The sequence below is a fragment of the Pteropus medius genome, unplaced genomic scaffold (assembly GCF_902729225.1).
Source record: "Pteropus medius unplaced genomic scaffold, Ma_sr-lr_union100, whole genome shotgun sequence".
Taxonomy (NCBI): domain Eukaryota; kingdom Metazoa; phylum Chordata; class Mammalia; order Chiroptera; family Pteropodidae; genus Pteropus; species Pteropus medius.
In genome coordinates, this window is record NW_024349796.1 from 3,290,110 (window position 1) to 3,362,198 (window position 72,089).

Sequence of the window (72,089 nt, forward strand, 5' to 3'; positions counted from 1 at the left end):
AGGCACACTGTGCCCAACTTCAAGCACATGGCCTTGCTGTGGACAGCTGAGAAACAGCAGCAGCAGCGGCGGCGGCAGCAGTGGCAACAGACAGACCTCCTGGCCAGCCTTGGTGGGGAGAAGCAGGACGACTCCCCATTGTGCAATGCAGGGCAGCGGGCAGCCGCGCGAAGCTGTCAGCAGCAGCTGCAACCACCAGCCAAAAGTTATCCGTACGTGTGAATCGTTTGGAGGGGGACTCAGGGTCACACGGGCGTTCTTTCTGAGCTCGGTCAGAGTAAGGGACCTCTCTCGAATCCCATTGGAGCGAGTCTATGACGGGCAGTCAGCACTTCTGCTATGTTCCTCGTCTACCCGACTCCTGCCCAGGGTTTTGCAGTCTGCACGGCTCTGTTTCACAGCCACCGGTGGGACTCGAGCTACGGTCACTGTCAACTTAAGTCCAGAGAGGCTGGTCACATACCCTCCTCAAGCTCTCCCACGGTGTAGCCCCACCCAGCTGTGTCCCTGGTTCTTTCCCCAACGCTTGCCTCTAGAAGGAACGGACTTCATAGATAAATTCATGTTTTTCGCCTCTCTTCCCATCTTACGGATGATGGTGAGGGTTTGAAGGAACTAGGCGCATGCGCACCCCACTCCCAAAAATCTTACTTTGATTGACTCTTATTGGTTCTCTCTAAACGGGTTCCCACCTGGCATCTTAGTTGCTGCCACATTATTTACATTGACACTCAAAACTTCATCACTGTATACTGAACTGGCTGATGTCACTGGAACGCTCACTGTCCCTTTCAAAGCCCATCGGACGGTCTTCTCTGTATTCTTCCCTGATGTCATTGCCAAGGGTACCAACAACTGCGGTTTAGGACACATTTTTTAAACTGAAGAACTTTAAATCTAAATAATCCCAGTTTTGTTGGACCAGGCTGGTGACCTTGAGCAGTTCTACAGCAAAATCTCGCAAGCTAAGAGGGCTCATCCATGACAAACTTTCGGGGGACATTGGGTTAATCACTATGAGTGAGTATTTAGGACAGGCTAACATACTTAGTGGTGTTTAAAAAAAAATAGCACTAGACGTTTGAAAAGAAAAAAAGGAAGTTACCTTCTCCCCCAGCAATTAAGAAAAAATGCACGAGCAGGAAGCTTCTAGTATTGCATATAGAGCTTCTAATTATTCCACAACTAGTTCTCTTATTCATTTTTTGTCTCTATAGTTCTCACTGCTGATCCTTTTTTTTCTTTTAAGACTCTGATATTTTTTTACGTCTTCATTTAAACCCTCCCGTCCCTCGCCCTTTTCCCCTCAGCCGTAATAGCAACCATCTAAATGTTTCGAGAACACCTTTCTTCATCTCTGTCTGCACCTCGTTCACTCTCTCTGAACCCCGACCTCGTTTTTTTGCGAAGAACGGTTTAAAGATCTGTCGTCAGAACACCGAGATACAAAACAAACCTCTGCTCTTCACACAGGTTTTACGTTACAAAGAACAGGTCCCAGTAGTCAGAGCTTAGTGGTGTTTCTCTGGCTCGTTTGTTTCTTTTTAATTGAGGTAAACTGTACATGACATAACACTTACCATTTTAATCATTTTTAAGGGTAGAATTTAATAGCATTTCTAATGTTGTGTAACCATCACTATCGATTTCTAGAACTTTTACATCAGAAACGTTGTAAACCACCACACAATAACTCCACTCTCCCTAGTCCTTAGTAATCTCTATTTTTTCCATTTCTCTGAATTAGCCTATTCTAGGTATCTCATGTAAGCGGAATTATGCAACGGTTGTCTTTTGTGACTTCTCTACTTCGTTTAGCATAATGTTTTTAAGGTTGCTTTGTCGTTGCATATATCAGAATTTCCTCCTTTTTATGGTTGACTATTATTCCATTGTATGTGGACACCACATTTCATTCATTCATTCATCTGTCCACGGACTTTTGGATTGTGTTCACCTTTTGGCTGTTATGAATAATACGGCTATGTCCAGTTGCTTTTTGAGAATAAACAGACTAGATGCCACTGGAAACAAAGGTATCTGTGTCAGATACTGAGGCTTTTCTAGAAATTTTTAACCTAACTCAAAAGCATTCAGAGTCCTTGGGTATATATAAATGCCTATTAACTCAGTTCTATACAAACTTAAATTTCAAACACTAGTAATGAAAATTAGAGAACACCATAGAATTTACATCAAGAATTATTAGTTACAACCTCACAATCCCATGATTTTTAGATAACACCCAATGTTGTCACAAGTGGTATCCAGACATTACACATAAGCACAGAGTGTTTTACAGGACAGTGGTAAGAGGGAATCATTTGGGTATCAATATCTGATTTTTTGCATGAATTACAATTTGCCAAACAGTATCCTCAATTTCACATTCTGTGATAGCTGTAATACTGCATCGGAGATGAAATATACATTCATCTTCAGAAATTAAAGGAGTCAAAAATAACCAAATTTGCCATTAAAAATTATTTCTCTTTTAGTTGGAGTCATTAGGTCCAAAAAATTATTATTTCTAAATTCTGGGATTTTGTTCTCTAAAGCCATGTCCGATTCCACCTGTAATAAGCACATAGGTAATTTTTTCGCATTTCTGTCTACATTTTTAATCTGCCGCCCATTTCGCTGCTTCCTTCCCTCCACCGTCTCCCCTTGCTTCCTCCTCCACCCCGCAAGTAGGAAGCTGTGTGTATCTGCCCTTGGTTCCCATAACCTACCAGTAACTCTCCTTGTCCATGAGACGTAGATACATCTGAAGCTCACTCAAAATCAGAACTACAATCTGGGGCACTTTTTGCTGGGCTCCAGTCAAACAAAAGTTCCTTTGAGGGTAGAAATGGAGAGTCTTCTGAGCATCTGTAACTTCAGGCCCATTGGGTAAAGGGCTCTTGCTGGAAATTCAGCAAAATTTGTGCTGCAGACAACATAAAAATTGACTGAAAGTGATGAAATAAGGCGTGTGGGTCCTCAGGCATGTACTTTTCCTGTTAGTTTAGGGAGATGAAGACAAAACATGTTACAGACGGTGTCTCTGGTGGTGAAGGTGGCCTGACACGGTCCTGTGAACCCTGAGGAACTGGGATCAGCAGTGAAGCGGGTGGGCGGCGCGTGCGTCTATGGGGGCGGGTCGGAGATGATCAAGGCCAGCAAAATCCAGAATCAGTGTTTTATTCCAAAGCCATGCCTAATTTGGAAGGTCACAATTCTGATCAAAATTCAGGGTCACGAGGCACGCGTTCCCTACTCTGTGCCCAAACCCAGGACCGTCCCCTATCCATACTCTTGGCTCTGGCGGCAGAGATGTCACGTAATCATAAACTAACACCTCATTCACTATTTTACTGAGATGCTCCAGTCACTGTTTCACGTCACTTCACAGTAATTCCATGAGAAAGTTATATTATTTTCATACCCAGTTTTACTGATGAGGAAACCAAGTCTTGACAAGACTGGCATATCAGTGGCTATACAGCTCATGAAAGGCAAAAGTAAAATCCAAGCCAGGTGTGTCTCACTCCGGAGCCGACTCTTCCGACAGACGTGCTTCACTGCGGTCGGGGCGCCGTCTCTGTGGCTTGTTATATATTCACGATGGCTCCACGGCATCCCCCAAACTGCAGAACACTCATCGACTGCTAGCTGTAGGTCTCACTGGGCCATTCCCTGATGACTTCACCCCTCGTGTTGCTGTCCCTGAGTCCCCGTGAAACGACTAACCTACTTGGCAGAGATTGTTCATTTTTGTTTTACATCAGTACATTTCTGGCCTCGATGCCTGTCGGATGGGTGTCTCTATTTGCAAATTTTCTGTGAGCCTCGACAGAATTCCTGCTACATGGAGCAACCCCAGTGAGCGCCAGAAAGGGGCTGTTTCAGCTCCAGTGCCAGGCACGTAACCTCTCTTGAAATGAATGAATTCCTCATTCTAGAAGTCACTTTAAAAAAAAAGAAAAAAAAGCCAAATGTGCAGCTGGTGAACGAAACCGCAATTCTTAGAGGAGAAGAAAATGCATAAACTTACTTGACCCCAAAGTCCTTTTCTTTGGCCTGGTCCCAAGACCAGGCTGAAACCAAAAGTGACCACTTACTTCTCAGCACTCAGTCTTCCTTCTGGTCCATCTACTCGGACTGCTGAGTCAAAAAACCAATAGGAAAGACTTGAAAACTATTGAAGCTTCAGCACACTCTTCATGCACCGAATGCTCTTAACTACAGAAAAATAAAAAGACTGGCACAAAAACTCTTTCTGTGTGCTCACTTCTAGAGCACGGGCTGTGGGAACATTTTGTGCATACGTGCACACACGCATGTGTGTGTTCTCGCGCACGTGTGTTTCTAAAACAAGGACCATAAAGTTATTATCATCTAATATTTGCATTCCACATACTAAAGCAAGTAATTTTATCTCTTCTTAGAGTTGGAGAAGGAAAATCGAATCAAGGTGAAGGGCATTCCTTTGACCTGTAGCTTTCTGGGGGGCCCGAGACTGGACTGTGACCCAAGAGTTCTCAGAAAACCAGGGAATAAATGGGAAGCTAGGGGCCTACGCCGAAGTTAAGCTCGAGGCCCTCCAGAAAGAGGCCTCTGAAGCATATTTCTTCCTCGGTTAATTAAGCATGGACAGGGGGTTGATGGGAAAATGTATGGCAACCAAGCAGCCATTTTCCATTTTTCCTTACCTATGGCCATGGCACAGGAATGCGGTGGGAGCAGGGACGTCCATAAATAGTCTGGCTCCGGTTTAACAGAGACAATTCCTTTCACAATCACAGCTTTAGCATGTGCTAAAAATGACAATGCCATCCAGTGTCAATAGTTCCAGGGAGACCCTTCATTCCTAGTTACAGCTATAAAACCGCGGGTGGGTGGTCCCCGCTACTGGTTGTCTTCATTATCATTCCATTGTGCTTATGTGAGGCCCAGTGCACTTTGGAACTCTCAGGCATGTTAAAAGCCTTTCATGCATTGGAGTGGCTTGACATTCATATTTATATATCTCGTTTGCATGGCTGCAGAATCTCTATTCTTGGGATCGTCATCCTTTGTGCGTTCAAGGTCACACTCCATCTAAGTGGGAATTGTAATATACCCTGAGAACATCAAGCCATCATAACTCAAGTGTGCAATCCAGATTCCTCTTGGGTACTTAGAGCTCCCTGCCTCTTGATTCAAAGTCAAACCGGAATAAGCTTGTAAAATTAAGATATTTGAGTTTGCCTTGGACACTTTAATATGTTTACTATGGAAACTTTTTAAAGTGTTGTCTCCTTTGAAAAAGTCTCCTTTAATTTATAAGGCTTTAATTTATAAACAAAAGTGGGCTCGCCTAAGTCAGAGCCCGGGCATTACACCCACTCCTCTTCCCACTTTATACAGTGGCTCGTTGACTCTGGTCAGTTCTACTTCTGACGTGTCTGTCAATCTCACACTTTCACCCTCATTCTAAACTTCTAGTCTTGTTCCTCTTTATTCTGTCCTCTATAACGTTACCAGAATGATTTTCTAAAATATAAGCCTGAACATACCAAGTTTCCCACAGACTTCAGAGTAAATGCCAGCACCCTCAGTATAGCCTAGAAGGATCTTTATTGCTTTGACTCCACCTACCTCAGCTTCTCCCGGGCGCCCGCACACCCACCCCTCCTTCCAGCCGATCTCTGAAAGGACCTCCTTGCTCCCTCACACATCCAAACCCAGCATCAGTTCTTCCAGGCCCGGGAATGCATTTTCTTCTCCTCTTCTCTTGGCTAACTTCTGCAACTTAACCTTGATCTGCCCCCATGACATGCTCTGCACACCTCCCAGACAGCACGGCTCTCGGAGCCATCACTGTTGATTTGCTGGTCTGCGTTTCTCACTGTGCCAACAGGAACTCTATCTTTCCTTTCTCTGGATCTCCAGGCATTCCACGAGGCTGACTCATAGAGAATGGACAAGTGATTGTTGACTAAATATCAAATAAATGCCGCTAAATCACACTTGAAATACTCTATCAAGGTGATGGCATATATCGAGAGTCTGAACCTGTTAGAGTAACAAATAGCTTCTTTTCATCCCTTAACATGATATGAGGAGCAAATGAAACTCTAAGCAGGGGCCATGAGAGATGCTCATGGGAGGAGCCCCCGTGTGGTGCCATGTCCCACTTCTCCTCTGTGGCTCATCAGGTGCTATTTGCCCAGGCACGTGGCGGTTGGTTGGTTTGCTTGCTGTCACCATCAGTTTGCCCTTTCCTCATAAGGAGACGAGTGGTGGTGGCATCAGGCTCCTTCTCTCCTCCAGGGCCACCCATGGTTCACATGAGAATTTCATACCAAATGGCAGAATGAGTCACAAGACCCTCCACGGCCGGTGAAAATGGTACATTCGGGGTATATCCTTTAAATAGAACTCCCCGACACACACGGGGATATTTTCATCAGTCACTTTGTGAACAGTGAAAAGGTATTCAACTTCCTCAGTCTCTGAGAATGAGTCTGAGATCAAGTGGGATGAAAAGAGACTCGAGTGAGTGGAGTTTGTTTCCAAGTCCAGGGTGGCGATTCCCCTCGGGATGTTCCTCCTGCCGCTCCCTGGGGCTTCCCAGGCAGACAGAACACTGCTTGCTGGCAGCCTTTTTCTCATCTTTACCTGGACTTTGTTTAAGCATTAGATGGCTGTTTGCAAGACAATTTAAGTGATTTCCTACAGCCTATTTTAAGCATTTACTATAGATAGCTTCAGGAACTTTAAGCACAATGTAAACTGCAGATCACCTTCCTAAATGCACCATATCCAGTTTTAGTTTCATATTCTAACAAGATGGGGTAAGGCACAGTTCCTGAATAGCTGCCAACTCCCCAGAAAGGCCCTGGGTACACCGGAAATGCCTTAAAGGGGCCCCTCCTGGTGCTGTCCTGAGCGACGGTCCTTCAGAGTGTGGCCCCAGACCTGTTCCTCCCCCCACAGACAGGTTTTCTTAAAGACCCTTGCCGAGACACCTTTTCTAGGATTCAGAACGTGAAGAAATCTGAGAGTTTTTTAAAGCCCAGGAGTATAAACCACCAAGTTGCTCCTACAATGGGACTGTCCTCCTTCTCTGGTGTTGCGAGCAAGCTCTGACTCACTTCCCCCGCTGGACAGGATTTCCTCCTGCATGTATTCCCAGGGCAGAGGGATTCTTTGGATGCCTTTGCCATTACCCCTGCTCCTTCGGTTTGTATCTCGTAATATTCTTAAGCTTCGCTGAAGGTGTTTCTAGCCACACGGCACCACCTCCAAAGCTTCTGGCATTACCCATATTGGCCTCGCCCCAAGGTGATCCCTGGGAATTAGGCACCCAGCACCTTCATAGACTTTACCGTCTCATGACTAAGGAAGCTCCATCTTCAGAACTCATGCTCCCCCTAGTCCTCCACATCCTAGACATGCAGGCCTGGAGCAGGGAGAGCTCAGTGTCTTCAGGAGGCATCAGTTAAATCTAGTGTCAGCCTGAATATAAACTATACTTTAGAAAGTGAGCAAAGCAAACTTGTAAGAGTTCACAACAACATACTCATCCTAATCACGTACTTCAAGTATTTGACATGACCAAAGTTGAGCTCAACTGCAGACCTCACTAAAGTCTCTCAAAGAGTAGTCACGACTCTCCAAATACCTGTTCATACCAATTAATCATCATGAAATACAAAAGAGATCAATTATTCATATATAGATATATCTACGATCTACTCATATTTCACCCTGAGCCTCGTAGGTTACTCACTGGGTATTTTTGATGTTTTCATTAACATGAGAATTGCTGAGGAGAATGTTCGCATTAAAGGGATAGGTTCATTTTATTAAACCGTACAGAATTTTTCTATGGTAGATGGGAAGAAGCATAATCTTAGCTGTCAGTCTGTCAGACATCCTATATTCTAATTAAGGAAGACAAGGTGCAAGCCTAAAAAACAAACAAATGTGATCGTTGCAGGTACTTCTGGGTGCCCTGAGGTAAAATAGGGCCCTATAAGAGAGAGCACCTGGGTACTGGGGTTGAAGCCTGGGCACTCCTCGAGCAAGCACCTGAGGAAGCCCTTCTGAGGAGGGGCCGTTAGAGCTGAGGCCTAAGTGAAAGGGAGGCCGGCACACAAAGATCCGAGGGACAAGGACTCCAAACCATCGAGACAGCAGGTGCAGTGTCCCAACTGAGGATAAGAGTATGGCTGAAAAGACTGTGAGGGGTATGGTGTCCAGGGAAGGTTAGAGGGGATGACAGCATCCAGACTACAGTGGCCACTTCGAATTTCATTTTCAGCATAATTAAAAGACATCAGAGGGCTTTAGGCAGCGGAGTGACATAATCTGATATATGCTTTAGAAAAATTACTTCATTTGCCCTGTTCAAGATGGCCAGTAGGGGGCGAGAAGAGAGGCAGAGAAACAGTTCAGATGACAGGTGATGGGACCTTGGTCCTTGGTTGTAGTAGTTGAGATAGTTAGATGTGGTCAGTTTGGGGATGTATTTTAGAAGTAGAGCCAATAAGACTTACTCATGGGTTGGATGTAGAGTTTGCAGAAAACATAAAAATCAACAATGACTCCAAAGATTTTAGTCTGAGCAATTGGGTGGACAGTGATGTCATTTATGGAAAGGGGGGAAGCTTGGTTGTGATGGAGAAGCAATCTGAGGGGAGGGAAAAGTCAAGAGTTCAGTGTTGACACTGTTGATTGTGAGATGCTCGTTAGTTATCTGATGCTGAACAGGCAGATAAGCATCTGAATCTTGAGCTCAAAGGAATATCAGAGCTGGATAAATAAAAATAATGGTCAGCAGCTAAGATAAGTTTAGACTCCATGAGATTGCCTTGGGAGGATGTAGGTAAATTAGAAAGTCAAGAATAGAGTTTGGGGACACCCCAAAACATAGAGAGAAGTGGAGCGTAGGAGCCATGAGAGGTGTTTAACATGGAGCCAATGAGGTAGGAGGACAACCAGGCTGACGTCGTGTCCTGGAAGCCCAGAGAAGAAAGTATTTTGAAAGGATGGGTAGTGAGCCATGGCAAATGCTGCAGAGAGGTCTAGGAGGAGGACAAAGAGCTGATTCATGGCTTCGGCGTCGGTAACCTCGAAAAAAGCCACTCCAGTGCAATGGAGGGGATGAGATTTTTATTAGACTGATTTAGGAGAGACTAAGAGGTAAAGAAATGGAAACAATGATTCATAACAATTATTTCAAAGAATTTCTTTTGAAAGGAAGCACATAAAAGTCGGACATAGAATGAGAAAAGTTGTCAGGAGCTTTGTGTTTAGTATGGACATTATTGATTCTTGTTTGTTTGCTAATGAAAATGAATATAAGACAGAGAGAAATTAAGGAAGAAAAAGAGAAAATAATTGCAGGAGTAAAGTCCTTCAGAAGAGCACAAGGGATGAGATTCAGATGATAAATAGAGGAACTGGCCTTAGAAAGCAGAGGTATATCTGGTCAAGATGGTGGAGTAGGTAAACGCTGTACTTGCCTCTTCAAAATTACAACTAAACTACAGAAAAACCATCATAGAGATTCACCTGAAGTCTAGCTGAACAGATGTCCTACAGCTGGGGACACACAAAAGAAGCCACCTCTGGGGTGGTAGGAGGAATGGAGACACAGAACAGACTGGTTCCATATCCACATATGGGGGTTAAATATCGGGGGGATATCTTGGCTGAGGAAGTTCCCTTGGAGGAGTGAGGGGTTCCAGCCCTATGCCAGGCTCCTCAGCCAGGGTTCCAGTGCCAGAAAGAGGAGTCCCCACAACTCCTCTTTCTGTACAAACCAGTGGAGATTGTGGCTGAGTGAGATGATAGAGGGTGGCTGGAGTCCCAGGTGTTCCTCTTAAAGGGCCAACAAGCAGACTCTGAGCTCCAGTGCTGGGACAGCTGCTCAGAAGTTGCCAGGGACATATGGAGAGAAACTGAACTGTCTGGCTTCAGGGTGAGGGCAGGAGGAGCAGCCTGTTCCCAAGCAGAGGGCACTGTTCCTTTGTTAAGCACACTGCCCATCCCAGTGTGCAGATTTAGGCAGCTGCCATATCTGAGTCTCCACCAACCTGGCTAACACTGTTCAACCTACTCAGGTGATTCCCTGAGACTGTCCCACTCAACTTATGGGCCCACCCAAGCCACCTCCAGTGGCTTTTCCATACAAATGGCCTATCTTGGCTCATGTCACAAACTTTCCTAGAATCTCTCAAAGGTTCACAAACCCCAAACAAGAAGCATCTGGCCTCTGTGTGCCTTGTACCTTTTGCTGAGCAGCACCAAGCCTGGAACTAGCAGCAGCCAGCCTCAGTTTACAGCTTGGCCTCTACCAGGCACCTCTAAGCCCAGCACAAGTGAGAACCATCTGCAGATCACTTTGTAGCTTATACCATGTGGCCTCTGGCACAGGCAGTGGCTGACCTTGGCCAAAAACAGGGCCCCTCTCCAAAGGCCCCAGAACCAACACAAGGTGGCTGGCTTCAGACCACACCAGAGCACCACTCAACTTACCCAAAGGGCAGACTGGGCAAGCACCAGAGCTCTGCTAAAGCAAATCCTGCTCCGTAGGGTCATTCCCCGAATAGTAGCTCCTCCACTGTAGTTATGGCCAGTCCTCACAACCAATCAACCTGAGGGTCAAGCCCTCCCACTGACATGCCAATAGCAATTAAGGCTCAACTACACAACCTTCACAAAAGACACACTTAGAGCACCCGGCTCAGGCAAGACTGTGCCATTGGGTCCCACATGATCCAACCTTCCCTAACCTGATGAAGGAAATAGATGTACAAGCCCAAAAAGCACAGAGGGTCCTAAACAAGATGAACCCAAAGAGGCCCACACAAACACATCATAATTAAAATGCCAAAAGTTAAAGACAAAGAGAGAATCTTAAAAGCAGCGAGAGAAAAGCAGTTAGTTACTTATAATGGAGCTACCATAAGACTGTCAGCTGATTTCTCAATAGAAACTTTGCAGTCCAGAAGAGACTGACATGAAATATTCAGAGTGATGAAAAACAGGGATCTACAATCAAGATTATTCTACCCAGCAAAGATATCATTTAGAATCAAGAGACAGATAAAGAATTTCTCAGACAAGAAAAAGCTAAAGGAGTTAATTACCACCAAGCCAGTATTAAAAAAAAAAAAAATGTTAAAGGGACTTCCTTAAGAAGAAAAAGAAAAAAATGGTAATGATAAAATGGTAGTAACTACATATCTGTCAATAATCAGTTTAAATGCAAATCAATGAATGCTCCAATCAAAAGACATAGGGTGGCTGAATGATTAAGAATACAAGACCCTTACATTCGCTGCCTACAGAGATCCACTTCAGATAGAAAGACATACACATACTGAAAATAAAAAAATGAAAAAGGTATTTCATAAAAATGGAAACAACAAAAAAATCTTGGGTAGCAATACTTATACCAGACAAAATAGACTTTAAAACAAAGGCTATAACAAGATACAAAGAAGGACCCAGTAAGTCCACCTCTGGATATTCATCCAAAGAAACCCAATACATTATTTTGAAAAGTCAAGTGCAACCATATATTCACTGAAGCACTATTTACAATAGCCAAGATATGGAGGCAACTTAAGTGTCCATCAATGGATGAATGGATAAAGTGGATACATATATACAGTGAAATATTACTCAGCTATGAAAAATGAAATCTTGCCATCTACAACAACATGGATGAACCAAGAAGGTATTATGTTGAGTGAAATCAGTGAGACAGAGAAAGACAAATACCATATGATTTCACTTACATGTGGAAACTTAAAAAAATAAAATAAATAAATAAACAAAACCAGAAACAAACTTACAGCTACAGAGAACATTTTAATGGCTGCCAGATGTGAGAAAGGATTGGGGGAATTGAGTGTAGAGAAGAAAGTGATTAAGTGGTACAAATTGGTAGTTACAGAATAGTCACAGGGATGTAGAGTATAGCATGGGGAATATAGTCAATAATGTCATAATTCCATATGGTGCCAGATGGATACTAGATTTATTGGGGTGATCATTTCATAAGATGCATAGATGTCCATCACTATTTTGTACACCTGAAATTGATATGTTATATATCAACTATAACTGAAAAATAAAAATTATTAAAAGAAAAAAAAAAACAGGTATACTTCCATTTAAGTGGAGCTAAGTTGATTTCAGCTCAGCAACTTTCAGCTCTTGAGTCCCAGCAAAGAATAAGTGGATAGGTATGTTGAGCAAGTATTGGAATTTTAATAAGCATGCCCGATTGAGGAAGAAAGAGGCACCGTTGTTAAGAGCATTCGCAGACGAGCGTTTATACGGCTGGGCCAGGAATCGAAGCTAAGAAAGTAAGTGAGAATATGTGTGTGTGGATGGTGGTAGTGGTGGCAGTGATGGAACAGTGAAAAAACAGAGGTGGCCGGTGGATTCTCAGCCGTGCCAGTGTCACGGTACTATCAGAGGGGACAATAGAACATTAACAAGAAAGATAGGAGGTGGTGGTCAAAGAATGAGATTCCTAAACTTGAGATTTCAGAAGCTGTCCAGCTGTTAGTGACAAGGTCTAGGGAGCGTGTGGCTGACCTCTAGAAGAAAAGATCTGCGGAAAAGTAGAGACTGAGGAACTAAAGAGGCCAGGATGTTAGCTGGATCATCGATGTGGAGGATGCAGTCACCATGCATCATGACTTTGGGAGAGGGGGGTTAGGAGCAAGGTGCCAAAGTCATATCTGAATGACCGAAAGAAACTGGGAAATCAATAGGCTCAAAAACGAGGAGGAACAATGAGTACTAAAGCTTAATGGCATGTATTTCAAAAGAGGGTTTTGAAGAAGGAAAGAGGAAGCAGCAAAGCGAGCAAGGACACCCGCGGCACCTCTAGAGCTTGTGCTATGTAGGTTGTAGGATAAAAATAGCATCCATTGGTGAGAGCTGTGAGGAAAGCAGGGTCCTCAGAACGCCACCAGGTGTCAGTGAAAGCAGGAAGTCGACGGGAACTTCCAGGTGGGGAGAGAGGAGAAGAAACTTAAATAAGTTTCTTAATGTGTACTAAGACATGCTCTGACCCTTCATCCAGTCTCATTAGGGCTGTTTTCCTGGGAGCCGAAAACCTTCCCAGCATTCCACAGATCGATCCTACCTTGCTGGTGTTAGGGGGGTCCTAGAACTGGGACCAGCAATGCCAATCACCTCACCACACCGTAGGGATGATACATCCAAGAGAGCATTTGCTCTGAAGGGTTTATAATTGTCCACTGCTCCAGAAGCCTGCCCACGATGCGGAACTCACGTAACGCAGCATGCTGTCACCCAACCAAACGCTGCCCGCACTGAAGAGAAAAGCCCTAGGGACCCTGACAGTCACCTCGCTGACTAGACCTCTCTCCCACAGCCGACCTTCCCACCTTAACTAAAATATCATGCTTTCAAAGAAAGAAGAAACCTCAAAGCTATTAGGTTTGAATCCAGAAAAGAGACATTTACGAAGGTTTGGAACCAATTTAGTAAAGAAGACACTTCAGTCTTCAAGATCATCCCCACTTTTGTTTTGTAATATTTTTATGAAGTAATAATTCACTGCTCAGGCCTAAATGAGAATCTCAAAGTCAGTATGTCCAGATTCTAATGTCTGTGATAATAAGGCCATGAAACCAGCTACATTTCAATAAGTTGTAGTGAAGATTGCTAATATTTTAAGCGGACATAATATTTTCAACCGATATAAACTAAGTAGCAGAATTCTGAGGAAGTATTTGCTCCTAGGTGGAGTATACAAAGTTTTAGTATCAAGGAAAACATTCCGTCAAAGTTACTAGAAAAAAAACGGACTCTGAATGAAAGTGATTTCAGTGCTATGATTGCACATATATACACAATTGGTTCTAGTTCTTTAATTAGATTAATTGATACATTCAGGCAAATGACCAGTCAATTCAGTCAAATATTTGATTTTTAAAAATCTCTGCTTATTTGATTCAAAGTATTTGATCATTTGAGTCTAAATAAACATGTCATCTTGATGGAGGATTCTGCTTGCTCAATGGGGATAAAAACTTTAGTTTACATTAATTAGGTTAGACTTATTTCAACTAATTGAGGGAGTTGGATGATGTTTAATGTAAGTTTACAAGAACAAGCTTCTGCTATTTATAGAAAGTGATACGATACCAGAAGTGGAAACCAATGTAAAAGTGATGGGCAAATGACATTTGTAATAATTTAAAAAAAGAAAAAAAAAGAATCATTCAAGTTAACTAAGTAGTGATGATTTGAGAACAGAGTTCTTTTGTCTGAGGTGACTCTCGATGGGAAAATCTGGTGAAGAACTCACTGTCACACAGATTTCCTCCATTAGTCAGCCATGTCTCTGTGGGAGTGATACTATCCTACAGTTCTTATCTTTGTTGTTGTTACATGTGCAACAACAGGCAACAGTAAACATCCCTAGTTGCTGACGGAGCCCTCTCCTGCTTCTGGGTATATTAGATCTTCCTTTTCTCAATATCTCCAGAAGCTTTCAGCTCAAGTAAATAGATAACTTTAGTGACTAAAAGGCATGTGAAATATGTCACCTGAAAAATTCAGGGGAAGAAATCCTTCTTTTCCATGCTCATGCGTATATCAAGAGGCATTCAAAAAGCCATTGGAATTTAGGGGTGAAGGAAAGCTTTGCAAGATCTAGGAAAACCCAGCTTTTTGTATTAGAAACAGAATTGCATTTCTGATTATTAAATCGCACAAAAAGGCATCCTAAGCCTCGATAAACCGAGGTCTTTGAGTTATTTGTGTTTTCTGAGAGAAATCTGCCATTATTTTTTAATAATCGCAAATAGTGTTTGTGAAAGAACTTTGTTCATTTTATTGATATGCAAGGCTTTGAAACCTGAATGTATCTTTTCTTCTCTGGTTTGGTTTCAAAGCATGAGGAGGCAACATGCCTAATTAAATACACATAGGTTGAAATCCTGTTTTTTCACTTATTAAGTAGGGAAGACAATCCCTAAGTCAGGCTTTCTTTGTTTACGAGGATCACCTTAGATAAAGCAGGCCCAGTCCCTAATATACAGTAAGCACTCAATAAATGCAGGTATTACTAGTGTCGTCATCTGAAACAGTCTGTTGCGCTACTGTAACAACCTCTAACTAGTTCATCTTTCCTACTCTTATTCCGCTACAGAGTAGCCAGAGTAACTTTCTAAAAACATATAAATTAGATCATTTCATTCTCCTTCTTAAAGCTTCCCATTGCTCTCAAATAAACTGCAGGCATTTCACCGTGACGCACAGTGATGCAGCACCTCCTGTGAATCCGCCCCCACCTCCTTATCTCTCTAACAGCACCTCCATTCTCCTCACTCTCTAATATAACATCTAATACCTTTCTGTTCCTCAAATGGTACCAACATCATTCCCACCATATTGTCTTTGCCCGTTGTAACTTCCTCTTCCAGGAGCGAAGTTCTCCCAGATTAGCTAGTTCCTTTCATTGTCATTCAATGTCATTCCTTAAATAATCCTTCCCAACCAATCTGACGTCGCTACCCATGAACGCTCTTCATCACATGACCCTGTCTTTTTTCCTCAGAGCACTATTACTATCGAAAATTATTCTGTTAATTGATTTGATAATTGTTTCTATTTCTCATCTTCCCCCAGTAGAATGGAAAGTCCATAACAGCAGAATTTTCTGTTTTAGCAAATAATGATGTTTGGTAAATGGCTGCTGACAGATGAATCAATGAGGGAGTGAATGTACTCAAGAAATATCATGAAATCCTGATAATAACCCTTAAAAATAAATTACGTGTTAATTAAGGTATGGATGTGTATGTGTGTGCAGAGCATAGAGTTTTTTAGTGGATCAGGGTTATTAAAATATCAGTAGTGAAAGGGTTTCACACCGCTAAGAAAATCTGATAGCCGTTCTCCAGAGACCAGAGCCTCAGGGAACACTAACGGAAGTGATCTGGCTTTGATACGTGTGCTTAATTCAGACTAAATTAAGACTTAACGTTCACCCTTCTTCGTAGCCATGGTATAATCTCACACTCACAGGGGCCATAATATGGCACAGGAGAGAAGACGAGAGGGCCTTCGTCATGTGTGTCCATTTCCTCAGGATCTGATTTATTGAAAAGACAAAAGAAATGGGAGGTTGCACCGATCTGAGGAAGTCTGAGCTCTCCCGGGTTTCTGTCTCTCCAGGGAACCACACAGCCTCATCCTGGGGAAGGGAGAGATCGTAACATGTCACTGGCTTGTTTCCAAGCTCCTTAGAATAGAAGTTCATGGAAAGACACACGGACATGTGTAGACCCATCTTCAGAATGCCACGTCTCCTGTCCAAGTACACACTGACCTCTGCCTTTTCAAAGGCAAAATTTGATCCATTAATGTTCTCCAGCGTTTGTTTCATAAAGCATTTGGATGGGCCCGTCTTCACAAATGAATAAAAATGAGTAAAGTCCTCAGCATCAAAGGAAAGCCAGGACCGGCTTCCAGAAGCACGAGGCAACCCAGAGAGTCCATCTGCAGCCAAACCATGCAACAGACCCAGACACAGCTTAGAGGCTGGCAACAAGTCTGCCTGCAGGATCTGCCAAGAAGCCAGATGCTGTTGCTTCCGAAGCTTGGCATCGGGGCGCCCGATTGCCATCCAACACAGAGGAAAAATAGGAATGATATAATGTGGTGGGATAAAACACATCCCACCTCAACCTTTTTTATTACTCACTGAAAAAAAAAATATGGAAGATATTTATGGGAAAGTACCAATGTTTTTGGAAATATTGTACATACATTAGCGACAACACCATTTTTGCCAAATGGGAAATATATTTAAAATATGCTGTCTGCGTCTGTCTAAAAATAAATTGTCATCTTTTCTGATCAATGTATATGTCCAGGATATGGAAATGACTCTGCTAATTGAGGATGCTGTCAACCAGTGCACTTGTAAGTTACCAAGAAGTAAAGTTGTGAAGAAGTCTGTCTGTGTATGTGCATAAAATAGCAATTAATGTTGTTGTCATACGAAGCGAGTTTGAGAAAGATTGGGCGTTGAAAAAGAAGATCTATCCCATGAAGGTGGAGTGTTGAATTTCATGGTTATATAAAGTATTAGGAGTTATGTTAGGTTGGATGAGATAAGATGTTTATGAAGAAGTAGGATGTGGCAGAGAATGGAGTGTGCCAAGGCTCTGGGTAGTATGAATAACCCAGCGTCTCTGACAAAGTACTGTGCAGAGCACTGGCGTGTAGTGAAAACTCACTGTCATTCCTCTTCGTTTGTGTTTTAACTTAGCAAATGAATGTCGCTTCCCATAGGACTTGTGAAATTTCTATTGTTTTGCGATTGAATCAGAATTCCACATGTCAAAATTAGAGAAAGAAGGCAGGAAAGAGGTCACATCTTATGTGTCACTCGGTGAGGAAGTGGGTGACGGGTGTAACGGATCCCAACGCACTTCCGTTTTTCCCTGGATTGGCACTCACCTGAAAGTCTGCCCTCAAAGTCACTGCAGGCAGACTTCGGCAGCCCGAGCAGAGTTGATTCCAGGAGACTTCAGCTGAAATGCATATTGCCTCAGCATTAACACAGGCAAATTTGTCATCTTAGCTCGTTGACAAGCGTTTGAAAACTGGGGACAATCTGTGGGTGAGCAAGGACACTGAGAGGGCATCAGGTAAGGCAAGCCGCAGCCCAGCACTGACTGTGGGGAGGGGGCGGTCTGTGCTCTGATCCAGGCGAAGCCTTGGGGACAGTCACCCTCTTCACTGCTTTGCCAGGTTGGAGCGTTATCTCATTTTCTGTCTCCAAACTGAGAATCTAGAACAAATACCTTAAAAAAAAGTTTTTGGTCTAAAACACTGCAGTTTCCTTTCTAAGTTATGTGTTTAAATGAAGAATCGCAACTCAAATATTATTTCCTAACTCCAAATCCTTGGGCTCCTCATAGGAATGAAAAAAAAAGGCAATCGATTTGAATTGAATAGAAAGATCTTTTCAGATAGGAAAAACCAGATTTTCCTCTCTTTTTTTCTTTGTTTTCTTGATATTTCATACTGCTCCCACACTTCACAGAAAGGAATGGGATCCAAAGAAACACAGCCTTTTCACATAGGCCTTTTTTTCATAGACCTTCTTGAGTCCCCATACCCTGTTTCAGAGAAAATTATTGCATTTAAAGGCAGCCTGAGAAGTCTGGGGTTCCCTGGCTTAACCCCACTCGTGGGATGAGTGTATATGCACACAGACACAAACGCTTGCCCACAAAAGCCCACACATACTTCAAATAAAGACCCAGAGAGAGATTAGCAGCCTCTACTTGATTTTCAGATTTGGGAAGATCAAACTCCCAAGGCTCCCTTTCGTCTCATCAGGGTGTTGGCTGTTGCAAAGAGACAAGTCTGTGCTAATCTCTCACTCACTGTGTTATTTCTGCTGAAAAGATAACAGGTTAGAAAAAAACGGAGAAAATGCTTTTCATCTCAAATTTGACCTTCGCACTATTCGTACCACTTTTCCTAAGTAGTGGAAAAGAGAGTCTTCATGTAATACCAGCAAAACCAAGGATTTTCAAAAATGTATGTTTGATACCTTTCCAAATGGGAGCAGGAGGTCAGGTTTAGCTCAGGTTAAAAATGTTATGATATAAGCACAAATTCATCACCGTTACGGTCAGCAGATCATACGTACATTCCAGAATGTCAGGCAAGGGCCATGATTTGTGTCACTGCAGAGAATGATAAATCACCATTGAAGACATAACAACCAGAATCACCGCCACCATGTAATACATCATGACGCACCCCGATCTTTTCCAAACGTTATTTACAGTTATCAGGGGCTGAGGACGGCAAAGCACAAATGGATATTAATCTTTACTCTCCAGGCTTCTGCGACTCAGGGTTGCTGTCTCTTAGAGTCTGCCCGTGACTTCCAGCAATGTGATAAGCTCTAGTTATGTGCAGTCTGTCCAAAAGGGATCAAATATAAATATTTCCAAAAAGAAAGTGTTTCAAATCCCATCAATCACAGCCTTTGAGAACTCTGTCACTGTAGCATTCTGGAAAGGATTGCTGTATGAGAATTTGTTCCAGAAAGGAGTCACTGAAGTAAATGAATGAGGCCATGTTATGGAAGGAAGCAGGGGAGGGTAGAGGTGAGGGTCGGGGGCTGGGCAGAGTTAGAGCTCAGGAAGCTGCAGCAAAGAGGCCTTCACTGAAAACCCTGATACGTGGACTGGAGACCTTTTCTCTAAAGCCTATAACGTAACTGTTATTTTGTCTTTATACACCTTGGCTTCCTGACTGTACAGATCAAATGCACGCTGTCCCCCTGACATCCACCATATGGCCTCAGGTCAGAGCTATGTTCACAGCTCTTAGTCCCTAGGCTTACTTTTGGGGGTCCCGACTCCACTCCCTACCACACCTATTAAAATGTACCCACACCACACATTACGGGGTAGGGTTTTTTGGAGTTTTTTTGCTATAAAAACAAAATTTTAAATTATAGTTTTGCTTTTGAAATTATTTAGCTATGAGTAATTTAACTCATGATTGACAGAAGTTTGTTGGAAGCTCTCGTGCCTACATAAGAATCCTTGTAAAGAGAAAATCCATACATTGTTTTCAAGTTCAGTGTAATTTTTATGACTACTAAATTTAGCAATTAAAGAAGCGGTCATCATGTCATGTTATGCAAATTAATATTTATTCATTTCAATTTTACGGTTTCCTTTTGAGCCAATAAATTTTTTCAGTTCTCAAATATTTCCTTGAGCCCTTAAATACCTTTCACGGTGCCTTGTGGATGGAATGGGCCACCCCAAGTCCTCAAGAGAAGAAGTATCACGTGGTGAATTCCATTCGTCGAGCCTGCATCCCTAAGACCTCAGTTCCCCCAGCTCTCTGGTTCCCGCCCCCAACAAAACTCCTTTAGGCCCAAGAACGCCATCCTGAGGTGGTAGACATTGTACTGTAGAGATCTGTCACAGGCATGGCTCCAAAGGCACAAAGAACAGCCCCTTTTTTGTAATTTCTCAATTTTTTGATCAACTTTCCAATAGACGTTCAGCTCTTGAGATAATGGTTTCTTCTGACAAAAAGCTCCATCCTTTGTCTTTTTAGACCCGAGGCTTCAGAATTTACATCCTGTCTTTTGGCTCAGCGGAGAGTCTCCTTAGGATTTTGGCCCTGGGCACATTTCTAACATGTCAAACTTTGGTCAGAACTGAGAGAGTGTGCAAAGCCCTCACTCTCAGCTTGAATTGGAGGAGTGTCTCTCTGATATATCTCCCTGATTTATTCCGCTTTCAGAACAGCGTGGAGAGATATCACCCAAGATATATATTTCCACTACACCCTCAGCCACAGTGGGCAGAGCTAGGAGCTCCTCCTCGTTTTTATCTTGTCTCCGGTCACTCTGGTGGGCGCCATCCTCCTCTTCTGTACTGTGGAGGCATCATCTCGGATCAGGTCGACTCTTCTTGCCTTAGGCTGTTCGTTTGAGTGTGACGCTGGCTATGCAGATTTACCTCTCTTATCTTCCGGTTTCACAAAACAGCTTTTGGTTCAGGGCACCATTATACTCCACCCAGTAGAAATTTTACGTTTCCCTCCTCAGCCTACAGACCTCCAACACTCAACACACAAGATCTTTCACAAAGCCGTGGCTCCAGATGACCAGATCATATTAAGTATTTTGAAGGCAACCCCCTGATGATTCCTACCATGACTTTTAAAGTACTTGAGACAACATTTTTATATTTCTCTTCCTCTCGGTTCCCCTCCTACTTCCCTGGTCATCCCTCGTCCAGCTGTCACAAGGACGTCCACCCCGACACCCCATTTGCAATCTCATCCTCTCAGGATTCCTGGCCATAATCGTGTTCTGTTTTTATTCTTTAAAGCACTTGCCATCTGTAACCCACAATATAATTTACTTACATTTTGATGTTTTATCGCACAGTTTTTAGAGCCCCTCATAAGAATGTAAGCTTTATCGGGATAAGAATTTTTGTCTGTTTGTTCTCTGATGTAACATGGAATGGCACATAATAGGTATTCAACAAATATTTTTTGAATAAATAATTAAACTATACTTCCTCTAGCCCTAAGGTAGGGGCTCCAATAAAAGTTTCTCCAAAACAGTGCTGTGATGTCTTGATGGTAAGTACTAACACTTATTGGACATATCTGCAAGTCTTCTGGGACTCTCGGGGCCTTTACTTCCTGGTCGGACTTAAAATGCAGCCATCTCCTTAATTGCGTAAACATCGCAGATGAGAGAGAAGCCATCGTTCAGGCAGAATTTAGGGGCGTGTGGTAGAGAAATGAGGTTCCCGTGTCTCAGAAGCCGAAGGTGTTGAACAAACACACCCGACAGGTCTCTCACTCCTGTGGGAGATGTCCCGTTTGCTTACCTGAGAGTTCATTAATAACAGGAACGACCACGACAAGTGTAACGATACATTTATTTTTCTCAAAATGCTCTTTTAAACAGTGCCCCTCAAACAACTTAAACATACGCCTATAGAAGAGAAGTCAAACTGAAGAGCCGACATCCCATCGGTTTTGCTTTGCTTCGAGAGGCAGAGCTACAACCAACAGACATCGTAGGAGCGTTTTTGTGGACCCTTGAATGACGCGGGTCTGAACTGGGCAGGTCCACTTATCGATGGATTGTTTTTCAATAAATATCCACTACACCCTCTTTGTCCTCTAGTTTCTCATCCACGGATTTTCAACCAATTGTGTTGTGTGTTCAAAACAGTTTTTTGATCTGCCGCTGGGAATCCGCGGATACAGAGGACCGACTGTACGAATTGTTCCGCACCACTGTATGTAAGGGACTTGAGCATCCATGGGTTTGGGCATCCACGAGGGCCTGGGAACCTGCCCCCTGCAGGTGCTGAGGGATGACTATAGTTAAGTTTTGGGGGAATCAAAAGATATATGCGAATTTTCTACGGCGTGGGTTACCCCAACCCCTGTGTTGTTCACGGGTCACCTGTATAAGGAAGAAGGTTCTAACAATCAGACTCATTCAGACCTATTCGATTAGGCCTTGAATATGGAGGACTCTAGGCCCTGGAAGTGTTACCCAGGGCTGAACACCCCATGTCTCGGGACCCTGCGGAGGGCGTTCCTGCAATGAGCAAAAGGTAAGACCATGACCTTGGATGTCGTTCCTGGGCCGAGATTCTGTGATACCATGGGTTGTAGTGGTTAATCTCATAACTCACTCTTCTTAGAGGACAAGGAATAGTCCCTTAGCTGGTCGATGAGTAAACTGAGACATGAGAAAACTGAACAGATGACCCACATTTCAGAGTGAGAATTCATGAAAAGAACACCCATATTTCTGAATTCCATTTTCCCTTCACATCAGATATAATTAGCTTTCAAAGTGAAAAGTATCAATCAAATGTGAAGGGCGAGGCAGAAATGTTTCCATATTCTTTCTACTTAGATAAAAAGGAATCAGCTCCTTGCAATCAAAAGTAAGTTCGGATCACCTAACGGGGATAATCAATGATTTTAATTGCCTTTCAAAAGTGTTTCGATAGGGGGAAGATAGGGAATTGATAGAGAGAGAGAGAATGCCAGAGGTACTCACAGAACCAATGCCGACTCGGTCTTAAAGCGAGAACTCACTATCTCTGGGCATGAAAAGTGTTCATTTAAAAACTTAAAAAGTTATAGCCATTACCACCAAAATGGTGATTCTCAGGTGGGTGCTTGTAATAGCAGTTATCATTAGTCCCTTCGCCTCTAAGCGCTTGAAGGAGTCACGCAAAATTATTTGTTTTGTGCCTATCTATAAGCTACATTTATGCCCCAGGAAGTGGAGCATCTAAGGAATCTTCTAATCATAATTCCAAAATACTCAATACCACGGCTGCTGCTGCCACTCACCTCCCTGCTCCTGGAAGTAGTGACAAGGGCTGGAAGATTTGAAGGGAGCTGTGTGTCTTCCAGTCTCCAAAAACTCTTAGTAACTGCCACGATAGGAAACGGGATGTTGGGAGTGGCTAGAATTCCATAGACTTCAGTGTCAGAACTGGAAGGCGTTGATAAAACTTATCGCAATTACTTTTCACATTCTAGATATTTCCAAGTGAGCCAAACACCACAAGGCCATGATCTTCTTTGAAGTCTTTTCTTTGGGAAACCCCGAGTCTTGAAAGTTTTGAAGGTCATTTTTCTTATGAAGGTGAAGCAATACGATCTACTAGAAAGATATAAATTCTAAAGGTGCCATTAAAAAAATTACTGCTTTGGAGATTTATCCCATCAAGGGTTTTAAGATTCCAAATTTGAAAACTCAAACAAAGCCATCATTTCAAAGTCTGGAGGAAAGGAGTTCTTCTATTTAACATACAACCGTGCTGAGCAAAGGGCTTCTCGGGTCCACATTACTTCTCCCTCCATCTCTGACCCCCGAATGCTCTTCCTCCCCCACAGTCTCAGGCTGAGGTGTAACAGGACCAGACACCTTCAAGCTTTTGAATAAGCTTTTTGGAATCCATTGGCTTTTGAGAGGCTGATGGAGGTAGTTCTGGGGAACAATTAACCTACCTGTTTTAGTTCTTCGATCAACTATCATCTGAACCCCTTCTGAATTTAAGAAGAGGCTTTCCGGAGGTAAGTTAGAAAATGGACATGCGTTACCTCTGCCTTATACTCCTCTTTAAAGTGGTTCTCTTTAAAGTGGTTCTCTTTCCTTAGATGAACTCTTTTCGTTCAAGTTCACAAAATTGGCATCCTACCTCTTTTAAAAATATTTTTTCGATTTTTCAATTACAGTTGGCATACAATATTAGTTTCAGGTGTACGGCATAGTGATTAGGAATTTATATGCTTTACGAAGTGATCACCCCGCTAAGTATGGTGCCCATCTGACGCCATACATAGTTATGATAATATTATTGGCTAAATGCCCTATGCTGTACTTTGCATCCCCATGACTATTTCTGTAACTGGCACTTTGTCATTTCTTTCACCTTTTTCACTCATCCCCCCATCTAGCGACCATCACTACTTCTTTTTACTTTTTTTTTTTTTTCCAGACACAATCGAAGTTTATTTCACAACCACATAGCAGCCCGAGGCAGCGCCCTGGCCCGTGAGGAGATTTCTCCTTTTCATTCTTTTAAGGATGCAGCACAGGGTCCTGATTGCTCTCAATGATCTGAATTTTGTAAGATGAAGTTCTGTCCTTTAAACTACTCTGGCTCTTAACTGTGGCCATTTCTTTACCACGAAGGGTAGGCATGAAGAAGGAAAATAACTAGAGGTCAGCAAATGATGGCTCATGGACCAGATACCGATGGCCACTTGATTTTTTTTTAAATAGAGTTTAAAAAACACGTCCTACACATTTGTCCATACATTGCTGGTGGCTGCTACAGGGCTAAAACAGCAGAGTTGAGTAGTGGCCAGAGGCCTGATGGTCAACAAAGTTTAAAATATTTGCTGTTTGGCCGTTTAGAGAAGGTTCGCTGACCTGTGGTCTAGAGTATGATATGATGGAAATACTACACGACAGAGTTGAGAAATCAGCAGCCGAAACTCAGCTCGATCTCTAATTTTCTCTGTGACGTTGGAAAAGTCACTTTCTCTTCCTATATCTTTAACTGGAACACAAGAGGGGTGGCCTTTAGGATCTCGAGGTTTTTCTCAAGAACTAAAACTCTGCGATCTGTGAGTGGCCAGTGCCCTGCCATCTCCTTTCCTCCAGGACCAGCTCCAAGCAGGTGTGAGATGCCAGGTGCCATCCTCTGCACCTTATGCCAAGATGTCCCTCCCCCTGCTCCATTCAATACTCCTGGCCTTCCCACCTCACCTGGCCGCCGAGCCCCCGAAGCCCCTTCTCTCAGGGCGAGCACCCTCAGGCGGGCCCTTTCTATCCCCGTCATCAGTGACGATGCCCTTTCTCAGGTGCCTGCTCTGTGACTGATCAGGCAAAGCTCATAAACCAGCTCCCAGCTGCTGTCACTCAGCTTCGAGTCACCCCTCTCATCCAGGAAGAGAGGGCGGAGCCCTGGTTATCCCAGCCCTCTCTTAAATCCGTGAGCAGACGCCAGAGTCCAGCAAAACACAACTCGAAATCATGCCTTCGTCAACAGTCTCAGCTCAGCTAACTGATTCCTCCACAGAAATTCTTGGTTGCACTTTTTGTCCAAGTCTGGGGGGTCTGGTTATATGATCGTCCACGGGACAGCTGACCAGAACATGTTGTCTATTCAGGGGGGTTCATTTTATTTTGAGCTCAAACCCTTAAAGGTCCCTACACCACAGTAAGCCGCTGCCTGGGCCTCAAGCTGCTCCACGGCTGGGGGTGGGGGGGGTGGGTATCCCAGTGCCCCTTGGGCTCATTCCAAGATCACAGGCAACAAATATACAATCCCCGGGATGTAGCGGCTATTCGTGAATGTGTTCTCCATCACGGGTTTCTTCTAGAAATGCTTCCTCACAGGTAGTTGTCACTGTCCCTTCTCCGCATTTCCTCCCCGCTGGGGGAGACCTGGAGGTGCTGGCTGACGATGGGTCACGCTGCTTTCTCAAGGCCATCCACGGAGAGGAGGTAGACGTCACCAGGATGGCCAAGGACCTGGGCTCCAAACCCCTTCCGTTTCAGCTCCTGTCGCCTCTCTGAAGACACAGAGAAGTATGAGGATGCTCACACCATGGACAGCAACCAGGGACACTCTCCACAGGAACCATCGAGTAAACAACATCAGCCCTCTAGCAGTTCCAGGGGGTGGCAGAGCCTTACTTAATTATTTTCCTGCTGAAACCAATATTCGTTTTGACCTCCCAGATGAGAAACTCCATGAGGGAGGTGTGATGTTTTATTCACCTTTGTGCTGCAGGTGCAGTGCCTGGCATGGGGCTCAGCCTATAGTCAGGGGCCGGTAAATGATGGAATGATTCAATGTGACTGATTAATGGGTGACTTAATAAATGAACGAGTTCATTGCATATTGGGGAGGGGGACCTTTGATCACTTAGCCTCTTCCTTTGTGTAGGATGAGGATAGAAACAGAAGGAAAAATAAGAGGACTCTGAACGGAGAGGCTCTGAAAAGGAAAAATGGCATCTAGTAAAAGCCAACACTGGTGGCAGCCCAGAGTGGCCCAACTGTGAACAGTCCGATTGTCCAACTCCAGGGCTGTCAGCGCCAATCCCCAATCTCTGAGCCGCCAGGCCTCCCGGGCTCGGTGTCAGAACCCACGCTGCTGCCGGGAGCAGTCATGCGTGTCACCTTGCAACCCGGGCCTCACGGAGCCCTGCCAACCTACCTTCCGCTGCTGGGGCCAAGTCGCTTCATCCAGCAACTCTCCAGACCTCTGTCCCTCTCTGACATTAGGGGGATGGCAGGTCCCAACCCATGGTGAGCAGTTTCAAAGGAAACCGCAAAAGCCATTCCTTTTCTTCGGGCTGCGGGAGCCCCTGACTGTGTCAGGCTGCTAGCGGACTATCGATGCGGACTATCGATGCGTCTGAGTTATCGCCCTTTGCTGCTCACGTTTCTTTTCTGCAGGCTGCCTCCTCTCCCTCAGGGACTCGAGGACACCACGCAGACCCGCGCCCAGCCCCAGGACCTCCCGTCACAACCCAGACATGCCCTGTGATGTCAGGCCACCGCAGGCGTTTCTGGTGGCACCGCTCACGTGCTCCCTGCCCTGTGAAAAACCCGAGCTGAGCGGGGGCCACACCTTCCCAGTCCCTTCTCGCTCATTTTGGCTCCACTTTAAATGCTGGTCTGGGGAGTTCGGAACTTAAGGTCAGATAGCATTCTGAGCTGTGGGACCAGTCCATGTATCAGCCTGTCTTACGTCTGTATGTGTGTGCGGGGGGGTCCCCTCCAGAAGCCACATGATAATACACATCCTCACCTTCCTTGGAGACACGTGGTCAGTGGTTAAGATCTAACGTCAGACCGTCTGGGTTCAAATCCTGCCTCTGCAACGTACCAGCTGGGTGACCTTGACCAAACTGTTATTTTCTCTATACCTCAATTTTCTCACCTGAAAAATAGAGATGAACGTAGTGCTCACTTCGTTGGGCTGCTGCGAGAATCAGATGGGTTGACATCTGGCACACTAGTGCTTAAGCCACGTTAGCTATTATAATGATCCCCGGCTTCTCTCCCTAATCCTCGGTGTTGACTATTTATGGGAAATGCCGGATATTCTGATCTTGGCTTTGCCTCTCACTAGCTATGTAATCATGGAGAGAACAGAGCTGCTTTTCATTCCAACTTCCTCATCAGTAAATGCGACAATACTTACATGTACAACGTTGCTATGAAAATCCAGTGAGGTGATGTAAATGAAAACAACTCCGTGAACAGCACAAAGCTACGTGGTGTTTGGTGATTGGGTGGTACTGTCTGCAACAGGTAATTGATCTGCTCTTTCTTTAAAAGTCTGTCCTGGGAGAGAGAATCCACAACTTGACCCTGGTACAGTCTGACGCTATGCCTCTTTGATGGTGAATAAGTCCTTCTTTACATTGCTTTATTTTCTCAAATTTGGTCCTATGAGGACATGAGCAAAAATTAGTCACCACCATCCCCTAAGAAAGGCAAAGAGGAAAGAGTCCAGCCAGCAGGCGAAAGACCCGATTCTGGTCCAGGTGTCCAGTTAAATACCCACATCCCCAGTGCAAGCTGTTGAAACTTTTCTTGACCAGAGTCTCCTCATCACTAAAGTGGGGACAATAGCACATTTTTGCTTATTCATTTGCTCAACAAATGAATAAGCCTCTCCCATCATCTTCCCTGTATGGGGTACGAAGTGTGGGGGACAGAGCCGATGAGATGTCCATGGAGGCAAGTGGAAAGGGCCTGTGCAGCCAAAACCCTGCAGGGCTAATGTCCCTGACTCGCTCTATTGAGAAGTCTCAGCTGCTTTTTCCTAAAGCACCAACAAATTAAATTGCTCAGACTACCCACTTATGAGCATCATAAACCCGCAATTACAGATGGATCCAAAAAATATATGGGTACCAACAGGTACCAAGGACCCTGGCATTGCCATGTCTAGGGTGTTTTGTTTTGTTTTACTCTTTTTTAAAAAAATAAATTTATTTATTTAAATTAGTTTCAAGTATACAGTACATTGGCTAGACGTCTATATAGTTCATAAAACGATCCCCTCGATGGCTCCCTCCCTCCCCTGGCCGTCCGCTTAGCCATCATATTCATGCTGACTGCATCCCCCCGGCCGCGCTCCCTGTGCCCAACTATCAACTACTAATTTGTACCCCTTTCATCAGTTCCTGCTCATTGGTTAATCCCAACAGGTCGACTCTGTGCACAAGGGTTTGAGGGATATTCCCAGAGAATCTAGAATCCCAGGAAGTCGCCACATTGCAAGAGATCTCTGGTTTGTGTGCTCCCTCCAGGGCCCTAACCCTCCTCTCATCGAGAGGAAAAACCCAGTCTGGTGTACTTTTTCAGTCCTACAGCACCTGCGGGGAGTGCCTGTCCCCTTTCTTCTCTATGGAAGCGGTGTGCGTACATCTTAGATAAAAGGGGAGGATGGACGTCTGCAGGACTATCTGCCCACTGGGGTCTTTCCTGAGCAGTGAGTCATGGGGCAGCCAGCTCCCTCTGCAAATCATATCATTCCTGCTCCTGGCCTTGACACATCCAAATCACTGAACCAGGCGACACGGGCCATGGTCAGTGCCTCACCTCCTACCCCCGCCAACTCGCTGACCACACCCCGAAGGTGAATTTGGAAAATGCTGAGGCTCAGCACCCAGAAGAAGTGAGGAGACCTCTTTGCCCAGGAACTCCGTGTCTGGAGGTCAAGCCTCACGGCAGCTGTTTAATGGGTTGGCAGCAAGTACCTCTCTAGGCCATCTAATGGGGTGGGCCAGTCGTTTGCCAAATGCACAGTGAGCTGGATGCTTCGCTAAGTGACAACTGTGAGGAGAGAGACCGAGAACACATGAGTGAGGGTGGTTAGAAAAACGAGCACAAGAAAGAAGGACAAGCAGAAGGACCTGGAAGAGGGCGGTCTTTGCAAAAGGAAACGAAGACGTGACAAGAGTCGATGCCGACCATGAGGAGCAGGCCTGCCTCCGTCTGCACGCTGCCACCACCGCACCGTACATCGGGCTTCGGTTTCGACTTCTCAGAAAAACAACTGGGAGCCAATAACGAGGACTATGACAATATATGTGCTTTGACCTGCTAATTGGACCTCTAAGAATATACCCCACAGAAGTGATGCCAGAGAAAAGGAGCAGCTCTACCACAAGAACAAACTTTAAAAAATACATATATATTATATATATTAGTTATAGATAATACGTATATGTGTGTGTGTGTGTGTGTTTGAATGTGTGAGTATACACATATTTCATCCTGAAGTGAAATTATAGTGAGAAATAGAGTCGACCCAAATATCCAGAAATAGTGGAATGACCAAGACTGAGATGTCATTAATGTGACCTGTTCCATGGCCATGTAAAGGGATAAGAATGAGGTTTCTGCTAATATATGGAAATTTGTGTATACATCGCATCATGTGGACAACACAGAAAACAACATAGTATGTACACACTGGTGTAAAAATGGGTCCATGTACATCAAGGCTCGAGGATAAATTTAGGATTACGAATATAGTTGAAACTTTAACTTTGCTTTCCACCCACCCACCATCGGGCCACCTACCCCCTCCTCCTCCTCCTCTTTTTAATTCCTGTCTCTTTTCCCCTTAGGTGATAGGCACCAAATGCCAATGGGACATTTTCGAGTTCTTCCCTGGGCCTTTCTTAGGTCCTTCCTCTGAAGGTCAGTCACCTGTGATGGGGGCCCTGGAGTGTCCAGGAGGCTGGACCCCATGTACTGCTATTCAAACTCTTTCAGAGTGAGCGTGTGAAGGCAGAGAAGGCACACTCCACAGGCCCAGAGTCCAAAATTGCCACTGGCAGCGGGTCTCAGGGCCCCAGGTCCAACAATGGACTCCCCTGGTCCAGCCGCAAAACATTTATAACCTCTCCACGCAGTCCTCTGGCAGAGAAAGCAAACTGTGAGCTCAGGAAGCTAATGACCTTGAAACTATCCATTTATCTTGGCCTTTCTCCTCTGTGTGAGATGCCACGAAACATGCCAGTCTCTCTCTTTCTCTCCGAAGAAGAACGCGTACAGCCGGAAGCCGTGCCTGCCTCGCCTTTGCTTCCCCTCTCGGGCCAGGCCTGGGATTGGAACACCAAAGGGAACCAGAGGGAGAAGGACATTATTCTCGATCATCCAAACTGCCTTCCTGGATCTTCCATGTGCAGGAGAGAGCTCACCTAGGTTCTGCTCCGAAGCCTAATTTTTGTCAGCGTCTCCATAAATCTTCATAAATAGACAAGGCTGGTTCCTAACGAACCTCCTGCTTGGAGCCAGAGGCTGGTGACAACTCTCCCAACTCGAGCTGTGTTGGCAGCCAGTGGTGGACAACACAGCTCCCAGCTCCCTCTACCCTCCCGCAGAGAGGAGAAAGGCAGCCGCCCTGAGGAATGTGAGCATTTGAAATCAATAGTTCTTCTCAGTTGCCCAGCATCTGCTTCGGTGGCTGCCCTCACCCTGGCACAGGGACATCAGCTTCCCGCTGGGCCCAGCTGAAGCCAAGAGCTGGCACCGCGAGACTCCCCTTTGTTTATGGTGCAGGCCACTTGGGTGTGAGATGCGTCCTCCTCTCCTTTTGCCTACGACACTCAATTAGATTTGGGTTAAACAACAAATTCATGGACTGTGGCTGGGCTGAGAAGGCAACGCATCTCAAGCCTGGAATACAGACAAACAAACAAGACCAAAATCAATAAAGAACAATAAAATGTGTGTGCGCTTGAAAAAGGCAAAGACAGCTTTAGAATCAGAAAGGCTCTCTCCCCGTTAAGGGCGTCTTTCATTTTGTGGAATCCCTTTCATCTTCCATTTTTGAGATCTCCATTTTCTTGATAACGTGTCTTTTTCTTTATCTTCCACCAAAGCTTTATTTCTCTTCTTTAGCTAGATTGTACCAGGGCCATGTATGTTTGTCCCATGTCAGAGCATGCCAAAGCCCCCTCGTCAGTGTCCAAGGCCTTCTGGGGGGCAGTGTGAAGGAAGGGCATTTGGGAGAACATCTTGAGAAGGAAGGAAGGAAGGAAGGAAATTAAGAGCTAATGTGATCATCTCCCACTCAAATTGCTTAGTTGAGTCTCCTTCTCTTTAGGTTGCTTTTTTGTTTTTTCTCAAGTCTGGCTTTAAGCATAAAAATATATTATTTTCAGGTAAAGCCACAATCACATTTAAAATTCCCAGCCTGCTTTGGATACATAAAAAGGTAGGTTAGTTTGTTCGCTACTGTATTAATGTGTGAAATGGCTAAATCAATCCTTCCGTATGATGTCTGAATAGGTTATTATAAGGTGCTTAGAGATTTGGCAGGCTAAGCCCCATCTTTCTTTCAAGATGTTAAGAAAATAAATGTAAATGCAGGAAACACTGCATGTGGGGCATCTGCTGTCCAACTTTGCAATTTGAATATCAGTATATTTAGGAAAAATCAGCCACAGGGACAAGGGCACAAGACTCACGCTGGAGCTGATTCTTCTTCTGAAGCTCCATTTAGCTACAGCTGATCCTAAGGGACTTAGGACTGGATCGCATTCCAGTCTTCAACCCTGTGTTTTAGTTAAGACTTTTTTTTTTTTTTGTCTTCTAACAAAAAGCAACTTGACCTAGTTTGAACCAGGAGGGGAATTTATGAAAACATTCCTGGGGTATCTCACAGAACCCCAAGGCGGTGAGACTTCTCACGGAGCGCGAAATAGAACCTGGGGAAAAAATGGCCATCCGGCTCACTCTTGCTGTTTTCCTCTGTTTATTCCTGACTCTGCCTTTTCACTCTTCTCTGAAGGTTGGCTCGCTCTGCTGCTGCTTTCCCATGGGGGAGGTAGTCAGTCCAACTTCCGAGTTTGAAAATGTTCCTCAATTCCATCCTACACAGAGAAAATAGCCACATTCGCACTCAAATTTTACTGTCGTGTGGCTATCACATGGGTGCTCGTTCTTCATTTACGCTGCCTGTCTGTTTGCTTCGTTCCTGTTCTTGCTATGTGAATCCCGTACGCTTCATAGTTCACGTACGATGCTGAATAAATGTCTGTATTGGGTATTTATTTGATTTCCAATGTTCTCTTGTATTCCTTTAATGATCTCCTTTCTTCAGGATCGGTTTATTGTGTTTCATTCTGTTTTGTCTGGTTTTCGTGCCGCTTGTACCATTCTGAAGTCCTGTTAACCTTGCTTGTCTGTCTGGATGGGAGAGTGGCTTGATTTGTTCCGAGGTTGCTGAGCAAGTTTTCTTGGCTGTTGCACATAAGATGTCTGTTTTCCTGCTCTTCCATAAATAGAGTGATCGGGAAATCTGTAGATGTGAGCAGGGTTCGACATTTGACAAACTTCACTTCAGAATAAGCAGAGGAGGAGTTGGCAAGGTGGGGTACCAGGTTGGGGGCTGGAAGGGTCTCTAATGAAAGCACAGGGGGGTCTTTAACCAGGGACAGTGACATCAACCCAGCAACCCTAATTCTCTTTAGGCTGAGCCCCCTTTTGTCTTGCCTGTAAGTAAAGAACTGGGCTGGTGATGGAGAAGAGAGTGGGGAGAAGCGTGGGTAAAGAAGCGATATGGTCGCATAGCAAGTAGAACCTTGTACCCGCCAGCTGAGCGCGGAGCACTTCCAGCTCTGCGGGGCGAGCGGGCCTCTCTGCGGTGCCCGCCTCCTGGGTCCTCTGGGCTCATGCATCCTCTCTCCTTTCTGTCTGTCAATAGGCCTCCAACCTCCCTTCATACTCCAGAGATTTGTTGAAATATTTTGTCTGCTGATGATTCTCTTCAGATCCGTGGACCTTTTCCTACATATGCCTTTGGAGTCTCAGGAGGGAGGAGAATTAAATATTTTGCTCCTTCTTCCATCTCGAACAGGAAAGTTCTGAGTTCCTCATTTCAAATTCTGAGAGGGAGAGAATCTGACGGGTCCACCTCAGATGATGTGGTCTCCCCTGTTTCAATAAACGGGATGGAAAGAACTTGTGGAAGGATTAATTCCTGTTGTGAGCTGGAAGACTAGCCAAGGCCGCCATTACATTAATTTTAAGGCTCTGGATATTTGTCGTGATATTAGTGCACTGTCTCTTTTTTTCTCTGCCTCCTTCTAACAGAGCATAGTCCCATGTAACTCTCTCATTGTACCTTAAAGCAGGACTAGGTCCAGTGTGAGCTGGTAAATGTTGAATAACTGGCTCTCTGGGGGGCGGAGGGAGGGAGGAGGAATTTCTGATACACGGCATTTTTGGATTACTGTGGTGTAAATTCTCCCATCATGGCTGATTTTAAAATGGTTTTATGATATCGTTGAACATGAAGTTGGAAAGAAATGCACAAATGTGACTCTTGCAAGTGTGCGCAAACCACCTCCAGCACGTCACTGACCAGGTAAAAACCTATCGTCCAGTCCTAGCTAAAGCACGATCAACCAACACAATTGGTTAAATCCATTAAGATTCTTTGGTTACAAGGAACAGAACCCAAACACAGTTAGGTGAAGCAAAAAAAAAAAAATTATTGGAAAGAGCCTGGGATGCATCGATTCAAGGCAGAGCTGGAATGCCTAGGACTTGGGAAGCACCCACGTTGCCGTGGTGACGGAAGAGCATTTTGGGGGGTTTCTCTCAGAGTTCTACCATTTTGTGACTTGACTCCTATTCCCAGTTTCTGACTCTGGTTGAAATTCCTGAGAGAGACTCAGGTGTCCTCACCTGCTGAAAAGTAGTTCTAATCTGAGGTAAGTGAAATTTAGCAAAAGCGTGGCTTCTAGGGGGTAGGATTTGCTCCATAATTTGTAGGGTTCAGTGCACAACGAAAATGTAGGGCCCCTTGTTCAAAAATTATGAAGAATTTCAAGATGCTACAGCAGAGCATTAAACCAAGCGTAAGGCCCTTCTAAGCTCAGACCAAGTGAGGCCACAGAGGTCATTCGCCCATGAACCTGGCCCTGGCTGGGGGCTCACTTCTGTGGTCAAATTGTGACTCTATCTTGGGTTCTCTCTTGAATTGCAACACATCTGGGGGGTGTTGTAAGGCGTTCATGGAGAGGCCATGTGGCAAGGCACTGTGGCTTGCCAGCCACCACATGAGTGAGCAGAAGTGGACAATCCCCTCTCCCTATCCCCAACTCCACCCCAGCAAGCCTTCAGATGACACTGTGGCCTGGGGACACTCTCAGCCTCCTGAGAGACCTTGAGGCAAGTACACCTAGCTAATCTACGCCCGGATTTCTGACGCACAGAAACTACAAGATAATAAATGTTTGCTGTTTTAAGCCACGAAGTTTTCGAAGGTTGCTCTGCAGAAGATAAATGAAATGGCATTATTCATCACCTTTGACCTATTGCAATGTATCGTAACTTACAGATAGGCAGTTCAGTGAGTCTATAGTTTATAACATCTAGTTTTAACAAGTGGACAAGTGGTTTTAAAAGATTTCTGTGAAGAAACTGGAGATTAAAATTAATGCTGACAATGCAAACAAACTGACCTCAAGAAAATGGCTCTTTATCAAACACATTTTTAAGGGAAAAAAAATGACAAGGACTAATCAGATCTGTCAAAATCCATATATTTTTGAAATATATGGATTTATATCCACTTGAAATAGTAGTACATGTATGAAAATTATAAATAAGTAAATATTCATGTATTTGTGTATGCTTAAAAAGACTTCACTGATGGATTTCATAATCTAAAAACTTGGAGACTGCTAAGTCTGCTAAGTCTTGGTGTCTGTGCTGGGAATGAGGGTAGTGGAGAGCACCCAGACCCCTGTTCTGAGGCCACCTGGTTATATGTAGCAGAAGAGAGGGCAGTGGTCAGGCAGCCCAGGTGCAGCCTAGAGTGGTAGTTTGAGATGACAGGCCACTTAAAATAATCAAGAGACCTAGAAGCATTTCATGATAATGGGACTAGACTCCCCATAGTCACCGTGATGGAGACTCCATATTTTTATTTGGATATTAAAGGGAAGAGTAATTCCAGAAGACTGGACGTTTGGGGGACCACTCAAATTATACATGCAATTAAAAAAAATTTTTTTTGGTGTGATACATAATACTTGTTCAGAAAAAAATTGAAATACATCTGTACAATGTAACAAATAGTAATAAAGTGACTCTGTTGTAGCTGAGACTGTCACCTGCAGTCTAGAAGCTCCCCAGGGACCTTCCCCAGTCATATCCCTCTCCCTGTGCCCCAGAAGAGACTGTTCTGATTTGTCTAATCCTTACCTGGATGAACTTGATAGTTTTACCTCATTGGTATGTCTCCATAAATAATATAGTTTGGTTTTACCTATTTTTAAATTGTATGTGAATGGAAATTATGCCCTATGTGTTCTTTCATCTTACATATTTTGTTAAATCTTAGATGAGAGTCACTTGTGCTACAAATAGTGGCATCTATTTCTATTGATATATGGTCTTCTTTGGATCAATATCCCAATTTATTTATCCATTCTTTGTGGAAGAATGTTTGGCTTGTTTCTAGTTTTGAGTTATTATAAGCAATTCTGCTGTAAATATTTTGGTACATATATCCTGGTGTACACACCCATGAGCTTCTCTAGGACATATGTAGCAGAAGAAACACTGAGTTATAAGCTGTGTACAACTTCAACTGTTTTGGACAATGCCACACTGGTTTCCAAAGCAGTTATACTAATTTATACCTCCCCCTCCCCCTCCTTGAAATGTATGAGACTTTGCCAATATTTGATATTGCGGACTTTTTCATTCTTGCCAGACTAGTAGTACGTGTACGTTAGCTCTTCGTAGTTTTTTGTTTGTTTTTGTTTTTGTTTTTATTTTTAGGCAAGGCAACCCTTGGTTGACCTCACGGATTGCAAGGACCTTGTCAGCTTAGAGTCTCTTTATTTTTTTTTTTTATTATGCCTACAGCATCTGATCTTCCTAGGTGGTCTTCCATCCAAGTACTAACCAGGCCCGACTGTGCTTAGCTTCTGAGATAAGACAGGATCAGGCTTGATCAGGGTAGCTCTTCGTAGTTTTAATTTGCATTTACCTCATTACTAATAAAATTCTTTTACACATATATATTGGTCATTTGGATTTCTTCTTCGGTAATTTATTAGACTTTGTCCATTTTTCTATTGGATTGAGTTTTTCTTATTGATAGGGAATAGTTTTTTAATTGTCTCTATTTATTGTCAATTAATATTATAAACACATAACATTCACATCTTCTTCCACCCTACAGTTTTACCCTTTATTATTTTTATGGTATCCTTTGATGAACAGAAATTTTTAATTTTAGTGTAGTCAATTTCAAACACCTTTCATTTCTGAATCTTGATTAAAAAGATATTGCATATATTTTTATATGAGGATATTCTATATCATCCAAAATCTTATAGTTTACCTTTCACACTTAGATCTATAATCTACCTGGAATTCATCATTGAAAAAACATTTCTCCCCTCACTGATCTGCCATGCACCAAATATCAAGTGTCCACACATATATACATCCTTTCTTTGTTCTCTCTATTCTGCTCCATTGATCTATTTGTCTGTCTCCGTGCTAATAACACCACACTGTCTCTACTATAACTCAAAACGAATCTGGTAGAGAAAGTCCCCCTATTTCATTGTTTGTCTTCAAGAGAGTCACATATTCTTAAAATTATCATAAAATTTTAGATTCAATTTGTCGTATTCTACAAAGAACTTGCTGTGATTTTGACTAGGATTAAGACTATTTGGAGTCCACAAATCAGTTTGAGAAAATTAGAATCTTTCTAGTATTGGGTCTTCCCATCCATGAATATGGTATATTTCTCAATGTATTTAGATTTTACTTAATATCTGTCAGTACGATTTAAAACTTTTGTCCATTGAGGTTTTGCATATCTCTAAATATGTATTTATTAATTGCTCCAGTGTTAATATATTTTGTTGCTCATTTATAGGAATACAACTGGGTTTTATATATCGCTATTGTACCCAGCTATCTTTGTAAAGTCCCTTATTAATTCTGATAATTTATTTGTAGCTTATTTTGCATTTTCTCTATGAACATATTCTTACCTTTCCACCCCCCTTCCTTGCTTTAGTGCACTTTCTAGGGCCTCTGGTATAATATTCAATGTTATAATTTTTATGCAAGAATCCTAAACCTTTGTGAAATTGTAAACTCAATGAGGAATGAGTCTTTGCACAAAAGGGGTGTTCAATAAGCATTTGTTGAGTGAATAATTGAATGAATGAGCTATTCCATTATCCAGATAGCTAGTCATAACAGAAATCATGGAGGCAGGGGACAAGTTGAAAAAGTAGGTTAAGAATCAAAGTCAGAACATACAGGACAAAATATACACCAGATGAAGATGCGGAGTGCATAGATTAGCCTAGTAGATGGACCTAAGCTGGGTATAGAAAGAGGAAGAATAATTTTCTCATGCCTCAGGCACAGTGCTAGACACTTTAAAATTAATAATTCTCCTCCCCCAAACAAATTCCTTTTTTTCTTAGGAGTGTGTTATTGTGCTTCTATTACTCTTGTCGTAAAGCTCAAATCTTATCTGCTCCTGCCCACCTCTGCTCCTGATCTGCTCCTGCCCACCTCCTCCAGCCTGGTCTTAAGACACTCTTAAGGAAGTAAGACACTCATACTCACCTCGTTATGTTTCAGTCTCTCCTGCTTCTTTTCACTGTCTGGCAAAGTCCAAGCTTCCTCTCCTATTAGTGCTTTGAATATCTTCTTCTTGGAATGCTTTTTCCACCATCCCTCCTCCTGGCTGGCCTCAACTACCAATCTGCTCGATGTCACTTTCTCAAAGAAGCCTATCCTTATTTTCACCACATAGCTTAGCTCCCTCCAAAATATATTCTTAAAGCGCCTATATTTTTCCTTAAAGCTTTTCCTTTGGTCTTTTCTTTAAAGACCAAAACAAAAACTTAATTCCTGTGGTCTTTTTGTTTGTTTCCTATAAATTTTATTTTATTTTATTTTTGTTTTGTTTACTTAAAAATTTTTAATCATCTTTTTAATTTTTTAATTACAGTTGATATACAATATTATATATTGCTTTCAGGTGTATAACATAGTAATTAGACATTTATGTAACTTAGGAAGTGATCATCTCGATAAGTCTAGTGCCCATCTGACACCATACATAGTTATTACAATATTATTGACTATATTCTCTATGCTATACTTTACATTCTTATGACTATTTTGTAACTACCAATTTGTACCTGTTAACCCCTTCCCTGCCCTTCTCCCATCCCCTCAACCCCCTGTTCTTATCTGGCAACCATTAAAATGTTCTCTGTATCTATGAGTCCGTTTCTGTTTTATTTGTTCATTTATTCTGTTTTTTAGATTCCACATATAAGTGAAATCATATGATATTTGTCTGTCTCTGTATTTCACTTAGCATAATACCCTCTAGGTCCATCCACATTGTTGCAGATGGCAAGATTTCATTCTTTTTTATAGCTGGGTAATGTTCCATTATATATATATATGTGCGTGTGTGTATATATATACACAAAATAGACTTTTGTTTTAAAGTCTATTTTGTCTCAATTATAAGTCTTTGCTTCTCGGCTTTTTTTTTTAATTTCGTGAGATATTTTTCTTCCATCCTTTTACTTTCAGTCTATACATGTCTTTCGATCTGAAGTGAGTCTCATGTAGGCAGCATAGGTAAAGGTCTTGTTTTCTTATCCATTCAGCCACCCTAGTCTTTTGATTGGAGCATTTAATCCATTTATATTTAAAGTAATTGTTAATAAATATATAGTTATTGCCATTTGTAATTCATATTTTTAATCTTTTTTCTTAAAGAAGTCCCTTTAACATTTCTTATAATAATTCCTGTTCTTTTTGATTAATGTCTCCCAACTAGATTGTAAACTCCAAAAGGTTGGTGCTTGTATCCAGCTCGTTCACTGCTGGACTCCCCAGCCCCTGGAAGCATCTGGCACACACAGCTGGGTACCAGTTACTCCCCAGCTACAGACTGTAGATCTCTGCTATTGATTCTCCTTCATGCCTCCAACTGTGAGTCTTTCCTATTGCTCCCAGGTGTTCCCAGATGCCCCTCATGGCTCCCTGTGTCCTCACAGCCCTGTGTCCTTAATTCTATGATGCCACTTAACCATGCTGAACCCTGTTTACTTCCCCCGCTAGATTGCGGTCTTTTAAAGTTCACCTTTATGCTCTCAGCACCTGCTCAGGTGCCAGACACAGAGTAGGTAAGTGAATGAATAAATGCAAATGAATAATAAATACTAAATGAATTGCCTATGTGTACACGACAAATATTTGAGAGTTTCTTACCACAGGACGGTCTCTTAAATAAAGCTAACTAATTGCAAGTTCTTTATGATTATTTAAATTAGTCTCCCTTTGAGATGATCTAAGGTAGAAACACCTTATACTGAATTATGGACAGCAGTGAATGCTGTTACAGAGAGGGTCTGATGGAGTATATGCCTGTGTGGATGTGTATGTAATATAATACATATATTTTTTTCCTTTCTAAAAAAACTTTCAAAAATAAAGAAAATGTCAAAGCCTTTTAAAGGGCGTGATCACGCTGAGTAATACAACCCTTCCTTGGTTTTTACATTAGTTCAGTATGAGATGTTTTTATGGCTCTTGCTAAAAATAAAAGACATTTCAGAGTTTCTCAGTAAATGAAGCACTGCAGACTTTTCAGTTGTGTTGTTTCCCCTTAAAATTAATATAATTAATTAAAATCCAATGTTAGTCTGATTTACAATCTGTGAGTCAATGAGTCACAGAATCTTATGCTAATAGGGCAATTCAGCTTTCTGAGCCCTTGACAAAATACTGTGTCCCAGCGAAGGGACAAGCAAAACAGAGTGACAGAGAGACCTAGAGAGAAAGGCCTTTTTAACCTGGCCGTGGTGTGTCTATATTGTGTTTGGAATAGTGTATTTTTATTGTGTCTGAGGATAATTTGGAAAGACAACTGCTTTTATCAAGTGCAAGAAATCAGTTTAACTGAATTTCAATGTAATTACGGCAGCAGCTGGTGACGGCTAATTTCTGTTCAGCCTGGTTTCCCGGGATCTGTACCCCATTCTGTTCCCGGGGAAGGGATCAGGTTTTAAGCTTAACATCACAGATGCCAGCCTTCCAGGCTGGTCCTGGCCTGCGGTCGGTGCTAGGAGCCACCCAGGTGATTTCCCCATCACCCACTTTTACTCTCACTCACTCTTCCCCGTTCTTTTCGAAAGAGACCACCAGGTGTGAGTGTCGTGTCAATATTACTTCGAAAGGCTAGGACTCTTTTAGGGTCCATTCTGACGGGATCTGTGTCCGGATGGCTTCTGATTGGTACCCAGGGTTCTTAGCTGCTTCTCCTGGTTGAGGATGGTGGATCCTATGTGATAAGGAAGATTGTTCGCTTCGAGAACAGGGAAGTTCTGAAATGTCACATACCTGGGCCAGGTTGCTTACTTTATAGATGGAAAGCAAGACCCTAGGAGGGAGGTAGTCTGACTGCCAGACGAGTGTTTCTTCCACCACCACCAACATGACCACGCCTCAAACATGTCTGGTCTACGGCCATGCCACCCAGAACAAGCCCGAGCCTGTCGGAAGCTAAGCAGGGTTGGGCCTGGTTAGCACTTGGATGGGAGACCACCTAGGAAGCCCAGGTGCTGTAGGCGTAAAAAAAAATAATAAAGTAAAAGTAAAATTTAAAAACTAAAAATAATAATAAGGGATTGTAAGCTGACAAAATCCTTGCAATCTGTGAGATCAACCAAGGGTTGCCTTACCTAAAAAAAAAAAAAAAAAAAATGTCTGGGCGTTCTTTCCCATAACATTGGGAAGACCCCCACGAATCAGGCCGAAATGCATACGTCGGATCGCGTGTGCTAAGCTGTACGTACCAGGGACCCGTGTTTGGGTCTTTTCATTTGACCCTCCCAGGATTTCCTACCTTCGGGTCAAGGTTTCACCATTCTTAAAATATCAACCCTTCTGCAGTGTGTAAGACTCTCCATCATGCGCACCCCAGTACAAAGGAATGTGTAAAATTACTTATAGGAGAAGAGGTTTTCATAGGGAAGAGGGAAGAAAGAGATAAGGAACCCAGAAAGCTGGGGCGGCTTTGAGGAAGCCGAGTGGAGGAAGAAAGATGGGCGGAGACCCCGGCTGAGACACCAGGGGCAGCCTCCCCGGCCCCACTCCCCATCTCGTGTCGGGTTATGCTCGGAGCACCCGTGCTGCCTGTGAAGCCACAGCCTCCCAGGGGTCACCTGGCTCCGGGTCTGAACTGTGGCTCTGCCCAGCTTGGGTTTTTTCTCCTGGGCAACCTTCCTGGAGCCTCCACGTGTTTGAAACGCTGTGTGAGGATTCTGGGCTTATCTCTCGGAGAACGCACAGACCAGGGCGTCCAACCTCAGGCCCCGAGGGGCCCAAAGAGGTTACTGAGTTCCCCGTTGCTCCAAATGTGATCCTCCAACCAGCAGCTTGCACCCCAAGTTTCCCGGTAATTGTCAGACTGCCTGACATGACCTGGGGCGGGGCTCTGAGCTCTAACAGAAGCTGCTTGGCCAGAGAACATTCTCCAAGGCTGTCACCTGGCCGGCCCTGTCTTCACCCTCATCCCGCCTTGTCTGTGCATCTGTCCTTCAGCTTGCACACAGGGCCTCTCTGCCCATTCTCGCCCACCTGCTGGCACCTCACTGGGGTCAGAGTCTGGCCACCTCCAACCCCGCCACCACACACACACACACACACCTCGAGCCCTCCTTAGCAAGAAGGGCTCAGGCTCATGCGGCTCCGGCATCTCCCAGGGGTCCTCTCCCATCACCACGTGAGAACTCTCCCTGGCCCCAGTGGGACAATACCCAGGGGGTCACTCAGGTGTCCCCATTTTTTAGTATTCCTGGATTGACCCAGCATCTCTAAGGTCGTTCTGCCTCATGCCCTGAGTCAGCACCTATTCTCCAGGGCCTAAAGTGTTTTTGTGTGTGTGTGTGTGTGTGTGTGTGTGTGTGAAAACAAAGGAATGGTGTCACAGGACTAAGAATCAACTCTTTATCCTAAGCCAGATTCCCCACCTCGTTTTCGAAGGTCTGTTGCCTATAATTTGAAGTGCAGATCAGATGAAATTCACAATTCCCTCTATGGGGACTTGCCCATCCTTTTTCTCTACCGTGATTTGCATATCACAGAGGCTTTCTCAAATTATTGGCAGGGACGGGAGGGGAAGAGGGATCCCAAAATGTAGGCAAATGTTAATAAACCTTAACAAAATCTGCAGGTGGCAATCCCATCATAAACCGTAGCACTCGCTGGTGCCTGAACTCCTGCAGGGTGGGTTCAGCCCAAGTAACTGTAAGGTCCTCGTCAGTTCTGATCCTGATGCTGTCTGCAGCACCCGCCAGTCACTGAGAAGTTCAAGGCTCTTGGTGCGGCTGGAAAGGGCTGGAAGGCAGATCCTCCTGGACTTCTTCCTTTTTTTGTTCCAGCCACTGAGCTGATTCCCGCCAGAAGAGCTTGTAGCCGCTGTCGGAAGGTTCTGCTCCCTCCTCCCTCCACACCCGCCCTGCTCTTTTCTGGGCCATCATTTTTATATAAAACTGTCTTTCTTTGTAAAGTCGTTTAGTTCAACCCCCGCTAAATCCATTACGACCCACATTCCTTTAATAAGCAGCACACAAGAAAACAGATGGTGGGGGTGAGGGCCCGAGCTGGGCGTGGGGGGCATGGAATGAGGGTCACAGCATGACAGTGAGACACCTCAGGGTCAGCTGGAAGATTTGGCTAGTAAATGAACTTCAGGTTCAGCCCTCAAAGGCCAGCAGGTGGCTGGGCTCCTGCACAGGGCTGGACAGGAGGAGCTCTTTAGGACCAGACGAGAAAGAGTTTTGTTTTCTGAGCATCGACTTGCAGCTCGGCCCATGTGAGGGCTGTTCACCGAGGTGTCTCTGCCAGGTGGTAGATTTCTCCCGTTGTCCTGTAACTTGGCTTGGAGCGGAAGATGACCCATGTCACCTGGCGCCCTGATAACGGAGAGCAAATTCCAGCAAAAAGTGCCCATGCCTGGGCTGGCCATTCTCGTGCCCAGCAGGCAGCTCCCTGCCATCTGGCCACCTCAGAGAGAGCTCAGCCGCTCTGCTCCTCGCCCACCTGGCTTCAGCTGCTTCCCAGCCCCAGTGACAGGGGCAGCGTGGCCAACACTGGGCACAGACCGGGCTCTGATTTACCTGCTCTCCTGCTCCAGGGACCTGGGGACCAGGTCCCCTAGTGCTGTCGTGCCCTAGTTTTCCGCAGAAGTGATGCCCTGTCCCTTGGGATAAGCAATCTTTCAACCTTATTTGCAAATATTTAAAAATCCAAAGTACGAATGCATTTGTGGTATTCAGAGCACTGACATGAGTCAGGGGATCTCAGTAGAGATTTCCTAAGGCATTAGGTGTAGAAAATAAGCACCAGATAGATGGGAATTTCAGGGTAAAGTGTAGGTACCACACACGCATCTAGATGGTCTCTTATTCTAATGTTGCAAAGTAACATTATGTAAACACAATGTTACAAAGAGGAAGTCAGCAAAAGATCATTCTGAGGACCTAGGTAGCAAGCGATCTGTCATAATATTGTCATGCTTCTTAGAGGAGGGCTTTAAATACAGCCTGCTAATAGCTTGATGATTGTACAAATCTGAGCACTTTATTGGTTTATTTACACACTGACTTATTTCACACATGGGTTTCATAAATATGTGATAAATTGTGAAAATATATAGGAACACACGTAAAAATCAGAGACAGGACATTAAGGATGGGAGGGAAAATCACAGCATGACAGAGAGACACCTCAGGGTCAGCTGGGGTGCCCTCTAGGTATTATGGCAAGATTTTGTTATTTTATGGCTGGATCATAGGGTTACTCAGATAATAGGGTTGAGCCGCTAGTTGGGGACAGATGACTTTTCACTAGTGTTGGTGGCATTAATCAACATCTGTAGGAGCAGGGTGCTGGCTCTGCATGGGGGACCAGGTGTTCTGCCTTCAAGAAGCTCAGGGCTTCGGGGCAAATGAAAGGGATTTCTCCTTTGGGTCCTGATCCAAACAGGATTCTGACACAAATTCTCAGGGAAAGAAGGCTAAGATCAGCAATGGGACTCGTGGCCGGTGAGAGGCTGGTACCCATGGGGAGCCTGGTGGGGACCGACTCCAGCAGCTGAGCTGCACTGTGCCGTGCTCTCTCCTCTGCTCCCTGGCGCGGGTCCGGCTGCGAAGTCCCTCCCCGGGGACCTCGGGGGTCTACACAGAGCAGCACCCCTAAACTGCCCCTTTCCACCTTGCCCTTGTCTGTAAAATGCTCAGCATTAGTAGCACGGCCGATGGTCGAAGCGCCTCTTATTTTAATGTTTAAGAAACTTGCTAAGTTCCTCCATGGATGTGTTTATCTGATGAATTCACTTGAAAACTGTCCCCTCAACAAAGGTTCGCTGTCTGATGAAGGAGGAAGAAGCCTGATGCAAGGGCCGCATCTTCCCACATGTAAGTTTTGGCATCTCCAGGAGCAGCGGAGTGAGCGGGAACCTCAGAAAGGGGATGCGGAGAAGCGGAACGGGGAGCACGAAAGGACCGATTCCCCGCCTCATGATTTTGTCAACGCTGATGTGCTGACGACAAAGCCCTCCAGATCAATCTTTTTTTTCTTACAATCTCCTTTTTTGGGAGCTATATCTTTTTTTATTGAATTGTTGTCGACATACAATAGTATATTCGTTTCAGGTGTACGACGTGGTGATTCGATACTTTTAGACATTACGAAACGATCACCCCTAGATAAATCTAGTACCCATCTGTCACCATACGAGGTTATTACGATGGTACTGGCTGTATCCTCTACGCTGCACATTAACTCCCCGTGACTTATTCATTTTATAGCCGGAAGTTTGTACCTCTCACTCCCCATCACCGAGTTTGCCCTTCCCCCTACTCTCCTCTCCTCTGGCAACCCCAGTTAATTTTTTGTATCTATAAATCTGTTTTTATTTTGTTTAGTTTGTTCATTTGTTTTGCTTTTCAGATTTCACAAATAAGTGAAATTATGCAGTATTTGTCTTTCTCTGTCTGACTTATTTCATTAGCATAATGCCCTCTAGGTACTATGGCAAGATTTTATTATTTTATGGCTGAGTAATATTTCATTGTATATAAGTACCACCTCTTCTTATCCATTTATCTATTGATGAACACTTAGGTTACTTCTATATCTTGTATATTGTAGATAATGCCGCAATAAACATAAGGGTGACTATATCTTTTCAAATTAGTGTTTTCATGTTCTTTGGATAAATACCTAGAAGTAGAATTGCTGCATCGTGTGGTAATTCTATTTTTAATTATTTGAGGAACTTCCATACTGTTTTTCATGGTGGCTGCACCAAATTACAATCCTACCAACAGTATACAAGAGTTTCCTTTTCTCCACATCCTTGCCAACACTTGTTATTTTTTGTCTTTTTATAATAGTCATTTTGACAGGTGTGAGGTGATATTCCATTGTGGTTTTGATTTGCGTTTTCCTGATGATTAGTGATGTTGAGCATCTTTTTATGTGCCTGTTGGCCATCTGTTTGTCTTCTTTGGAAAAATATCTATTCAGGTCTTCTGCTCATTTTATGATCAGCTTGTTTGTTTTTTTGATATTGAGTTTTATAAGTTCTTCGTGTGTTTTGGATACCAACCTCTTATCGGCTATATCATTTGCAAATATCTTCTTCCATAGTAGGTTACCTTTTTGTTTTGTTGATGGTTTCTTTCTCTGTGCGAAAGCCTTTTAGTTTGATGTAGTCTCATTGGTACATTTTTGCTTTTGTTGCCCTTGCCTAAGGAGACCTATCGAAAAAAAATATTAAGACCCACGTCAAAGAGTTTACTGCATATGTTTTCATCTGGGAGTTTTACAGCTTTGGGTTTTACATTTAAGTCTTTAATCCATTTGAGTTTATTTTGGTATATGGTATAAGAAAATGGTCCAGTTTCATTCTTTTGCATGTAATTGTCCAGTTTTCCCAATACCATTTATTGAAGAGGCTGTCTTTTGCCCCATTGTATATTCTTGCTTCCTTTGTCATAAATTAATTGCCCGTAAAGCCTGGGTTTATTTCTGGGCTTTCTATTCTGTTCCGTTGAGCAAGATCAATTTTTGTCCTCACTTAAGCAGAGTTAATACTATTCCATTTTCTATTCATGTATTTGATTGGCTTTTCCCAAATAAAATAATCCAGATTTGGTTTAAGCTCTATCTCTAGGAAATTTTGGAAATAAAAAATTTTATTTCGGCACTCTAGCCTAATCATGAATTTCTTTTGGTAGATTCCTCCTATTCCTAAGCACCCAGAGGTCTCAAATCATTGATTGTCAATCTCTCCCTGTAATAGACCTTAATAGGTTTCATTATTATTTTCCTATCGTAATAGTAATTAATTAAATTAGCTAAGTGTGACTGTCAATCTTTATTTACAAAAATAGAGAAAAAATTTAAGAAAAAAATGTATTTCTAGATCTAACTCTATACTTTTCTAGCTAATATTTAATTACTTTATTATATTACTGCTAGACTATTTTTTAGTATTATATTACTCAGGATTTTTCTTTTGGGGTTAAAATGCTTTTGGAGGACAATAAGTTCTAGCTCCAGCTCTGTCCCCAGAGTTTGTCACTTCTCTTTCAGTTGGGAGTTTTTGTCTGTCTCTGGGTCCGAATCCTGCAGACCAGGGGTCAGTGAGTGCAAGGGCCAGGAACACAGGCTTCGTCATCAGAGAGAGCCGAGTTCGAATTCTGGCACAACCACTCAGTTACTGTCTTGATTTTCTCATGTGTAAAAAGAGAGATTCAGAGCATCTAATTCATAGGCATTTTATAAAGATTTAAAAAATAATAATAACGTAAAAGGCTTAGCAGGGTACCTGTCATGTAACATTTAAAATGGTCATCACTATCACCAACTTCACATTTTCCTTCTATCATGTTCACAATCATCAATTCTTACAACTCTTTCAAGAATGAGCCACAATTTTCCTTTAAATTTCTCATCATCCGTGGAAAGCTGGCCCCATGAAGAGGTGATGGGATGTGGGTCTGTCTCGGCTGTCAGTCCTGGTTCAGCCACCTAGGACAATTTTCTTGTCATCTTGGACAGTTTTCTCCAAGCCCGATCTCTTCATCTGGAAAGTGGCGACGGCAGCTGCTTCCTCACGGGGCTACTGTGATGGTGGGTAAAACATATTGAGGTTCGCTAAAGATTGGTTTCTCACACCCTGAATCATTTCTTCTTTCCCTGCGACAAAATAATAGAAGAAATCACATCCAAATGAGATGCCACACATCGACCTAAAAACCTCGTAATGGCATAGGCAAAATATTTAGTCTCATTTCATCAGACTCTATTGTCTTCAGGCTCTGCTAGTTCACAATAGGTATTAATCACTTAATCATACAAGCTAATTCATACTCATCTGTTAATCAGTTAATGGTTCTTCCATAGGCATTTACATAATGTCTTCAGCCAGAAAAAAAAAAACACTATCTCCCGTAAGCTCCTAGACTCACGCAGTGCCTCTGTGGTGAGCCGTCCCCACCTTTGGGTGAATCTTCTCCCATAATCCCCCAACAGCAGCCTACCCTGCCTGGGCCTGGGCCTGGGTTGGCTTGACTTGACGAGATCGATTCCCATTTGTTTGCCCACATCTGCCGAATTGCCTGCCCTTTGTTGGCTGGGTTTCTTCCCATGCCCAGAGGCACAGTACAATGCACTCCCTGGCTGTAGTCAGTGCATAGCTAGACAAGGGCTCACGTGTCCTATGAGTGGGCTGGGGCTAGAGGAAGAGACAGCAAGGAGGAAGGTAACTTACGTCTTCCAAACCTGGACACTTCTGTCTGAGAAAAATGCAAATCTGGACAGGACGACACTGGAACAATGGCGTAAACCAAAACAGATGGTCACTCTAGTGAGGAGACTATGTTCCTTGTAGAACAACTCTGAGAATGAAAATTAAATGACTTATTGCCATTGCATATTATGGCCAAAACATTGGTGACAACGCCTCTTCAGGACTCAGGGTGCCCGAGTTGCACTGTTGTGATTGTGTAGACATGTCGCTGTCTGCACCTGGGTGGCAGCTCAGCTTTGATCAGTCACAGGGGAAGGAGTAGTAACTCTTTCAATGACAGAGGCTTGCTCAGTTCATTATCCAACCATCTCATTTTTAGACAACAGTTCTGGAATCAAGCCCCATCGTGTTTTGAAGGAGGAAAGGTGGATGGAATCTAAAAGAAGGTAAGTCAAAGACTGACAGAGAGAGCAGACAATGATTGAAAGGAAATGTAGGTGAACCTCTGAGAGGTTTAGTGATTCTGCTTATATTAAAACATAAACTTCAGATTAGTGTTGGGGCTTGGATGTTTGGCTATAGCACGCATTTGGAAAAAGTTGATCTGTCAGAGCAACCACTGCACTTAAAGCATGTCTGCACCGAATAATGTTGATATGAGGTGACTCAGCAAATGCTTTAAAATGGGTTTGGATTGGGAAAGCTAAGGACTTCCACTGCCAAGGTCAGACCCTGAAGGGTTAATCCAGAGATTCACACGGTCCTTAGATTTGGAGCTGCTGCTGCTGCTGTGGGGGCCACAGAGCAGGTAGCCCAGGGCCTGGTTTGGGCTCTGAGCATTTCCAGCACACTGGCTGGGGAAGCAGGCTTTGGGTTCCAAGGATGGACGCCTCCATGGCTAGCCATCTGGTTAGAGCTCATCACGTTAGTGTGGGCTGCAGACAAGGAACATACTTAGAGGCAGAATCAATAATCTGGCAAAGAGGAGGAAGTTCACAGCTTCACAAATGAGCTCCTTAACATTAATTAATTTATTCATTAATTCAATAATAATTTATTAAGGGTATATTACATGACAAGCAATGTGGAGAGATTAGTTAGAAAATGGAGGAGAGGAAAGATATTATTACAAAGATGTATAAAGATATAACCCCTTCCTCTCTTTATGAAACCCATCCTGGGGGAGCAGCACAGCCATGCGGACATACACTTAGAATACCTTTAATAAATACTGTTTTTGTAAGTGTGTATGGAGTATTACAAGATTATAGAGGACTGCGCAATTATCCGAGGACTTCTATTAAGGCTTCGCAGACGAAATGGTATTAGGGCTGCATCTTGAAAAGGGACTGAGAATTTTAAAGAAATGAGAAAAGGAGGGAGCGACAGACTAAAATCAGACAGACCTCCGTTCGAGCCCTAGATCTAATAGTATAACCTCAGGTTTATTATTTAGCCTTGGTGGGCTTCTGTTTCTCCATCTGCAAAACGGAAATAGTAATGCCTACCTTGCGGAAGTGTTATAATAGTTAGAGATAACTTAAGTGAGACAGTGCATAATGAGCCAATGTTGTCTTAGGTGAAGGGAAAGCCAGCATCCTTCAGGCTTCTCTGTAATTGTTCTGCCCAAGGGCTCTCTGTGAGTCTGCCTCACAGGTGGCTTCGGCTCACTCTTCCTCATTCTCTCTCCTCTTCCGAGAGTCACCACAGAATTTCCATGGTTCCTATCTTCAGCTCAGCCATATGCATCCCTCCTGATTCTTTAGCAGCCTGGTCTATTCTGAGATCCATTGAAAGTCATTTCTATCATTTCTCCTGCAGGTGCGTTCTAGTCTAAAAATACCCAACAACAAAAATTCAAATATGCAAACAAAGAAATGACAGTGATCTTGACGATACCAAGGATTCATCAATCTCTAGACTTCAGTTTCTTCAAGAGTTAATTGGGAATAATAATAGTACCAACTTTATAGAATTAAGTGATAATTACATGCAGCACGTAGTAAGTGCTCAAATATGTTAACCGTTGTCAGCTTTACAAAGTAATTTACCATTCAATACACTTGAGCACTTACTATGTGCGAAGTACGAAAGAATGCCTTCACAAACACATAATTACCTTCAACTTTTAAGGCAGATATATTCTGCATAGAAGAAAGCACAAACATATGGGAGCAGGGTAATTTAATCATCACCTAATTAGCCAAATTATTTAAAATAAGCTTCACAATGAGGAAGAAAACATTCTCACTTCTAAATGCCGGAAGCCACGTCTTCCCGTAATTCTCTCCCATGGAAAACTGTGAGCGGACTGACTCTTGGCTCAGTGCTGAAGCTTCCTCCCCACTGCATTCAGACCTCACTGATTCTAGTCATTTCCTTTCTTTGTCATTAGATGAGACAAGGACTGCTTCTGCCATCTTTCCTCATTCACTCCCCTAGTGGAGACTGCTCTTTGTGTGGATGGGTGTGCCTGAGACAGTAATGATAAGAGCTAATATTGATTAAAACTTAGTACGAGGCAGAGACTATTTAAGCATTTCACATTCAACCTTCCCAATGACCCTATGAGATGATACCATTTGAGTCTCCATTCAGTGGGAGGGGTTAAGTAACCTGCCCAATATCTCTCTGCTGGTAGGTGGTGTGCCCAAGATCCACGCCCAGGTGCTGCTGGCTTCCCTAAGAACGAGAAAGTCCAAGGGTGGTAGAAAACTTGGAGATCAGAGGAGGCAGCTGCTGTGCGCTAAGCCAGTTTTTTCCTTTTGTCTTCCAATTAACCCAAAGTTTCTCTTACGGAATCTAGACGAACCCTATTTCCAGATTCTCCAGTGGTAAAACGATGGATACCCAAGCCAGGTAATTAAATGTTCAATAAAAGTTTTCTCTAAACATCTGACTGATTAAAAAAAAAATCATTTATGATAAAAAGGCCAGAGAAAGTTAATTCTAGGAGTAAAAGATACCATGATCTTTGAAGATGAATCAAAAAGGGAAAATTCTGTAACACTGAGAAAGCTCGCCAGTTGAGACCGGAGTGCAGGAAGGCCAGCGGGAAAGTTCTAGAGAGGATTAAAGCAATCAATAGACAACAAGACTAGATGATTTGTAAAGACCTTTCTAAACTCAAAGATGACATTACTCGATCAGTAATACGATTTTTAAAATTCCCCGTTTTACTGCTTTTGGTTTCATGGAATAACTCACAGTAGATCGGCTCGGTTTTTTGTGCCTCCATCTGCTTCCCAAACGTTTCCACATCCAACTAAAGCCCCACCAATGCGCCACGTCCGGTCCGATACTGGAACCCACTTTCCCTTTGATCCCATTTCCAGGGTGAAGAGCGCCTGACAACTAACAGTTCTCCCCTCGCTACAGGTACCAGAGTTACGACTCTTCTGCACGTGGTACATCCCAAGCCTCCCGTTGGCTCTGCGCACAGAACCATTTATAACACGGAGCAGACACGTGATTCGCGTGTGCTTTGCACACAGAGGAAACAGATCACTTCCTGTGTAAACATCAAAAGCTCCCTTCCTAGCCACCCTGAGAGCAGTTTTCCAGCAGTTCTCCCTTAGGTTAGCCTTGGGATATTCTAGAAATCTATTTATAATCCCGGCAGCAGCCTCGGGATTTATGGAGTCTCCACCAAATTCAAGCGGGTGAGGAAGCACTGATTCTCTGGAGCTGGCCGATCTTTGCCAAATTCTTCCAACACTTCCTAAGACTTTCCAGAGCCAGGGCCGGTCAAGCCTTCTGTCCGCTGTGGAGAGGCGGCGCCCCGGGTCCAGCCTCAGTGCCGGCCACCGGGCAGCACCTGAGCCTGTGCGCCCAGGCCCTCGGCGCTGGCACGCCCGCATCTCCCTGGGGTACAGGGGAGGCCCACAGAAAACACTCGGCCGAACACTGCATCAGCAAGTCCCGTCATGCGTGGACACAGAGAGAAAGCAGCAGAGTTGAAGGAATAGGCACCTCCCTGCCCGTGGACGTGGGGAACAAGTGCGAACCCCGACCACAGCGCCCTCTACCTTCTCCGGGCTTCAGTGCATTCCGGACACCTAAGCCCAGAGCTTCGGCTTTGACTCAAAGTCATCTCAGGCCTCTCATTTATGGTACAAACTCTGCTTTGTTGTTCTAAAAACTAAATTAGCCCCTCACCAAGGAAAACCTCAGCATACACTGGTGAGAGCTAAGTTTAAGCGTCATACTCTGCCAAACTCTTTCCTCAACTAAACAGTCGTAGGAAAAGAAGTGAAAAGAGATATGATTCGTGCTTAGCCTCTCCCAGGGGGTGCTGGGATTTTAATTGACACATCAAGACGGTAATTACTTCAATCCACTGCAAACCTAGAGTCTTGATTCCGCTTCCTTTCAGCCAACGAGACACCTATTCATTTCTTCTCTTGTCCATCAAAACAGGCACCGCATCCAAGACATTGCCCAATTCAAATCCTGTAATTCCCACTAAGTCTATCATAACCTTCCAAAATAAGCTTGTTAGTTTAAAATAGTCTTGTAAATAGCACTCACCATCTCACGCAGAGCAAATAATGATTTATACCTGAAAAAAAAGGAAAACTGTCAGCTTTTGGCTCATCCCAGAGGAAAGAATGATGTATTTTATGGGCTACTGTTTTAGTAATGTTTACTTAAAAACATAAATTTCTATCTTTTTTTATTACAAGAATGAAACATGACCATGAGGGAAAATTTAGAAAATACGGCTAAGCAGAAGAAAATGAAATTAAATGAACTATAACTCTTCAATGGAGAGTTAACTTTTGTTACTGTTTCGGTTTGTATTCTTCCAGATTCCTCTTTCGTTCTCTAGTTCATCTTCAAAATGGGGTCATAATGCCCACAATCCTTATTTGCGAGGCCATTCTAGAGGGTGAAATATGTGTCAAGAAATAACTATGAGCACATTGGACAGTTTTAGCCCCTGAAACCCAACAAGCCTGGTGGAGCGTCAGGTCATGCTTGCTAGGTTCAAACCACAATAGCTCTGCTGGGTTCTCAGCCACCTTTAAATTCCATGTAATAGCTCTCAGCACTGGGCGGGAGCAGGGAACTGGGGAGCCAGGAGGACTTACTGTAAGTCAACATGTTTGTTGATCCTGGACCAGTGGCTGAGCCAGAGGACAGGAGTGCCTTGCAGGGCAGACAGACAAAGAGCAGGAGACGCAGCTGGAACGTGGCAGGGCAGGCACTGCGCTTGCTCTCTCCTCTGGGGAGAGGCCCTGCGACTTTTTCCCTCTGCAGAGAGCACAGTGATCAGCGTGCCCCATGCTCCGCAGGGCTTTGGAGATGTCAGAAGAGGGTCCCCTCCCAGCGGGAGAGTTGTTTATTTGGCATTTAACCAAAGGCATTAGGGCTTCTTTCAGAAACATTTGGTCGGGGCCCAGAATTTTAGCATACACTGTGGAGAAAGGAGGTCAATTTAAAGAAAGTTTAGATAAAGCAACAACAACAAAGCGGCCTCTTTAAGAGGCGAAGACGTGGGTGCGGTATTTCTAGGGAAGGGACACTGACCCCATTCCCATTCTAGGGAAGGGACACTGACCCCATTGAATATGGACAAAGAAGCTCATCAAAGAAGCTCACCAAACCCAGTCATTCACAGCATGAAAGGGGTCTTCATGCCTCCGCATTCTGGCCAGCAACCAGCGACTCCATCAGCTTCCACACAATCGGTCCCATTAACGTGGAGAGAGGCCTTAGGATTGCAGCAAATTCCTCTGGGCATCCAGCTTGCCTTAAATGATCTGCCAAAGCCTGTCCGAATGATGTTTGCACAGAGTCAGAAAATGTCATTACTTTAGAGGGGAAAGACAGCAACGGGGCGAGGCTCGCGCGCGCACAGCGGGGGCTGCCGTGAAGCAGTCCGTGTTTCCTCCTGTAATCCTCACGGTGGCCCCGGGAGGGTCAGTATTATGGTTCCCATTTCACGGAAGAGCAAATCGGGGTTCAGATTGCTTGAGGACCTGCCCAGGGCCCCACAAGAAAGCGACAGAGTTGGCACGGGAGGCTCTGCCAACTCGCGTTCTCAGCCTCTACGCTATTCTGATCCCAAACCCCTTCATGGCGTTCTTTCTGCTCTCCCATTGATCTTTGCTCCTTGTCATAAGAACGATGAGCTTTTATAGGTGATGATAATGAATGTGAAAGCTTAGTGTTTCACAGACTTACACTTTTCGAAGGAAAGAACGAGAAGTCAGGATGGGGGGGATCTTCTGTATTCCTCTGCTGTGGCTTAATTAACAAAGCGGCACATTGCGTGATGACTACTTAATACATTTAACACTTAATAATTATCCGACACTGAGCCAGTGCTCCAAAAGACAAATGCAGAATAAGAACGAAAAGGCAGGAAAGAGAAAGTGAGGGGTCGATAAGGCGTTAAAGGGAAAAGATAAGATTTATCCTGTGCTTTCGTAGCGAAGTTCCAATGCCCAAAGCATTGCCAACTGATGCTATTTGTCTTCAACTAAAAGAGCGATGTTTCCCTGGGCAAGGGGCTTACCGCTGGCACGGTGGGGGAGCCCTGTCCGCAGAACACAAATCCCCCTTGCAGTTTTCCGGGGGTGGGACCCATGGCCCTGGGCCATCTGTGCTCTCTGCCGAACCCCACAAGGTTTGAGTGTGACAGCTGAGGGGGGCTAGGATTGCAGCCTTCAGCACTCTGGAAAAAAACAGCTGCTGCGGGTCCTTTGCTGGCGGCCTGCTCCCCATTGGCGAGTGGGACATTACGGTCTTTGTTATTCACGCAGCAGTTGGAATCTCTGTCCATTTAAGGAAGGGAGCCGCAGGGTGATCCAGCCCTGGCTGTGCCACCGACCAGTGACTCACTCACTTCTGCCCTGTGAACTGTGGGTGAACCCTGGCCCTCGCAGGCTCAGGCCCTTCTCCAAACGTGGTCCACAGCCTGCACTCGGTTAAACACGATGGATTCCTGAGGCATCCGTGTGGTCTCTACATTAAGTCAAGTTCAGCCTCATGCACCGTAAACCATGATTTCTGTTTGTTTTGATAACATTAGAGAATAGGAAGGAAAAAAGTTTAGGTTTGGAGCAAGAGCTCGGCCACATCGGTTCACCTTAAAGGGGACCCAGGCCAGGTCTGCCCGTCCCATGGCCGACGGAGCTGATAAAGGCTAAGGGCCCGCACAGACTGGAGCCCTGTCCTTGGGGCAAGGATGCGCTGGACTCCTTCGCTGGGCCGCTGACAGACGTCTCCTGCCCTCAGTTCTTCGTCTGTAGAATGACCTATTCCTGCTTCACGGTTGGCGTGAGAGTAAAACAGGGAAAGATTGAGTGCATTGCGAACACTAGAAAGGGTAGGTACGTGTGCGCATATATACACAGATATAGGTACGTATTTATATACCTGAGCACATACACATATATATGTGTGTGTATATACATATGCACACATATGCACACATACACGCGTCTATATGCATAATACATATACAATGTATATATCAGCTTATGTAGATATATATGCATTATATATACATACACATTCATAGCACACTTATTGATATATTCTGATTTGGACCATGAGGTAGCAGGGAGCCTAGGCAGGGCTGGCGAAGGGGACACGGTGTGGAGAAGCTGCTGTCGCAGAGGCGGGTGTGACCCCAAGCGCCCGTGCTGACTCGGGCGGTGAGAAGGGCCCCCTGACCGCAGCTGCAACAGTAGGAAGCCGATGTTTATCAGGTGGCTCCTTATCAGAGAGACACTGTCCTTTCATGTTGTTTTGCTGTTTCTAAAAACAGAAACTAGAGGCTATAACCATTGCCAAGATTCTTTAAGGGGAGACTCCACTGGAACCAGTAGCCAAGCGCCACAAGTAACAGCTTCAGTAGGTTGCTGTGCCCTCTGGCCTGACGGGGAGAAGGGCTGGGAAGGCAGCGTGGAAGCCGGAGGAGGCGCCGGCCGGCCCGGGGACCGGTGGTGAGCCAAGGGACAACGCCAGGACAGACGCCTGCTTTCCTGGGCCCTCCTATCACTGACCGCGGGATGTTCCCAGACCCTCGGGGGGAGCAACTCAAGGCCAGCAGTGGAAGGAAGGAGGTGTGGGGTTTTTTCTAGCAAAGGACCTGTGCCGGTGATGCCGCTAGCTCTCTCCTCCCACAATCCAGCGCACGACAGAGTTCTCTGTGCAGCTGTCCTTACTGGCTTCCCCATTGTTTCCTACTTTTTTTCTGTTCTTATCTTGGCGTCCTATCTAGAAAGAAGGTTCCAGAAGCACAATGCCCAGTTTAAAAAAAAAAAAAAGCCTAGATGAGCAAACAGGGGATGACTCCTGCTCTAAGTTCAGATGGGACTTTAGATCCCTTAATGCCAGCGAACCTCAGTTTCCTCATTTGAAGATGAGGACAAGGGACCTGCTCTGTGAGGGCCCAATGAGAGAGACTGTGTGTGTGGTGAGGGGGGGTGTGGAAGTCGATGCCCCACGGCACACACCTGCCTCTTTCGGGATCTGCACAGCACAGGGACTCTGACAGATTGGCTCTTATTTTTGCCACGAATGTGGGAGCAACATTAAAACGCACAAAAGCTGCATGCTATGGACTGAATTATGTCTCCCCCAAATTCATATGTTGAAATCCCAATGCAATGGCATTGAGAGGCTGGGCCTTTGAGAGGTGATTAAGTTTAGGTGAGGTTGTGAGAGTGAGGCCCTCATGATGGGATTAGTGTCCTCATAAGAAGAAACACCAGAGCTTGTGCGCGTGCGCGCGCTCGCTCTCTCGCTCTCTCTCTCTCTCTCTCTCTCTCTCTCTCTCTCTGTCTCTCTCTCCTTGAGAATGCATTTGTCTGCAGGCCAGGAAGAGGATCTCACCAGAACTCAACTATGTCGACACCTCAATCTTGAACTTCCAGCCTCCAGAAATGTGAGGAAATAAATTTCTGTGGTTTAAGCCACCTAGTGGGTGGCATTTGGTATTTTGTTATGACAGCCTAACAGGCAAGGACACTGCACACCTCAGGCCTGTAACGGTCAGGCTACAAATGCTGCCACAGCAGGCTGGTCCCTCCCTGCCCTCCCGGAGGACGACTTCCCAGCCTTCCAGCCAGTCCATCAGTGGGCCAGGCAATCAAGTGATCATGAGAGGAAGGCCAAAATTCTCAAAACGTTTCCAAAATCAACTTTGTTTTACTTTGCTTTTTAAAATTTGAACGCTTCCAGAAAGATGCGAAGTTTAAATGTGGATGGGTGTTGGTAAATAGAATGTACAATAATACGCGTTCTTACATCATGTAGAACCGTACCCCATACAGCCCTTTGAGGAGCATGTGGGCAGGTGCAGGTGGCAGAGAAGTTAGGGGAGCAGCACAGAATGCCACGGCACTGCAGAAACGCAAGATCCTGGTTCCCGAACACACCGAGCATCCGTACATTAACACTCACCCTCCTTCACACCTAGTTCGTGGATATTTCGCAGTGAAGATATTAATCTCCTTCTGGCCAGTAGGTCTTAGCCAAATAATCAAAATAAAATAAATCACTCATCACAAGAAAAACAAATTTGTAACCATGAGTGGTGACGGACGGGACTTACTGTGGTGATCATTTCGTAATATAGACCGATATCAAATCATTACATTGTATACCTGAAACTAATATGTTATATGTGAATTTCAATCGAACGAGCCATCAGTCAGGGCCCCGTTTCACATCCGCGGACGTTTTCTCCCCTTTCTTTGCTTTCTGATCACCAAGTCGGGGACAATGGAGCAGAGTTAAAGGCCATCACCATTTCTTCCTAGTCCTGTTGTCAGCTCTAGCACGGGAAGCTCTCCTCCGCCCCTCCCCACCCAGGGGTGGCATTGACCTTGCCCTCCAAGGAGAAATCCTTGGCAGGGCCTGGTGCGGAGGCTCCAGTGTGGCTGGAATGAACCCAGACACTCACCCCAGGAGACTGTGCGGCTATTGATTCCACCTGCCAGTTGTCCAGAGGAAGAGTGACCGCCTTTCCCAAGAGACGCACAAAGTGCTAACTGTGAGAGGCGCCAGTGGGGCCACGCTGATCGGTGAGGGGACGACAGTGTCCGCCTTTGTGATCCGGAGGCTGAATGTGACATGGGCGGGGAGGAGCCGAGAGACAGACGGAGGCTCCAGCCCGGGGCTCCGAGCAGGAATGCACCCTAACGAGCGCTGCCTGGAGCCTGCCCCACCTCAGGTTAACGGCCGCCCTGAGATTCTTTGTCAAAGTAAAGAGGGGCCAGAGGGAGGATGTGAGAAGCAGAATCACTACAGCAGAAACAAATGGAACGCTCGCACCACTCTACTTACTTGGGGAGAGAGAGAGGAGAAGCCGTCAAAAAGGAGAAAGGAAGAAAATGAAGCTTTTGTTTCTTAACTTGCTCATCTCCGGTTATCAAAGAGTTTCTGCCTGACAATTGCATTTCCCAGGAAAGCAGGATTCTGAAGGAACTCTACGTCACGTAGTCTATACAGCGAAATACTCCCGATGAATCCAGTCTGGACAAAGATGGTCCGAGGCTCCATCACAGGTCCAGAACTTCCCCCTGAGCCCCCCAGACAGACCTCGTGCCCACCCCTTCACCCCTGGCCTCGGATTGTAACGAGCAGGGGGAGGGGGTGACTGGGGAATTGCAGAATTAAGGAACACTCAGACCTGCAGGTCCAGATGGAGCTGCGAAGCTCTCCCAGGGGAAGGGTGGGCACCTCAGACTCCTGCACCCCATCCCCTCCCCCGCCCCACCTGATGCTTCTGCTGAGCCTCCTCTTGAACGGATGACCGCCTGGCGAAGATCTGACCCTCCACAGGACCACTTACCCTGGCCCACCTTGCCGCAGGTACTAGTGTCTTTGTTTTATTGGCGTCTCTAAATATGGAAATTTTTGAGAGCAGGGACTATATTTTAAGCATTCTGGGGTTTTCTGAAGTTCTGAGCTCAGTGCCTTGTAAATGGCTAACGTTCAAAACGAGTGTTGAGTTGAAAATGACCGGACTAGATGACAGAGCCCGGGAGCTGCTCTCCTCACATCCTGCACAAAACCATTGTGCGATGGAGTAAAACAGGACAGCGAGGAACAGCTACCCACCGGCATCTGGAGCTTTAACCAGTCCTCAGGGGAGACGGGGTCTCGGGTTTTCCATTATACTTGTCCACGCGGTCACTTTATCGCAAAGCGAAGTGTCTTCCTCAAGATTGAGGTTGACACAAGAGCTTCCTAAACAGCCAGGCGTAGCTGAGGGTGAAAGTTTCCTTCAGACTTCACGCGCAGGGGGTGCTCTCCTTCGTGGGAGGTGTCCGGCTGTCCACACACCAGACAAAGAGCCAATCAGTAATTTGGAAAAAGCTCCGATAATGTGGGGCTCATCGGAAGAGTGAAGCCATCGTGTTTACATAGGTCTAAGGAAAGAAAGATTAACATCTCAAACCCCCAGTTCCTGTGAAATGTCCCCCTCTCCCCCAAACAGCTTCGCGCGGGGAAGGAGGTGTCCGGGGTTCTGTCGCCTGCAGCAAGGTGAACCTGGAACAGGGCGGTGTCGGGGAGAGCAGGGTAAGAGGGCGGGGAGATGTCGAGCCCCCACGGAGGCCACGCACATGCCCAGCGGGTCCCCTCCCAGCGCGCATAACCCGCCTGCCCCGGGCTGGGGAGATCCGAGACCCGGCCTCACAGCCAAGAAAATGAATCTCCCGACAGAAATGGCTGCACTGATCTTTCTTCGCGCCCAGCCCCCAGCTCCCCTGGGACACCTGCTACATACTCAGCTCAGCGCAAGGAGGAGAAATGGCACGTGTCTGCGGACTCGAGGACCACAGAGCTTTCTGCAGAGAGGAAAGAAATACTATCAGTACAGACTAAGTAAAAATTCAGCGCAGAGTCTAAATGCAAACCAGTAGCTCGAAGAGAAAGTACGGAAGGCCCCAGGCCCAAGCTTCTGAGCTTCCCGGGATAGCCCTGACCTCAAATACTCTGTCACGATCACCCACTGAATCGTTCCAGGCCTTCTGATGTTTAGGGGCACCTAGAAAACATCTCTCAGATTACCTCTCGCTTCTGGAAGCCACCAAAATATTTTTCCAGATAATTTGGAAACTGGTCTCCGACACCGAGGGCGCTGAGAGTGAATTGTCATCTGAGGTGGCCAAGCATGTCCCCTAGAAGGGAAAGGAGATGGGGGGTAAGGGGGTGGAGCCGAGCCCAGGAGCTGCAGCTGATGGGCTTTCTCCACAGAAAGCAGGATGTGAGGCAGCGGGATTGTTCCACATGGGGTGAAGAGGTTGGCAGAGCCGCTGTAAGTAGCCAGATGGGGGTGGGGGCTGGATCGCTAGCCTAGGCCTGTGGACTTGACGTTTGGGCCAGCGCTAGTCGGATGGCGTTCTGGAAAACACAGTGTTCTACCAGATGTGCACAGATGTTCGGGGGCGGGGAGGCGTGCCGAACGTCCGCTCTCCACCTTTCCACTCTGCCTCCCTCTGTTCCTGGAAGGCGGACCTGCAGGAACTGTGTGGTGTGGACTCCCATGCCCGCTGGCTCGAGTGGGGTCCAGACGATGTGAGAATTGGCAGGTGATTGGAGGAGAAAGGCGCCGGGTCGTTATTTCCCTGGCTCCTCCTTGCGGCGCAGGGTTTGGCAGTGGCAGGTCCCTCTAGAGGAGGTCTCGGCTTCTGCCAGGCAGTGCCTGTCCCAGGCTCTTTCCCGTCCCTTCTCCCAGAATTCCCTCTGTAGCCAGTCCCGGGGTGCTCCATCATCCCCTCGTTGGTTCCCTTAATCTGTTCACACTTTTGCTAATAGTTCCCGCCATTACTCCTTTGAATGAACCATCTGTTTCCTGCCAGGATCCCAGTCAAGTAAATTTGGGGGAAACGCTTAAAAATTTGCCATGCTTATTAGCATCTTAAGGCTCCAAAAAGTCCCGCTGTAAAGAAACGCTTTAATTTTGTTTTGTCTACAAAATCCTTTTTTTTTTTTTTTTTTTCACGGAATGCCTATTAATCCTTTCAGAGTTTAAGAAATGCTGCTATCAATTAATGGCCATTTGTGGAGGGGAGTGACACACACAAAGAGAATTAGTTTGACCCATGGGAAAGGTGGATTGGGAAGAACAGAAAGGGTCCTCAGGAAGGAGTAATAGCCCCAGCATGGCGGTGTGACTGGGTCATGAGCCTGGGGAAAAGCCACGAGAAGGCTGAGATGACCTACTGTGTCCCTTCCTCCAGTCCCCACGGGGGTGGGCAGCCACTCTCAGCTCCAATGGTGAATTCCATGATAGCACCGTGTCCTATTTGAGCCTTCGTATTGGGGACACTCAGAAAATACTACCCACTACCCCAAAAGTTGACAAGATCCAGAAGTAGGATAAAATCTGACCGTAAAATACATACGAATTTCTCCCATGTGTTGTACAAGTCAAAAATAGGAGCTGTTTTGATGAGAAACCTACAGATTTAAATAACCATGGTGATGGTATCGAAGAGGAATCAGGATGTGGATTAGATGCTTTGGAGGGTAGTTAGCAGGCCAGCCCTCAGTCTCATGTTAACGTGGAGCTGCTCTTTTCTTAAAAATCACCTTGGTCAAAGGCCTCAATTAGTAAGGTTTTGTGTCCATAGAACATTTGCCACAACCCCCAACAAAATTAGTCAAGAAAGAAAGAACTCCGTTCCATTCTCCTGACTGTCTACAAACCCTATGGACCAAGGTCGCCCCAGAATTCCCTCTCTTCCTTACAAGCACCGCGTCCCGCGAGAGTGACCGCGAGAGTCCTCGTCCACTGCCGCCTCCCTGCATTCACAATTCTGCTGAATACTTTTATTCTCATTGGACTTTTCCACAGAAATCCAGAGATGGAGCTGAGAAGCCCAGCCCTCCAAATAGGCCCGTTGTTAAGGTGCTATAATCAATTCTCAATCATTGGTAATGAGAAAAGGAAGCCTTAGAGTTGGTATGACAGAACTGCAGGAAGTCTGCTCGAGCAGGGCCGAAATCGCAGCAGAGACATTCTGGAGCCAGGCACACGCCCTGCCAGCGGGAGAGTCCTCTGTCAGGATGGAAACCGGAAGCACCATTTCCAAGTGGTTTGGACTCGATGGATGACAGCTTCCCTGGAGAAGAGCACAGAGGTTTTCAAGACACATGATGACCTAGGGGTAGCAATGGGAAAGAGTTAGGGGTCTAATTTTTCTGTAGCTCTGAAGAGTGGACCTAGAACAAATAGTCAAAATGATAGCCTTAGACTTGATTTTGATTGAGCTGAAGGAAACTAGTATCTGTGTCAACTCTTAGAGAGTAAATAGTAATAATAATAGTTCAGATCTTTCTATCATTGGGACTTGATTATAAATCAATTCTACATGTATTTCAACAGACAGCAGCTCTTCTTAACTTTCCCAAACAAAAAAGAGAGTAGAATTCTCCAGTGATCGCAAACGCATAATATAGCAAGTGCCAGAACAGAAAACAAGATACGCCACACATCTTGAGAAAAACCTTTTGGTGCCTGAATGTGTTCAGCATATTTCCTTGACATGGAACCTGTAGAATGTGGTACATTTCGTTTTTCTCAGGGAAAGGATGGGTCGGTTTCTAAATTCAAAATCTTCCTGTTCAAAGAAACTGGATGTGTGAAACCAAAAATTTGGTTTTCACAGAGTCCTTCTCATTGGGAGCTGGAAAGTGCCCAGGACATGGGAGGCTCCATGGAATATATGTATATGTACACACACACACACAATACACACACACACACACACGCATTACCGCACCCACACACACATACACTTTTTAAAAAAAAGAATCTGTAAACAGACTTCTAGAGCTCATCCTGGTCGCTTACAGACCACAAGGATTGTATCAGGCAGACAAAGAAGGCAAAGGAAAGGGGAGATTTAAGTCTCCTCTCAAAAAAAAGGCAATTTTCCTCGGTACCTCCTAGACTGTAAGGGCTAAGACGTTGCTTAAACTTGGCCGCCAGAGTTTGCAAGTGTGGCTGGATTTAAATAACCTCCTCACAACTCTCCTTTGTTCTCTAGACTTCGGGAGACGCCCCGTCCCACCCCACCCCAATCTGCAGAGTCGCCAAGAGTTATGGAGAAATGTTCCCAAGGGAAATCGGAGGCAGCAACAATGTAAATGCTGGGACAGATACCAGGAAATCTTCATGCCTTTCAACTCAGAAGTGGGACACTTCGGGAAATCCATTCGTCTTCAGAGTGAAGTCTGATTTGTGGATGTGGACAGTGAGGCTTTCAGGGTACACATAGTACCTATAGTTGGAGAGTAAATGAAGCCAAGAAGAAGATACAGGTTCCCCGGGCAAGGTTGGGTTTAAGAGCCAAGACAGCCACTCCGAAGCATCGGCCACAAAACAATTGACCAGTTGTTTTGCATCCTGTGGGCACAACCAGCCAGTGGATGAACCTTTTGATTTCTGAGCAGGTAAAGAAGCATCCCGTGGGGGGAGCTAAGTCACCTGAACTCTCTGCAGGACCTTTTAGCGACCGAGAGCCCATCTCCCAACCTGAGTCTCCCCGTTCCTGTCTCAAGGACAAACTGTAACTCAGGTGGAGGGTCGGCTGCTAATAAGTCAAGAGTCTGTAAGGCAGGGGTCCAGACACCTGATGGAAAGAAGCAGCTTTGGTCCTTCTGAGTTGTCAGGGGACAGAGCACATCTGCCAAGGTGCCAGGCTTGGCCGATGCCCTGCTGCGTGAGGACAAAATCAGACACTGCCGCTCCTTTCTGGGATTTAGTGAAAAATATCTGACTATAAGGTACCCAGGGTACCCCAAATACCTCATTCATAGCAAAGGCAGGCTGAGCATTTCTTGTGTCCCTCTGGCTAGCTCATATCTTGGCGGGAACAATAGCGATCCGATGTCCACCTTGCCCATGATAACTCCGGGGGAAGTTTCAGAATGCAGTGGGAAAGGAATTTTTGTAGCTTTCATGGGGTGGTGATGATGAGGAGGGATGTGGGGAAGGGGGGCTTGTTCTACTTCACCAGAAACGAAGATTTCAGGGCAAAAGGAAGAAGCTGGAGGAGCCCGGGTTTGATCTCCTGCTTCTGCCTTCTGTGTGTTGGGCCGCGTCACCGAAAGGACTCTGCGGCCTGTGACAGAGAGAGATTCTACCTGGATCAAGTAAAGGGTTCATAGAAACTGCTCTGTCTGTTTTCAAGAGCAAAGCAAAAATGTGATAAGCAACACGGAAAATATGTCTCATAAACAGGATCAGAGGAAGGGCAAGAGGAGAGAGAACACTGATTAGCCGTCTGTGTCTTGCCAATTATTATATGCTCTGTTTATGTTTCAACAAGTGATTTTCCATTCCTGATGGAGTAGCCTGTGAGGGTCACTGAGACAATCCCTCAGGCTCCTAGAAAAACACAGACCCAAACAGAAGCTGCATTGCCACGTTGGCTGACGCCATGACAGCGCTGGTGCTGTTCTGCTGTGGGTTCCCCTTCCTGTGGGTGTTTTAAAACATGCTGTGACCCCCCCGTAGATCTGCATATGAGGCACTGGGTGCCTGCGAGGTCCAGCTCCACCTGAGATGGCACGATCTTGGGCGCTCCTCCCCATCAGCCCGGACTGTCCTCACCCCAAGACGCTGCCCTGCGAGACACTGGCCCGGTTTACAGCAAAGATGGGATATTGTCTCTTCCTCAGGGACGACTTCCTTTAATCTCCAAGACAAGCTTTTCCCGGAACTTTTCCTTCAAAACACTTAATTATAATCAACCAAGTAATTGAGTTATGTGCTCATCTATTTGGAGCTTGCCTCTCCACGGTGTGATGAGCTCTTTTGGCGGGGAGACTCTGGCAATCTACTTCACCAGCTCCTAGAACGGAGCCTAGTTCTCAGGGGGTGCTTAATACCTACTTGTTGGATGAATGACTGAACGAATAGATGGCGTTATCCCCCAAGAGGATGCGGATACCCAGAAAAAAGGACGCAGGCCCGCGGCCCAAATGGCTATTTGTTCATCCACACAAATTAGTGTAAAAGTTACTTCGTGATGTCGAATGACATGGAAAAAGCAAAGGCTCGGGCGTCCGTCAGACCGGGATTCAAACCTCAGTTCTGCCATTTACCAACTGTGAGCTGCAGGGAACGTTTTCAAATCTCTAGTCCTCAGTTTTCTTATCTGTAAAGCGTGGCGAGTACTCGCATCTACTTCGAAGGCGCAGATTCTAAAGTGCTCATCGCAGCGTCTGGCATCTAACGAATGCTAAATAAACATCAGCTTCCTTTCCTCATACTCCTCCCTCGCCAGGAGGGAAAATTAATTGGACATTGGCTCTGGTCAAAGAGGGGAAGTTGTGGGGGGAGGGGGGATCTTAGCTGGAGAAGGAGGCGCTTCTGGGAGCTGCAGCTAGCTCAGCGCGCCCCGGTCAAGCACAAGGCCCAGCGGAGAGATGGACCATGGTGGGGCCACGGCTCTCCCAGCACAGCTCCAGGCACAAAACTCCTGGAGAGAGACGGGACTGTGGTGATCTTTTATTTTTAAATGTACCCGAGGGATCTAGAACAGAGGATGCTCATTTAACAAACCGTTTGCAACCTCCAAGAAGCAAACTCTGAAAGGCAGCCATCAGCCGCCATGTCCCAAGCACAGAGTTTGGCTCGGCCCCTGCCCCTGGGTTCCCCGTCATTCGCTTCCTCCCAGACCTCATTCTGGCCTGGGCGGTCCCCGTCTCAGGAGAGACAGGCAGGGGAAACAGAGGAGTAGACGAAGGCGGTAGGAGGAGAAGGCACGGCATGGCCACAGAGCAGGAGGCGAGCGGCAAAGCAGGAGGATTGCTGGGAGGAGCGGTGAGAGGGATGGACGTGGCAGGGCCGAGCGACATGGGGAGTGACATGGGCCTGGAGATGTGGCCACTGTCTATTCTTTGAACATGCACGTTTGTTTTCTGTCCTTAAAATCGGGATGGGAGAGGTAGAGGCAGTGAGGACGCCCTCTGCTCATCCTGCAGCAAATGTGCTGTGCGCAGAGAACGAGCCGGAGGCAGGACGGCGGGCAGGATGGCGGCCATGGCCTCCGGAGGGTCCCGTGCGGGAAGAGGCCTCCATGGGACAGTCACAGTCTTGCCGAACCTCAAGCTGGTCAGTGCTGGGGAGGGAAGGGAGAGGGCATGGCCCTGAGGGTCAGGGGTCCACATCCAAACTCCCCGCTTCTCCTTTTCCTCCATGAGTTCGGGTTTCTGAATGGCCAGCCTTCTTCCTCCCTGGGAAAGGGAGGAAACCAATGATCTGTGTCCGACGCTGGCGGTGCCTGGGCCCAGCTTGCGTGACGGGGGTCCAGGGCGATGGCCCAGGAGTCTGGGGAGTCCCTGCCTTGTGCCACCTTCCCTGTAACGCTGCTTCCCGGAGTGTTTTAGATACCGTAGGTCCTTACTGTGAACCCTGACGAAGGGCCGTGGATCCGTCGTTGCATGCCCCAATTCCTCCGATTAGGAAACTGAGGCCCCGACAGTTTGGGAAACTTGGCTGAGATTTCACAATTACCCAGAGGTGGCACTGGGACCTGAACTCTCCCCCTGGGCTCATTGCCTCCTGACTGGGCTTACGGGGGCCCCGCCCAGCTCGCTGGAGGGGCTCTGCGTCTCTTCCCATCCAGCCACGGCCCCTGTCCCCAGACAGCACATGAGCAGAGGCCCGGGGACCCTCAGAGGCAGGCGTGGGGGACTCGAGCACCGACTGGAACGCTGAGCACTTAGCCAGGTGGCAGGAATTTCCAGCCCCCTCCTCGCTTTTGGCAGCAACAAGTGTGAGGGATCCCCTCCTCCCCGCCCCATCCTGAGAAGCAGGGCGCAGCAGAGCAGCTGGCAAACACAGAAGCAAACACCTGTGCGGCAGATATCACAGCTGCATGTGTGAAACGTGATCTGTCTGTAGCGCCTGTCACATGCCACGTCCAGTTGTTGTACTCGGGCAGGTTGGAAGAGGGTCCACTGAAGAGAACGTTCCCTGGCAGCATATCAAAGCACAGGCCCCCACCGCTCCCCTTCCTTCCACCCCCAGCATTTTATTTGCTCCTCTTCTTTGCACTTGGCACTTCCGGCTGAGTTTGCCTTTCACCAGCTCGGAGCAGTGACGCACCGTGCACAGTGCACAGTGCACAGCGACACGCACCACCCGCAACGGTGCGGCCGCTGAGCCTGCTCCCCGGGCTTTTCATCTTCAAAGCAGTCGTCCAGCTCCTCGCTCCAAGGCTGCACATCTGGCTGAAACATTTGCGGACCCCAGGTTGGCGGGTTACCTTCAAAGCAGGGCTCCTGGGGGGCCACCTACAGGCGTCCCGCAGTTTGGCTCAGCCCCGCTCCCCTGCCTGGCGTGGGCGTCTAGTCCAACGTCCCGGCTCTTCCCCTTCACAGGGGCCTGCTCGTTTCCCGCCGGAGTCACTTTCAGGGCTTCAGGTGTTGTTAACGATCAGCCCACGTTCGGATAAGGGAAGAGACAGGACATTGTGCAGGTGTCACAGAGGGTGGGAGAGAAGGGAGCAGGAAGAAGAGAAGAAATTGTTTCCGGACATTAAGCCACAAATGTCTTTCCTCAGAGGGCGACTTCGCAGGGGGACGGCTGCTTTCCACCTGCAACTAGCTGAGGCTTTTACCTCGATAGGACAAGAAAAAGGGGAATAAAATCCAAAACGACAGCTCATACCTCAAGTGGGTCCACCTGCCCCGAGTGCCACGAGCTCCATGACACTTCACACCCCTTGGGGGGCTGAGCCATGGGACATGGCCTCTGCATGCAACAGACACCTGTCTTATCAAACCCAATGCCTTCCATGGCTCATCTGCTTTATTCATTCATTCAGCCAGCTAATACTTATTCAATCGATCCTCCCTGGAACTTTATGCAGTAGTTTCTATTATTATCCCCAATTCACAGATAAAAAAACATAACAAAACCGAAGTTTAGGAAATTAAGTAATTGGCAAAGGGCATTCAGGTAGTACATGGCAGAGCAAGATCCGAGCCCAGAACTATCTGGGCCTCCAAGTGATGAGTAAACCAGAACTCGGGTCGGCTCTCTTCATGGTCCTGAACTCCCAGGATTGGAGGAGGTAGGGGCCACATGTGGACTTGACCCCTCTGTCCCTGACATGCTCAAAGAAGAAACAAAACAAAATAAAATTTGACTTCCAGAAAGCCTTGGATGTGTGTCCGAAATCGGCCGTTGCTTTGTCACTTCGAAAGATGACACTAAGACTGTCCCCGTGAGCCCCTTCCTTCCCCTCACCGCTCGTCGCTCCAATGCCAGTCCTGTCACCGCACAGGGCGGCGCTTTCTTGGTCCTGCACAGAATGTAATTTTCACTTGCCCCTGAAAAATCAATATGGAAAGGCTCTAATTCCCCGGATTTCGATTTTTCGACAAAAAAGCGAAAATGAAACTCTGCGGGATTATAGCCAAAATGGTGCCCCTGAGCTGACTGCAGTCTGGAGAGTCTCCGGGAGAGTTTGAGAGAAAAACACCGACTTTTGACATCGTTCTCCTCAGATGACATGCCAGCGAGGAAAGGAAAAAACGAGTTTGTGTGGGATTTAGTCCTTTCTTTGCAGAAAGATGTCTCACTCCGAAGAGATTTATTGCAGACTTCAGGCCGGCCTGGAGTGCCACTAATGAGCAACGTGGTAACAGAGGAAGAGATTAACGCTGGAATCAAGACACAGGTGGATTAAACCCCATCTCCAGCATGTAATGGCTACTTTCCACTGAGTTCTGATCGCTCCGTGCCTCCACCAGGAGGAGGAGAGTGAAACTTGTTGGTTGAGTTCTCAGGGCCGGCACGAGGAGTAAATGACACCGAACACGTGAAAGCAGCAGCACACGCCCGCTCAGCCAGACTCAGTCAGCATAGTTCTTCCCCGCCGACCCACCCCCTCTCTCTCCATAACGTGATCACTGGGGCTGAACAGCTGACACCCTTCCGTACACAGTGTTGTCAGTGGAGAGCCTTGGTCAACTATTGAGTCACCCAGCCTGGGAGCTTCTGATCCACCCATGCGGGTGGCAGACCTAAGGAAGTTGTCGCCACCGAGCTCCAGAACGTGATGAGAGACCCTCTAAAATGAGATCACCAGGATTCCTCGCCACCTCCTTCCAAGGCTCTTTTGACATTGAACTTAGAAAAAGAAGAGCAGCCAACACCACCCCCCACCCCCGCCACCCCGTGTGTAACCTGGTCCTGTAACTTGAGCTGCCCCATCCCCCGCTGGCAGCTCCCGCCATTGTAAGCTTGAGTTCCAGCACTCTGGGGCATTGCCACGTGACCCTGGGTGAGTCACATCACTTCCGGGTGTTTCCGTGCCCTCAGCTGTCCAAGAGGTTAACAATAGTGAGGCCCTCTTTGACTCAGCATGGCAGGGTTTAGTAAAGAGAAGCCACACTAACAAGTTTAATGATGGGGCAAAATGAGAGAAAATTACACACAAAAAACCCCCACAAAGCATTGAAGTCAATTATTTCAAGCCTTTGTTCCTCCTTGTGCCCTAAGACAAAGGAAAGGAGATGGTTAAGGCCACAGAGGTAGCACACATCTTCTCCTGGGGGGTCCTGTCCCTTCCACCCTGTGACCTGGAGGCTGCGGGGCCGGGAGGGCAAAGGGGAGGGGGTGCAAGTGGGGGCTGGCTGTTTCAGCGGACAACCCCTGGGGATTTAATGACTGTCCACCTGCCCTCACCGCAAGTCCAGGAGTGTAACCAGCAGGCGAGGGGTAACCCTCCATGAATTGCTATTATCAGAATGTGAGGGGTGGATGCTAGCGAGCCACAAACCACTGAGGCCAAGTACAATGTAAAAGCACTTCCGAATTTTTCCGGGAAATCGGAATTAAGTAAGCAAGTCTTTCTCCACACAGGGTAGATGGTAGCTGACTAGAGCCTACTTGGTTGATATTAAGAACTGGGTTTGGGGAGCCCATGGCAGTGGTGATGATGGATTTCTCAAATGATAATGCCACAGGTGACTGAAGGTCCAGCTGGGACAAGACCTACCTGGACCGTGCCCGTAAGCAGCCTGCATATGTGATCTCATCTAATAACGAGGCTAGAAACAACCCAAATATCAGTGGGGAACTGACAAAGCATGACGGAAAACCGTGATGCCATTTAAGGCTATTCAAAGTGATGTTGAAGATTCACATGTCTTGCATAGAAACATGTCCTCGGAACATAGTGACGGGAGAAGAAAGGAGCGTCTGTTAAATGCATAATATGATCTTGTTTTTGTGAAACGGAATCCAGGCGTCTGGGTTGCACGCATGCGCCGAGGGGTCTCCGGAGTGTTACTCGCCAGAACGCCGTCTGCGGTGTCCGCAGAGCAGGAGAACCTGAGCGCTCCTTTTTCTTCCTTTTTTCTTCTCTTCCGTATTATTTGACTTTTATTTTTCTTAAAAGAGTGTTTACATTAAAAAAAAAAAAAAGGCACCATAAAAGAAATCCATCTCTGTAAAAAGTAAAATGTCACCTTTTGCTCTTCGTGAAAATTCATGATTAAGCAGTGAGAAGGGCCTTGAACGTGTCCTGCTCTTCCAGGACACACCGCTTACACTGCTCTCCACTCTGACGAGCCTCTCTCCCGACCCTCTGCAAAGGAAACGAACACTTATCTCATAAGGCCGAATTTTACACAGCCATTTCTTCCCCTTCTATCTTTAGTACTTTTCATTCCGACATGTATTGAGCATGCAGGACACATAAGGCCGTTTGTTGGAAAGCCAGCCCCTCACCTGCCGTCTGTGCTGCATTTCAGGCCCACTGTTCAAAACGGTCATGGGGATCACAGTGGAAGAGGCGCCCACCCACCCTGCGTCTTCTCATCCATGGAGTGAGTGGGCCCTGACCGCAGGGCACGTGAAGCCCCTCGCAGTAAAGGGGGTTTGCAAAAGTGGTTCCTCGTCCATGCTCACGTGCACAGGCTCAGCAGTCGCACAGTCACTGCTCACTCAATGTTCACTTCTTCGGTATTTACTGAGCATCCACCGTGTGTCAGGATGGCTCTAGGTGCTGGGTCTACAGCGGTGAGCAAAATAAAACCTCTGCCTCGAAGGAGCTGTTATACTAGTGGGAGAAGTTGGACGTAATCACACACACACACACACACACACACACACACACACACACACTGAAGGAAGTGATACGTGAGCCAGGAGGACAGTTGAGGGAAAAACATGCCAGGCAGGGGATTAGCACGTGCAAAGGCCCTGTGGGATAGGTTGCTCCGCGTATGGCAGGAACTGTAAAAAGTCAGTGTGGCTGGGCCCGGGCAGCCATGAGGAGTGAGAGCGAGGAGGTGAGTGAGCGAGGGGCGAGGGGCGGGGCCTGCGGGGCTGCGTGGGCTGCTGGGAAGGACCTGGGATTGATCCGAGCGGGATGGGAGAACTTGGGGCCAGGGGAGGTTTAAGCAGGAGAGAAAGAGTTGCTAAAGTGATCTAACGTGGGGCAGAGGCTGCATTTTTTTTTTTTTCAGAAACAGAGTAAAGAGATAACAAATAAAGAAAAATTAAGAGTCTTGATTTTAAAAGAGAAAAAGAAATGACTGTGTATGCTTTCCGAAAGGACCAGTGTTGTGACCTTCCTCCTCTGCACACTAGCGATTAACCTTGTATGGCTCCAACGTCTTTCCCCAAAGAGCAAAGTAAACAAGGGTCAGAGAACCGTCTTAGAAAACTGAACTTGCCACGAGGCAGCAAAGCGAGCTATGAGCAAAGTGGTAAGTCCCTGTGAGTGACAGGGCATAGTCCCTGTGAGTGACAGGGCATAGTCCCTGTGAGTGGCAGGGCATTGTCCCTCCTTCTTTGCCAGAGGTGAGGGCCGTTCTCTCTCCTCTCTGTGCATCCACCTTAACGATAAGAGAGAGCTTCAGTCCACCCCCACGTGTGCAAAGGATATGTGGGTCAAAAACCAGCAGTCCTGTCCCATTTTATATTTAGCACTCAATTAATTTGAAATGTGTTAGTAAAAGTATTAATAAAATGATTTATAGTTCATATTTATTAGGTGTCTACCACGTTCTTTGCAAATGTTTACAAATATTATTAACTTAATTCTTATAAGGATGCTCTTATTATTCCCATTTTGCTGTTCAGGAATCTGATCCAAGAAGGCTTTA

General features: G+C 45.7%; 1 long non-coding RNA gene and 1 pseudogene across 1 annotated transcript; one reads left to right on the forward strand and one right to left on the reverse strand.

The window, feature by feature from the left end:
• The first annotated feature begins 40,676 nt into the window (after nucleotides 1–40,676).
• LOC120619394 (uncharacterized) lies at nucleotides 40,677–40,788 on the forward strand (annotated as a pseudogene).
• Nucleotides 40,789–53,345: 12,557 nt separating this feature from the next.
• Nucleotides 53,346–54,616, reverse strand: LOC120619326 (uncharacterized). The gene is made up of 3 exons (XR_005657482.1): nucleotides 54,505–54,616; nucleotides 53,586–53,756; nucleotides 53,346–53,400 (listed from the first exon to the last, which is right to left on the reverse strand). It is a non-coding gene; the product is annotated as an uncharacterized LOC120619326 (long non-coding RNA).
• Between the last annotated feature and the right edge of the window lie 17,473 nt (nucleotides 54,617–72,089).